Raw genomic sequence first — 72,089 nt, 5'->3', positions numbered from 1 at the left:
ATACTAACTTTATTTGAGTGTGTTAAAAAGTATAAATAATGTAGTTAATAAGACATCGTTTGGATTGAGGAAGAACGTGAATCCAAGAAGACAATCGGTTCCATCTCCCATCTGAAAATAACAAAAATAAATAGATAGTGGGGGTGAGAATTTAGTGAGCACTGATAAACATTAATGCAACCCTACAGAGTCATGCTTTAAGAGTGGGAGTGGACCACCCATGCACTACTTAATTAAGTCCAGCGTGTTTAGAATTTTTCTTGTTTGGTTGAAAAAAAAAAAAAAAAAAAAAAAAAAAAAAAAAAAAAAAAAAAAAAAAAAAAAAAAAAAAAAAAACCTTATCTATAAAAGCAATTATAAACCGTCATATTTTTATCATATTTCATTAAACTATCAAATTTTTTTAATACCATTTATTCTTATGTGATCTGATGATTTAGAACAATAACTTATCAATGACTTTTTTTTTTAATAAATATCCTGTAAATAATTGATTCTAAAAAAATCTTATTTGCATGGTAAGTCTCTACACTTTTAAAGTTTGGGTCCCCAAAATTATATTTTCTCGGCCTTCATAGGTCCTGTCAATTTGGTTGCAACTCCCAGGTTCAAAAGGTTGGGGATAACACTCCAAAGTGTTTGTTGTATTTTCTTTTTCTTTGGAGTGAATGGAAATTTTAAGATGAAAATTCAGGTGGTCATTGAATTTTTCTTTTTCGGAAAATAAATAAAGTAATTATATTGTTATATTGCATCAAATATACAGATATGAAAAAAGAACTCGAAAATCAACTCCAATTTTATTTTTCAAAAAGTATTGAATAAAATCCGAAAGCTATAAAAAATTTAAGCAAGATTATAAGATTGAGTTTTAACCATTTTTGAGTCTCTTACAATTACTTTCAATGTTATAATTTAACATCTGATATGGATAAACAATGTAACATTTACTTATTTATATATATATTAATAAAAATTTATATATTCTGTTAATATTTACCATATAGTAAAATATTATGAGGAAATATTGTGTTTTAATACTTTGATTTATTAAAAACATTGCACATTACTTTAACTATTGGTTTTCTTTTTCATTTTCTGCACATTCAATGCAATATATATTATTTCTTGTGTTTTTAAAAAATAAAAATAAATACTTTATTCCACAAAAATTAAAGAAAAAGTACAATGACTGCCCAAATTTGCATGTTGACGTTTCCATTCATTTCAAAGCAAAACTAGAACAAACTTTACAAGTAAGGGGAAAAAAAATTCTCGGATGGAATGCACACCAACTATCCATTTATTTCAAAGTAAATTAGTGTTGAACTCCCCAAAACTTTTGCACTTGAGGAATTAACTGCCAAATTGACGGAAGAACTAGAAGATTGTCAATATTCAACATTACTGCCAAATTTATAGCACTAGTGCTTGGACTTGGAAGAAGAAGAAGATAGTCGGCATTCATGAGGGAAAAAAACAAACAAACAAAAACAAAATCCACTTCGTTGTGCTGTGGCGTTTTTTTTTTTTTTTTTTTTTAACAGTTGCTTGCTTTGACTCTGCATGATCTGGTTATTGGATTATGTTCATTGGTTGATAGTATTCAAACTCGGCAATAGGGCTGTTCATAAACCCGTAAAACTCACAAATCCAATCCACCTCATCTCAACCCAATTCGAAAAATACAATTTTTAGTATTAAATTTTTTTTCGGCCCATTCAATATCTGGCCCGAAGTTTTGAGGCGGGATGTGAGTTGGACCTATAATGGCCCGCATACCCCATCCCAACCCGTCATCTAACTTGCTTTCTCTAATATCTAACTCTAGACAGACAACTCATTTCTACTCTCTAGTTTTTTCATGTTTGAATTAAGCATCTGTGTTTGTTTTATGTTAAGACTAATTTATGTTTGCTTTATGATTGATATTGGATGGACTACTTTGCTTCATGTTTGATATTGGATTGAACTTTGAATTTATATCTGTTTGAATGTTAGAGTTATTACTTCTATTTGATGATGAACTTTATGTTAGATTGAACTTTGAGTCTTTGATTCTTTGAATGTTGAAACCAACTACCCAACCCACCCCGCACCGCCCCAACCCAACCCAACCCAAACATCATTTGGTTGTGAAATTTTTTTAACATCATTGGAGTTAAATATGTGCAACCCGCACCATTTAAAGCGATAAGAAAAAGTCATACCCCGCACCAACTCAACTCATGAACAGTCTTACTCGGCCAAGCTTGTCACTGAACGATTATGCTCATTGGTTGATAGAATTCAAACTCGGCCAAGCTTGTCACTGAACTTAGGACCCGGATTAGTGGTTGCTGCAAAGTTCCTTGCTCTGTTCTTGAGCAAACATTTTATAAACCAAGAACCACTTTTTCTCCCTTCTTAAAAAAATAAAATAAATAAAAAATAAAAAACAAATTGAGAGATACCAACAAAACCATTACTCATAGCCCCGTTCACTTCACCGATTCGAGTTTAGAATTCGAGTTTTGCTACAGTAAAAAACTCTCATAAACAGTCACATCTAACTTTTTTGCTACAGTAAAAAGCTCTCACATAAAGTCACATCTCAACTCGAATTAAAAACTCGAATTAGCGAACTAAACGGATATTAAGTACCTCGACCAAGTCCCCACACTATTTTATTAAAAGATAAAAAAAAATAAAAAAAAAGTTTAGAATCCAACCAAAATGACAAACCTAGTAATGACAAGTATAAACGACAACCTACTAAAAAGGCAAATGAAAACAAAAGAAAATAAATGTCAAAATCATTTTTACATTTTGTAACCCTTATGCTTTCTGAACATGGAGACTGTCGGCATCTTCCTTTTCAAAATTGTGGTCATGTCTTTGTGCAGTTATTGAGTTTTGCCAATTTGTTCCAGGACTGAAACCCCTAAATATATAATTTTACTTCTTTCTAAGCAAATGTACAATTATTCATTTTCTCCTCTGACTCAATATTCCTGTAATACGTAGCCGCTTCAACATCTCTAGTTGTAGTCGTATCAATTTCTTCGTTGCTTATTGTTACGTTGTTTTTCTTGATTTTTAATGGGTGTGAATGCTAGAGACTGCATTGACATCCTTCTTACTTGATTAACTATTTGATCATTATGCGCATTTAGAACTCGTTCTAAAATAATTTTATTTTTTTGTATGAAAATGAAAATGAAAACATTTTCAATCTCAAACATAAATCATTTTTAAAAATATATTTAATAGTTTTAGCAAGAGATTGTTTTCAATATAAAAAAACTCATTAATGTCTCTCTTTATCTCTATGCTCGAGAGAGGAGAAAATTAAAACAAAAAATAAAAAACGATTAAAAATTATTTTTTATTTCTCTCTCATTTTACACTAAACTAAAAAATCATTTTCATTTCTGTTTTTTATCTTTATTACATCAAACGCCGTTTTAAAAATGTTTTCATTTATTTTTTCTTAAAAAACATAAAAAATAAAAACAGAATCAATTCTAAACATGCCATTATTTTTCAAAACTTTACAAGTGGGTTGTAGCGATGTTTATTGAGAATTCTGTAGTAGAGTCACTTTCCTAGCATTCCTTTCTTCTCCTAGACCCTCTCCCACCCGATTCCAGCTCCCCCCCTTTTTTTTTTTTTTTTTCTAAAACCCCCCCCCCTTTTTATTTATTTATTTTTTTTTTTTTTGTTTGCTAAGACCCTCCTCCATTTTGATTTGCTATCCGCCTCTTAATTTATTCTTACAAAGCTTTTCCTTAGACCCCAAAACTCCCTCATTTGTTAGGACTATCTAGTTGCTCCAACCTCCATGACCACCTGCTCCAATCCCCTTTGTAATTTGCTTTTTGTTTTTTGTTTATTGTTTTTATAAGCACGTGATTTTTTTGTTATTTTAAATTGCCTCCTTTCAAAATTGCGCACATGATTGGCATACTGCAATAGATTTTTCTAACATTATACATTGTTTGGAGTGAATTTGTCAAGATTTACGGTTTTTGAGGATTAATTGATAACATAAAGAATTAAAAGAGTGGCAAAGAGTTTGCTAAATCACAAAGTACTGTTGATATATTTAGACGAAAATATATTTTATATGCAGGGGAAAGAAAAACTTTAAGCGTAGCTAAAACTAATGCACTACAGACGTGGTATATTTTGTTTCAAGTCGGCTTCTCAATTGTATTTTTCCATCATTGTCAGCAATTACTTGCTAAAACCACCTTCTCCAAACGGGTTTTTAAGGATAAAGCCAACCAAGCTGCTGATGACATAAAAACTCGTGCTGCATAAATTATTAAATCGTAATGTTGCCACAAAATCCCAGAAATTTCATGGAAATTAGAAAAATATAGCTAAAATTTACACGTTGGCTAACAGAGATGACTAAGAAATATTCGACGTTGACTGTTAGATATAAGAACCATTTGCCATACGCATCAATAAGGCTTTTTCTATGCATTAAACTTTTCTCTTCGGTCAGTTTTGACTTTTACCTAATCCACTATACACAAACATACAAGACTTTTTTTTGGTCGTTAAAATATTTGCTTGGTGACCAATTAATTTTCCTAGTTTCGCAATTAATGTATTCTCATTCGTGCGTATCATACACACAAACAGGCCCTATATATAAATATTATACACGAGGTCTTCTATCTTCATAGTAAATTACCTCTCAAAAAACAAGCATATTTTCTCTTTATAAGAAAAGAATTGATCACTAAGATAAAAATCCATTTTCGGATATTCTTCGGAAAAGAGATCGATCAAGTTTTCGACGATAAACAATGCTGAAATTGACATGGACAGTTCCTTGCAGCTCGTTTAGCAACCAAGTAATTTCTGGAAAGCGTAGAGGAGTTCCAGCTTCTCATGTAGCAACAATATCCCACAAAGGTTTAAGCACTGCAAACCAGCTGGGGTTTTTGTTGTCTCTACGGAATAGAAGCAACTCAAAGATGTAAATTTTCTTAAAATTAAAGAAAAAATAAAATGACTGCCCAAATTTGCATGTTGAAGTTTCCATTCATTTCAAAGCAAAACTAGAACAAACTTTACAAAGTTGGGGAAAAAAAAAAAAACTCGGATGGAATGCACACCAACTATCCATTTATTTCAAAGTAATTTAGTGTTGAACTCCCCAAAACTTTTGCACTTGGGGAATTAACTGTCAAATTGACAGAAGAACTAGAAGATTGCCAATATTCAACATTACTGCCAAATTTATAGCACTAGTACTTGGACTTGGGAGAAGAAGATAGTCGGCATTCATGAGGGAAAAAAACAAACAAACAAACAAAATCAAAAACAAAACAAAACCCACTTCGTTGTGCTGTGGTGTTTTTTTTTTTTGTTTTTTTAACAGTTGCTTGCTTTGACTCTGCATGATCTGGTTATTGGATTATGCTCATTGGTTGATAGTATTCAAACTTGGCCAAGCTTATCACTGAACTTAGGACCCAATTAGTGGTTGTTAGGAATGGCACCATTCTTTATGTTCACTTAGGTGAAGTTTCAAATTATATCTCTAACTATTATAAGATTCGAATTCTATTAATAAAATAAACTCAACCTCAACCACGTAGTTATTTTGCACCGACATCTTGGAAAAGACTAATTAAATTTCAGTGCTAATCCGGTTACATAACAATGACTTGTTCTTACCCATTTAACTATGGAATAGCGGTACAACTACTACATAGTTGGGTTACCATGATCGGTGACTCTTTCTAAGAAAAGTTTCAGTCTCATTCCTCTAGATGTTTCTTTGACTAAGTCTGTTGAAAGACATTTCGTCAAAGGATCCGCTAGATTCTTGTTTGTTCTAACATAAACAATATTAATAACACTATCGGTTATTAATTGTACATATTCATATCTTGAACTAATATGTCTAGATTTTTCATTTTAAACTTTGTTATAAGCTCTAGACAAAGTAGCTTCACTATCACAGTACAAAAAAATATATGGCATCGGTTGTGGCCACAACTCAATATCAAATAATAGATTTCTCAGCCATTTTGCTTCTTTGCCCGCAGCGGCAAGCGCTATAAACTCACTCTCCATCATAGAATGAGTTATGCACATTTTTTTTCTTAGAAGCCTAAGAGACGGCTCCTCCCGCAATTGTGAAAATCCAACCGGATGTGGATTTGTTATCACTTGCACTTGTTATCCAACTTGCATCCGAGTACCCTTCAAGTACCACCGGATAGTTATTATATGACAAACCCAAATTAATAGTTCTTTTAAGATAACCAAGTAATCTACTAATTGCATTCCAATGTTTAATACCCGGGTTACTCGTGAATCTAGACATTTTGCATACCGCAAATGCTATGTCGGGTCTTGTACAATGCATGGCATACATCAAGCTACCAATCGCACTAGCATATTCAAGTTGTGCCACCGCTTGGCTTGCATTCTCTAGTAATTTAATATTAGAATTATATAGGGTATTCGCTTCTTTAAACTTTAAATGATTGAATTTAAGATATACTTTCTCAATATAATGAGATTGACACAACGAGTAACCCCCACTATGCTTCCTCACTTTTACACCTAAGATAGTATCTACCTCACCAAGATTTTTCATCTTAAATTGTGAAGTTAAATATTTCTTGGTATCATTTACCCCTTGCATGTTTGTTCCAAAGATAAGCAAGTCATCAACATATAAACATATAATCACACCAAAATTATTTGTAAATTTAGAGTATATGCATTTATCCGCATTATTATGCTTAAAGCTATGAGATAAACTGACATTATCAAATTTCTCATGCCATTATTTTGGTGCTTACTTTAAACCATAAAGCGACTTGACTAACTTGCAAACCTTCTTCTCATTTCCACGCAATACGTACCCTTCGGGTTGTTCCATATAGATTTCCTCATCAAAATCACCATTTAGAAAGGCCGTCTTAACATCCATTTGATGCACATGCAAATTTTATATTGATGCAATTGCAAATAGCACTCTTATGGATGTCAATCTGGCTACCGGAGCATATGTATCGAAGTAGTCTATACCACGCTTTTATTTAAAGCCTTTGGCTACCAATCTAGCCTTGAATGTTTGTATAGACCCATCCGTATTGTACTTTCTTCTAAACACCCATTTGTTGCTTATTGGTTTTGATCCCAGAGGGAGATCAATTAAGATTCAAGTTTGATTCGACATAATCGAATCTATTTCATCATTCACGGCCTCTCTCCATAAGGAGGCATCCCTTGAAGACATGGCTTCACTAAATGTCTTTGGATCTTCTTCTACATTAAGCAACAATGGTATTTTGTTAAGTACATCATTTCTATCTCCTTCAACCAAAAAGGTTAAAGCTTAAGATGAAATAAAATCCGGTGCTAAGTCCTTTTCTTTTCTTTCACGTTGACTTCTTCTCGGTTCGAAAGATGTCATAGACTCTTTCCTTTTATTAGTGGAGGTACCGGGAATGTCAACACATGGTTGGTTAACATTAGATTATAATTTGGTGGAAGAATCAAGGCTAAACTTGTTCTCAATAAATTCAACATCTCTTGATTCCACAATGACATTAGAATCTAGATTCAATAATCTATTAACCTTGGAATTTTCAGCATATCCTATGAAAACACTTTTAATTCCTCTAGCACCTAACTTTGATGATTTAGGGTCAATCACTCTATAAAAGGCTAGACAGCCCCACGCCCTTAACTACATCAAGTTTAGTTTTCTTCCAGTCCATACTTCATATGGAGATACATGTGTTTTCATAGATGTAATTCTATTGTGTTCATGACATGCAGTAAGTAAAGCTTCCCCCCATAAATTATTAGGCAATTTAGCATTAAGAAGCATAGAGTTGATCATATAGGTAAAAATTCTATTATTTCTTTCAGCCAATCCATTTTGTTGAGGAGTAAAAGGGGCTAACTTTTGGTGAATAATACCATGCTCTTCACATAAGGCATCAAATTCATTTGAGAAATATTCACCACCTCTATCACTTAGAACCATTTTAATCTTCGTGTCTTTTTGGTTCTCAACTTCAGCCTTATAAATTTTAAATTTATCAAAAGCTTCATCTTTTGTTCTAAATAAATACACATAAGTGTATCTAGAACAATCATTAATGAAAGTGATAAAGTATATCTTTCCTCATCTCGTTAAAATACCATTATACTCACAAATATCGGTATGAATCATATCCAATATTTGAGTATTTCATTCAGCTCTAGGAAAGGATTTCTTAGTCATCTTTGCTTGTATGTAAATTTCACACTTATCATTTTTAAAATCTTTGCAATTAATCAAACTATGTTTAGACATATATTTCAAAGATTTAAAATTTAAGTGTGCTAAACGTGCATGCCAAACATCAAAAGAATCAACAATATAAAGAGAATTCACATCATCTTTATTATTAATGTTAAGTTTGTACATGTCATTACAAGAATATCCCTTTCCCACAAAGATTTCATTCTTAGATACAATACAATTATTACCCTTAAGCACAATCTTAAGCTCATTCTTACACATTAGACTGTTGGCCCAAGGTTGAATATTCTCATGTTTTGATGATCACAAACACAATGTATTATGTTTCTAATGATTCTATTTTGAGTTGTGTATTTAGCATAATTAATGTTATAAATCAACTCAAGAAGCATTTTACGGAATACAATGCAAATACATTCAAGATTGACAAATGCAAATTGAAGAAGGAATTCAAGGCTTGAAGTGCTAAAATACCAAAGATCAAGAGCAAGCAAAAAAAATCAAGCTGGACAAGTACTAATAGGTTTTTTAATATCTCCTTAGTCTTGTATTTAATTTTGACTTCATACTATCATGATTAATTCTTATTTAGGCTCATGCACACACTCACATTATTCTTTAAAAATGAGACTAAACTTGGTGCATAATGACATTTGGCCTAAAAGTATAAATGTGTGAAGATTTGAGGCAAATTAAGTGTCATCCGGTCGACCTACGTCGTCCGGTAACAGAGAAGGCTAAATGCACCAGTCGACCGGTGATGCCTCAACCGGTCAACCGCTCCGGTCCACCGGTTTTGTTCAACAGACACTCCGTAAGAATGTTGAACAACACGAATTTAAATTTGTATCAACCAGTCAACCGCTCCGGTCGACCGGTACTGGGTAAACGGGCAAAAATATTACTGTTGGCAAGAAAGTTTAAATAGAGAAAAGTCATTTTTTTCTCAATAGGAATCTTTGCGAAAAACAGAGAACGAGTTCAAAGTTTCAAAAATCAAAAAGAGAGTTCTTCATTGCGTCCACATAATCATCATCTTCTCTAAATCCTTAACTCTCTCACACATAATTGAGCCTAACTTGAGTTATATTGTGATAGTGTGAGTTCATCATCTCCTAGTGATTTCAAATTGTGTAAAACCTTTGTTAGGAGAGTGAAACTAAGTGCTTCATTACTCATAATCATTACTTTGGTATTGGGTTACTTGGTTGGTCGATCTCCGTGGAAAATCGACATTGTGTAAGAGGTTAGGCGAAGCCTCGGGTAGAAAGATTCGCCTTCTTGTAAGAGGAGTGATCGTGCCAGAAAGTCGATCGAATAGTGAAAGAGGTCGAGAGGCGGAATATCTCGGCGACAGTGGATGGAGGCAAATTCATTTGTCGAACCACTATAAATCTCGTTTGCATCTCTCTAACTCTATCTCTTCAATTTCCGCACTTCAAATTTGATTGCTGACATTGATTGTCTTAACTCATCGTGATAAATTTATTGAACTCTTTTTATCATATTAGATTGGTCCATCCTGTGTAAATCAAGTGGTTGAGCTATTGCATTAACTTACATAATTTTCTGTACACCAAGTGTTTGTTAAAAGTTCCTTGTTGAATTAATTGTCTATATTTAGTTTTAATCTTCGAAGAATCGTATAAACTCTTGAAAAATATTCAAAACCCAATTCACCCCCCCTCTTGGGTAGCCTTATTCGGGACAACAATTGGTATCAGAGCAAGGTTGCTCAAATTTTTTTAAAAAGATTTTACAATCTTGAGCATGGCTACACAAAACTTTCAAAACATGGAAGGTCAATCCACACATAGACCTCCTCTTTTTAATGGGGTTGATTATAATTATTGGAAAGTAAGAATGAGAATTTATTTGCAATCTATCGATTATGCCTTATGGCGAAATGTCAAAAATGGTCCATTTGTTCCCATAAAGAGAAATGAAGATAAATTAGTTCCTAAGGACCCTAGTGAATATGATGAAGATGATGAAAGAAAATTATCCTTAAATGCTAAAACTATGAACATTTTGTATTGTGCTTTAGATAGAAATGAATTTAATAGGATCACTTCATGTAAGTGTGCACAAGCCATATGGCATACTTTAGAGGTAATACATGAGGGTACAAACCAAGTAAACGAAACTAAGATAAATCATCTCATTCGTGCATACGAAATGTTCGAAATGAAAGATGATGAATCAATCACCTCTATGTATACACGATTCACCGATATAGTTAATGGTTTAAATTCTCTTGACAGACCATTCAAGGAAAGTGAATTGGTGAACAAGATCGTGAGGTCATTGCCTAAGTCATGGAGTGTCAAGAGAACCACATTAGAGGAAATGAAACACCTATCAACTATCTCTCTTGATGATTTGATTGGATCTTTAATGACTCATGAACTTTCTCGAATGAAAGACAAGGAAGAAGATGATAAGAAAAAAAAAAGGAATAGCATTGAAAGCTTCAATTCAAGAAGAAGTTAATGAGCATGAGGAAGAAGACGAACTTGATCAATTAGACAAGGAAATGATCTCCCTATTTACCAAGAATTACAAGAGATTCTACAACAAGTTTAACCAAGGCAAGAGCTCAAGAAGAAATGAAGAAAGGGGAGACAAAATTAAAAGAGATGAAATCATTTGCTATGATTGCAAGAAGCCCGGACACAAAAGGACGGAGTGTCCTCTCAAAAGGAGCAACAAGAAGAGCTCTAAAAGAGATGAACTCAAAAAGGTTCTCCAAGCAACTTGGGATGAATTAGAGCTCGGAGAATCCGATAGTGATGAGCAAGAAGAAATAGCAAATATGTGCTTCATGGCCTTTGATGATAATGAGGTAACCTCAAATTCTAAACTTCATATCGAGGAAAATAGTATTATACCTTTTTCAAATGAGGATATAGAACATGCATTTTCCGAATTACATGAAGAATATACTAAACTTGCTCATAGAAATGCATCTCATAGAAAAACTATAGAACTACTTAAGAAAGAAATCACATTGTTGACAAATGAGAAAAGTACGATATTATGTGAAAATGTCTCTTTAAAAGAAAAGGTTGATGATTTGACAAAGATCATTTTGAAGTTCACCAATGGAAAGAAAAACTTTGATCAAATGCTTGGTGGACAAAGATGCGTTTTCAACAAAGGAGGTCTTGGTTACAAGCCTCATGTAAAACAAAAATATTTTAAAAACTATTTTGTCAAAGCATCAACATCGGATTCAAAATATGTGTGCACTTATTGTAATCAAAATGGCCACACATCTTTCTCATGTGCCATTAAAAAGAACACATATTTTGAAACCAAACAAGTTTCAAGAACTAACCCTCAAGGACCCAAATTTATGTGGGTACCAAAAATCAAAACTTGATTTTGCCTTGTAGGAGCCAAGAGAGGAAAAGGTCAAGTGGTTTTTAGATAGCGGATGCTCAAAACACATGACGGGAGACCTTTTCTTACTTAAAAACTTTACAAGGAAAAACGGAGGACGTGTGACATTTGGCGACAACACAAAAGGAAAAATTCTTAGAGTTGGCGATGTCGGTAATAGTGCGTCTCCCTTAATTGAAAATGTATTTCTCGTTGATAATTTGAAACATAACTTACTTAGTATTACCCAATTGTACGATAAGGGATACCGAGTTGTTTTTGAATCATCAAAATGTTTGATTGAAAATGTTTGCAATAATGAAGTGGTGTTTATTGGTGATAGAAGTGAAAATGTTTATACAATAGATATTGAAAAGTTATCATATAAAAATCAATGCCTTTCCGTTTTAAATGATGATTCTTGGCTTTGGCATAGAAGACTTGGTCATGCTAGCATGCACCTACTTTCAAAACTTTCTAGAAAAGAAGTTGTTAGAGGATTACCAAACCTTCCTTTTCAAAAGGATAAAATTTGCGATGCATGTCAATTTGGAAAGCAAGTTCGAACCTCTTTCAAATCTATTTTAGAAATCTCTACAACAAGACCTTTGCAATTGCTTCACATGGATCTATTTGGTCCATCAAGAACAACAAGTCTTGGTGGAAAACATTATGCATTTGTCATTGTTGATGATTTTTCAAGATATACATGGGTAATCTTCTTAGCAACTAAAGATGAGGCATTGAAAACATTTTTATATTTTTGCAAAAGAGTTCAAAATGAGCAAGGTTATCTAATTACCACCATTAAAAGTGATCACGGTGGAGAATTTGATAATGATGCTTTTGAAACACTTTGTAATGAGAATAGGTATAAACATAATTTCTCGACACCAAGAACACGACAACAAAATGGTGTTGTTGAAAGGAAAAATAGAATTCTACAAGAAATGGCTAGGTCTATGTTAAATGAAAATGGATTACCAAAATACTTTTGGGCCGAGGCAGTTAACACTTCTTGTTACAAAACATTTTTATATTTTTGCAAAAGAGTTCAAAATGAGCAAGGTTATCTAATTACTACCATTAAAAGTGATCACGGTGGAGAATTTGATAATGATGCTTTTGAAACACTTTGTAATGAGAATGGGTATAAACATAATTTCTCGACACCAAGAACACCACAACAAAATGGTGTTGTTGAAAGGAAAAATAGAATTCTACAAGAAATGGCTAGGTCTATGTTAAATGAAAATGGATTACCAAAATACTTTTGGGCCGAGGCGGTTAACACTTCTTGTTACATTGTAAATAGAGTTCTTATTAGACCAAAAATGGATAAAACTCCATATGAGCTTTGGAAGGGTAGAAAACCCAACATTGGTTATTTTAGAGTCTTTGGTTGCAAATGTTTTATTTTAAACACCAAAGACAACTTGGGAAAATTTGATGCAAAATCCGATGTTGGAATTTTTCTTGGTTATTCTACTACTAGCAAAGCTTATAGAGTATTTAATAAAAGAACTTTAGTTGTAGAAGAATCCATGCATGTCGTATTTGATGAAACTAACACCTTTGTGGAGAAAAGTCTAGATGATGATGATTTAGGTTTGGAGCATAAAATGAGCAATATGGAGTTGAATGACAAAGAAGCAATGGATCCCAAGGAGAAAGAACCTCAATCTTACAACACACCACAACATCAAGAGGATCAAGTTAATGATTCAAAACAAGATAGTACATCCAATCAACTACCGAAGGAATGGAGGTATAGTACCTCTCATCCTAAAGATAAAATCTTAGGTGACATCTCACAAGGAGTGGTTACTAGATCATCACTTAAAAATGTTTGGAATAATTTAGCTTTTCTTTCACAAATTGAACCAAAAAGTTTTAAAGATGCCGAAAATGATGAATTTTGGATTTTAGCGATGCAAGAATAGCTAAATCAATTTGAAAGAAGTGATGTATGGGATTTAGTCCCTAGACCTAGTACTCAATCTGTGATTGGCACCAAGTGGGTCTTTAGAAATAAGAGAGATGAGCACGGAGTGATTGTGAGAAACAAGGCTAGACTAGTGGCCCAAGGTTTCAATCAAGAAGAAAGAATCGATTATGAAGAAACCTTTGCACCAGTTGCTAGATTAGAATCCATTAGAATGTTATTAGCCTTTGCAGTCCACAAAGAGTTCACTCTTTATCAAATGGATGTTAAAAGTGCTTTTCTTAATGGATACATTGTAGAATAAGTATATGTAGAACAATCACCCGGTTTTCAAGATCACAAGTGTCCGGATCATGTTTTTAAATTGAAAAAGGCTTTATATTGTTTAAAGCAAGCTCCTAGAGCTTGGTATGACAAACTTAGTAAATTTTTACTCCAAAATAGATTTTCAATTGGAAAAGTTGATACTACACTATTTACACAAACAAAGGGTGAGGATCTAATTATTGTACAAATTTATGTTGATGATATTATTTTTGGTTCTACTAATGTTTCCCTTTGTGAAGAGTTTTCAAAATGCATGCATAGTGAGTTTGAAATGAGCATGATGGGAGAGCTCAACTTCTTCCTTGGTCTTCAAATTAAACAAACAAAGGAAGGCATCTTCATCAATCAAGCTAAGTATGTCAAAGATCTACTTAAGAAGTTTGACTTTGAAGGCATGAAGCCTCTATCTACTCCAATGAGCTCATCTATAAAATTAGACAAGGATGTAAATGGTAAGGCAGTGGACATAACGAAATATCGAGGTATGATCGGATCCTTACTTTACTTAACCGCAAGTAGACCAGACATTATGTATAGTGTTTGTTTATGTGCTAGATATCAATCAAATCCTAAAGAGTCTCATCTAAATGCGGTAAAAAGAATTTTTAGATATCTTAGTGGCACTAAGAATTTAGGATTATGGTATCCAAAGGGCACACACATTGACTTGTTTAGTTATTCGGATGCCGATTGGGCAGGCTGTACCATAGATAGGAAAAGCACTAGTGGTACATGTCATTTTCTAGGATTTGCACTAGTGTCTTGGTTTAGTAAGAAGCAAAATTCGGTTGCTCTATCAACCGCGGAAGCCGAATATATCTCGGCAGCCAGCTGTTGTGCGCAAGTCCTTTGGATGAAGCAAACACTTCTGGACCTAGGATTGAGCTATGATCATGTGCCTATCATGTGTGATAACACTAGTGCAATCAACTTGTCAAAAAATCCGGTTTTGCATTCACGCACCAAACACATAGAAATTAGACATCATTTCTTGCGTGATCATGTACAAAAGGGTGATATCACATTAGAATTCATTAGTACTAATCATCAAATTGCGGATATCCTTACCAAGCCTCTAGCCCTTGAAAGATTTGCTTCACTTAGAAGAGGTTTAGGATTATTAGATGTTACGGAACCAAATTTGATCACTTAGGAATTAAGTATTTGATCTATGACTAGATAATTTGATGCTGAAATAGATTGATATTGTTATTTTGCTTGTGTGATGGTGTATGAGGAAACATATGCTATATTTGGTTGTTGGTTGATCCGGCCTTGTCTGCCAAAATCAACTATTTTTTCACGTTTTCTGTATACACCGGTCGACCGGAGACAGAGAAGTTATAATCAACCGGTCAACCGGTTAAGCTTGACCGGTCGACCGCATCGGCCGACCAGTGGTTCGCGACAGGCTTTTAAAATCAGCTCTGAGATTTATTTTCCCTCAATCTCTCAAACTCAAACTCGAGCCCTAGGAGCCAAAAACACCCCCAATCCACAACATTTCTCAAAATCATCCAAGCTTCTTTAAATTTCCTCTACAATCATAATCAAACCCCCTGAAAAAACGTTCTTCCTTTCACATTCTCATTTCTTTCCACCCTTTCTCAACTTTCACTTTCAATCCGGAAATCACCCACAAAGTGTTCGACAGATTGCTTCAATGGCTTCGCAGGGTCAATCATCACGTGGAAAAGGAAAAAAATGTGAAATCCACTTCCTCTGGGCCACGAAAGAAGGTATCCAATGCTGAATTTAATTCTCGTTCCTTTAAGCTTTTTGAAAAGAAATCCATTGTAGAAGGAAGATTTGTGGACTTTAGTGAGTTTAGAGAGTTAGACATTGAGAGATTGTTTGAGATTCTAGGTTGGAAAGCATTTGTGGAGGTTAAAGAAGTAGTCTACCCTAGGTTAGTAAAAGCCTTTTATGCCCATATGGAATACACGACTTGTGACACCAATCAAGGGACAACGCATAGAACTTGATAGAGAGGTAATCTCAAACATTTTTGGGATTCCGAATGTGGAAAAATGTGTGCATACTTGTGACTCTTGGGCTTATCATGGGAAAACAATGTCAAGGATTATTATGGAGAAAACCCCAACTCAATGGAGCGATGAAGACGAGATTGAGCCTCTACCCCCAAAGCCAAAAGCCAATGAACTACACTTTAGGAGTAGAGTCATCCACCACATTATTTCAAACAATATCACTCCTAGAGGAGGGCATAGGGATGAGGTTTCATTCACCGATCTTTATCTGATGTTCTGCCTTCTCCAAAGTGAACGGACAAACCTTCCCTATTTGATCATTCACAAGATGGTGGAGGGTAATAATTTGGCTAGGGATCTGAGTCTTCCGTATGGGATGGTGCTAACAAAGATTTTTCGTCATTTCAACGTGGATCTTGATGACGAAACTGATGTTATTCCACCCAAATCTGATTACAATAAAACCACGATCAAACTCATGGGCTACAAGTTTGAGAATGGAAGGTGGATTCCGAAGAAAAGGGCCAGAGTTGAAAATAAAGGAGACGAAGAAGAGACTGGAGGCAGTTCAACTCGGTTTAATGACGATGCATTAAATCACCTCCATGGACGGATTGAGTCCCTTTGTGCAAGTCATGATGAGCTTCGAACGCAACTAAACACTGGCATCCAAAGTCTCTACTCCTTTGTCGACTCAATCATCTCTAATCTCCAGAACGATTTTCAAGTCCATCATCAAGAAATCGCCGATACGCAAGCACAAATTCTTAAACAACTTCGTCGTATCAATTTTCAAGGGCCTCCTCCTTCTTACATAAATGATTAATGTTTCACTATGTCTTTTGATGGTTATTTCATTACTAATGACTAATGTAACTTATTTGAATGACTAATGGTTAATGTAACTTATTTGGTGATTACATTGTTATGACTTGATATTTTTTTTGTTGATGACAAAAGGGGGAGATGGGGTATCAAGTGTTATTGCCTATTGTCACTTGATGTTCCTATTTGTTGTTTAGTCTATTGTCACTTGAGGGGGAAAGGAGAATATAAAAATGATCAATTGAGGTATTCTCTCTAATGGCTTAATAGATATAAAAATGATCAATTGGGGCATTCTCTCTAATGGCTTAATAGATTAAGGGGGAGAATATTTTCAAGTAAGTATCAAGTGATTAAATAAGGGGGAGACATAACACTTGTAAAGAAGAACAATGTAATTGCTTATATTATCTTAGCAAATCAAGTGTTTGTCATCATCAAAAAGGGGGAGATTGTTGGCCCAAGGTTGAATATTCTCATGTTTTGATGATCACAAACACAATGTCTTATGTTTCTAATGATTCTATTTTGAGTTGTGTATTTAGCGTAATTAATGTTATAAATCAACTCAAGAAGCATTTTGCGGAATACAATGCAAATATATTCAAGATTGACAAATGCAAATTGAAGAAGGAATTCAAGGCTTAAAGTGCGAAAATTCCAAAGATCAAGAGCAAGCAAACAAAATCAAGCTGGACAAGTACTAATAGGTTTTTTAATATCTCCTTAGTCTTGTATTTGATTTTGACTTCATACTATCATGATTAATTCTTGTTTAGGCTCATGCACACACTCACATTATTCTTTAAAAATGAGACTAAACTTGGTGCATAATGACATTTGGCCTAAAAGTACAAATGTGTGAAGATTTGAGGCAAATTAAGTGTCATCCGGTCAACCTACGTCGTTCGGTGACAGAGAAGGCTAAATGCACCGGTCGACCGGTGATGCCTCAACCGGTCAACCGCTCCGGTCGACCGGTTCTGTTCAACAGACACTCCGTAAGAATGTTGAACAGCATGAATTCAAATTTGTATCAACCGGTCAACCGCTCCGGTCGACCGGTACTGGGTAAACGGGCAAAAATATGACCGTTGGTAAGAGAGTTTAAATAGAGAAAAGTCATTTTTTCTCAATAGGAATCTTTGCGAAAAACAGAGAACGAGTTCAAAGTTTCAAAAATCAAAAAGAGAGTTCTTCATTGCGTCCACATAATCATCATCTTCTCTAAATCCTTAACTCTCTCACACATAATTGAGCCTAACTTGAGTTATATTGTGATAGTGTGAGTTCATCATCTCCTAGTGATTTCAAATTGTGTAAAACCTTTGTTAGGAGAGTGAAACTAAGTGCTTCATTACTCATAATCATTACTTTGGTATTGGGTTACTTGGTTAGGTGATCTCCGTGGAAAATCGACATTGTGTAAGAGGTTAGGCGAAGTCTCGGGTAGAAAAATTCGCCTTCTTGTAAGAGGAGTGATCGTGCCGGAAAGTCGATCGAATAGTGAAAGAGGTCGAGAGGCGGAATATCTCAGCGACAGTGGATGTAGGGCAATATTTGAGTATTACGTTCGGCTCTGGGAAAAGGTTTCTTAGTCATCTTTGCTTGTATGCAAATCTCACATTTATCATTTTTAATATCTTTACAATTAATCAAACCATGCTTAGACATGTATTTCAAAGATCTAAAATTTAAATGTGCTAAATGTGCATGCCAAACATCAAAAGAATCAACAATATAAAGAGAATTCACATCATCTTTATTATTAACACTTAGTTTGTACATGCCATCACAAGAATACCATTTTCCCACAAAGATCTCATTCTTAGATACAAAACAATTATTGCCTTCAAGTACAATCTTAAGCCCATTCTTACACATTAGACTAGCGGATACAAGATTTTTCCTAATGTCAGGAACATGAAGAACATTGTTCAAAGTAAGCTTCTTTTCGGAAGTAAAGTTGATCTCCACCATTCCTCTCCTGGCAACTATCGCTGCATCATTGTTCCTCGTGAGAACTGTTTGCCCTTCCTTTTCCACTTTATATGATGAGAACAAATTCTTGTCATTACAAACGTGGATTGTGGCACTGGAATCAAGCCACCATTCAGAGGAATTTATTGTAGCCATGTTAGTTTCAGTAATCATGCCAATTTACATTTTCGAGACCATAGCACAAATGTCTTCGGATTTCTCTTCAACAGTATTGGCCCTGTTGGTGTTAACTTCTTCCTTTTTCTTCTTGTATCTGCAGTCATTTTGACGATGGCCTTTCTTTCCATAAAAAAAAAAAAAAACAATTTCCAGAAAATTTCTTTTGGCCATTACCGGGCTTTTTGAACTTCTTGTCATTATTGACTTTGAAGTTCTTGAAAAACTTACTAGCTTCAGCAACATTAACCTTAGAAGAATCTATAATCTTGCCATTGGGATCACGAGACTTAGTCTCTTCTTCGATCCTCAAGTGTTTTTGTAATTCCTCTAAAGTTATGTCATCTCTCCTATGAAGGAGTTTCTTTCTATAACCATTCCAACTTTGAGGCAATTTAGCAATAATTGCCCCCACTTGGAATGATTCAGAAATTTCAACTTTCAATTCATGAAGCTTAGTAACAATGACTTGCAATTCATGTATTTGATCTAGAACGGACTTGTTATCAACCATGACAAATTCAATATATTTCAAGATGAGAAATTTATCTGTACCTTCCTTCTCAGTTTTATACTTGTATTTGAGAGCGTTCCAAATCTCCACCGAAGACTCCATCGAGTTGTAGAGATCGTAGAGCCTGAGAATGTTGAGAATATGACCCCGGCACATGACTTCATCATCTTCACGCTTCTTCCTTGCAGCCTTCAAGTCTTCGGAATCATCCTCCATCGGTTTCGGAAGAGGCTCCAACTTCGGATTAAGCACATAGGCAATCTTGAGCACAGTGAGAAGAAAGAACAACTTTCCTTTCCAGCGGGTGAAATTGGTATTGTCAAATCTATCGAGTTGGACATTCGGATTGAGGAAATACGTCATATTCTTTTCAACCTCCATTGCAGCAAGTTAAAACCTTAAAGATTATTAGAGAATTTGAGTGTAGAGGGTGAAAAGAATGCAGAAAATAAGAGAGGGTTTGAGGCGTATAGGAATACTTTCCCTTAAGGTTTTATTTGCCTTCATTTCTCAAAGTTTATTAATGAGTTTTAATGATAAATTACCCCCAAGATACAACAAACTTTTGAACACAATATGTAGCAATAATATTGAGTTCCAGAACATGAATTAAGTCTGTAAATTTTCTGGATAATTAATAAAGACAGAGGTGTCATTTCATGAATGAATGCATCCTCTTTAAACATTACAACCATTCACATAAAGTTACATTTTCAATATAAAGGTATATTTTCATGGATTAATACACCTATTACAATAGTTATATCTATTGTTAATTGGTGTTCAGATATTATGAAAACATATCACCAATGGATGTAATAGTTCGAAACGTTTTAGATCACATAAACTCATGAAAACATTATTTTCTGCATAATTTCCGTTGCAGCGGATGTTTTCCTGTTGCAGCCGCAAACGGACCCGAGACATGCAAACATTTTGACTGCAGCCAAAATATTTCAGCTGCAGCCGGTTTGGCCGAATCAAAGCAGTTTGTCTACTGCAACTTTTTGAAGTCCCTTTAACACGAATTTTCATGTTTTAATACTCAAACAACTTGTGATCTTGATCAAGACATATTATAATCTCTCTAACATCTAGTAGCTCCAATCCCCTTTGTAATTTGTTTTTGTTTTTTGTTTATTGTTTTTATAAGCACGTGATTTTTTTGTTATTTTAAATTGCCTCCTTTCAAAATTGCGCAAATGATTGGCATACTGCAATAGATTTTTCTAACATTATACATTGTTTGGAGTGAATTTGTCAAGATTTACGGTTTTTGAGGATTAATTGATAACATAAAGAATTAAAAGAGTGGCAAAGAGTTTGCTAAATCACAAAGTACTGTTGATATATTTAGACGAAAATATATTTTATATGCAGGGGAAAGAAAAACTTTAAGCGTAGCTAAAACTAATGCACTACAGACGTGGTATATTTTGCTTAATGAGACAACTATATCAACTTGTTTCGAGGCTGCTTCTCAATTTTATTTTTCTATCCTTGTCAGCAATTACTTGCTAAAACCACCCTCTCCAAACGGGTTTTTAAGGATAAAGCCAACCAAGCTGCTGATGACATAAAAATTCTTGCTGTATAAGGGGACGTTTCGTTCATGGATTCATAATTATGATTTAGAACCATTTTCATTTTACGTGTGTTTTTTATAAGAGAAAAATACTGTAAAGAATCATGATTCGTGATTCAAAATTAATAACGAATACAGGAAACAAACATCTCTTAAATTATTAAATCGTAATATTGCCACAAAATCCCAGAAATTTCATGGAAATTAGAAAAATATAGCTAAAATTTACACGTTGGCTTATAGAGATAACTAAGAAATATTCGACGTTGACTGTTAGATATAAGAACCATTTGCCATACGCATCAATTAGGCTTTTTCTATGCATTAACCTTTTCTCTTCGGTCAGTTTTGACTTTTACCTAATCCGCTACACAAACATACAAGACTTTTTTTTGGTCGTTCAAATATTTGCTTGGTGACCAATTAATTTTCCTAGTTTCGCAATTAATGTATTCTCATTGGTGCGTATCATACACACAAACAGGCCCTATATATAAATATTCTACGCGAGGTCTTCTATCTTCATAGTAAATTACCTCTCAAAAAACAAGCAAATTTTCTCTTTATAAGAAAATAATTGATCACTAAGATAAAAATCCATTTCCGGATATTCTTCGGAAAAGAGATCGATCAAGTTTTCGACGATAAACAATGCTGAAATTGACATGGACAGTTCCTTGCAGCTCGTTTAGCAACCAAGGAATTTCTGGAAAGCGTAGAGGAGTTCCAGCTTCTCATGTAGCAACAAAATCCCACAAAGGTTTAAGCACTGCAAACCAGCTGGGGTTTTTGTTGTCTCTACGGAATAGAAGCAACTCAAAGATGTAAATTTTTTTTTTTTTTTTTGGTTCTTTTTTGGCTAGAAAAGTGTTAGTCTCTTAAATTAAGTTTTTGTTTCTTCTTCTTCTTCTTGATTATTATTAGATATGATAGGATTTTGCCACTCTGATAAAGGTTTTCTCTTCCTGAAATATGTGTTATTTATATATGCACATGCATGACTAATACGGATCGTTACATGTTGATTTTCTTCTAATTAGTTTTACTTTATATGCTTTTCTATCGCTCCACCAAATCATTTTCATATTCCGGGAATAAATGAAGATTTCGTCTCTAAACTCTAGTTTTCTAAAATGATTAGTCTCTAACTGGTCAATTTTTTTAGCTAATTGTTTTATTTTTTTTTTTTCAATTATTCAAGATGCAGGGATAAGTTTGTCTGCAACTGTGTTGAACCAGGCGCTTCAGGTGGAGGTCCTTGGAATTCTTGGTAAGTTACAATCTAAATGATTGATTTAGTTTTTATCAAAAAAAAATATATATTTAACATTATAAATTAATATTTATGATAAGAAGCTAACTATATATATATATATATATATATATATATGTCTTGCGTATAATGGTATAATTGAACAGGCAAGGTTGGATTTTGGGAGTGGTGGTAACTCTGATTCTCCCTCTCTGCAGCGGTAAATGGGGGAACTTTTTAACAATTAAAAGTAAGTAAAACTATGCTTATTAGCTGATCATATTAGTACATAAATAATTGTTACAACTTTATAATTAAGCCTCCAGTTTATCAGACTTACATATAGATTTGCATACATATATGCATAAATACATGTATGTAATACGTCGTTTTAAGTAATGTGATAATCTGAAGATCGATTTTAAAGAAATGTCTTTAATTTTTCAGATAAGATAGACAGGGTTGTAGAGACAGCTGAAGCTGTGGCTGAGGCTGTAGAACATGTGGCCGAGAAAGTGGAGGAGATCGCCGACGATATCGGAAATAAACTTCCGAATGGAAAGCTTAAGGATGCATTGGATGTTATTGAAACGATAGCCAAAGAAACAGCCAAGGACGCTCACAATGTAGACGAGTTCATTGAAAAGGTTTTTACTTACTCTTAATTTCCGAGTTATTGCCACATTAATTACTCTTACAAAAGTAATTATAATTTAGATTTAACTAAATATATATCCTCATATAATACAGCATGGTTTGTGGACAATAAAAATGTCTTCAAAAAAATGTTTAGTTGATAGATTTAGAATCATGATTCAGAATTATTTTTAATTTACGTGTATTTTTTATAAAAAAAAATATTATAACAAATTACGAATTATGATCCAAACCATAACACGAATCTTTCAATCAAACGTTCCCTTCTAGATTTTGTTTTGGTTATCTTTCCTTTCGCATTGAATATAAGTTAAGACTTGTTTATTAATTTCCTTGTAGTCAAAACAACTTGTTTGACAAGTTGATTTATTTTAAAGTAGACTCTACGCGGTAGGTAATCATGTCTGACTAATTTATCTAGCTGTAAAAAGAGGAAAAGAAAAGAGATCATATAGGAAAAATCATTTATAATTAGTCAATGGAGGCCTCTTAGTCAATAACCTATAAATATTATCTAGAGGCTCGTGAGTTAAGGAAAGATAATTGTTTGTGTGTGGGTCATGCATTTTGAATCAAACGTTTTTACAGCCAGCAGATCTTGAAAAAATAAATGACATGTAGTTAAAATCTATATTAAAAATTATTTATTTTTTCTTATTGTTTTGTTTTGATATGATTTTAACGGGATTCAACGCTCAAAAATAGAAATTAATAATATTTTACACATTTGTCCCTTAAACTTGTACAGTAATTTGTCTCTTGAACTTTTTATTTTGATAAGTTGTCTTCTTAATTCATAAAATTATTCTAATATTTTTAATTTTGACAATGATTGTGTTAAATTAGTGTCAAAAAACACGTTCAACGAAAAATTTTAATATCTCATTTCAAATATAATATAAATATTTCAATTTCTCAACTTTTAATCACTAAAATCTAACAAAAAAAGTAAATTTAATAAAATTGAACACATTGTAATAATTTTACAAGTTCAAGAATTAATTGTCAAAATTAAAAGTTTGAATGATAATTTGCTAAACTAAAATAAGTTCTCGATTTCCCCTTTAGCAAGTTTTAAGCACCCATATAAATAGTATTATAATGGCTTAGTAATGGATCTATATCTGCTACTAATTATTAATTTTTTTTTTTTTTTGGTCTAAAAACGTAGGTGGAAGAAGCGGAAGACAAGATGGAATCTCTTCTTGAACCAGTGTTGGAGCATCAAGCCGAGATAAAAGAGACAAAAAGTTTAGATCAACCAAATGATACGACAACAACGTAAACAATAAAATTTCCACCCTCGAAAAAGCATGTTTCATGAGGACAAAGTACTTCTAATATCTTTAAGCTTCAACCAAAAATCCATGATGTAGTATTTATGATTTGTTACATATTCATTTCATTCTTTTTATGTGTCACACTGTAATAGTAAGAAACATAACGGTTAAACCAATGTTTCTACTAAATAACATGAAATTTATTTTGTTTTCTTTTCTTTCTTTCTTTCCAATGGCGTGCACGTAACTTTACATAAGATTGAGCTTCACAAAAATAAATCTTGACTCTTCCAAAACGGCTTCTACCTCTAGTGTAGGTCTTTTTCATTGATATAAATACAATAATGAACATGTTTTTTTATATCAACTGTTGCATACTTTAAATCTTTTGGATAAGTACAGGTCTAAAAAAGAAAACCATATAAAATCTGAGTAGACGAAACTTATCACCACAACATAAATGAGATGTATATAAGTGGACATATATTTTTATTTAGGCTTCGGCGAGTCACAAATGAATGATGCTGAAGTGGAATTGTGTTTTTTAAATTAATAACAAATTGCTAGGCAATTATGGTGGAACGACAAAGTAAGTGGGTGGGATTGCAGGGGAACAATGTGGGATGTACGTAGTAACAAGCTGGGTTTGTATCACTGTTTGAACGAACTGAGATCGTCTGTGCAAAGAAAGATGTTCCAATTCTTATCCAACTAATTTTATAATGCAGGGCCACGATATTGTTTCAATCACTTAACCGAGGAGTATAAGCAAACATCAGCTACTTTGCATTTTTTATAGAGAGGGAGAGAGAAGCAAGTGGTTTTGGTTTGTCTTCATGATTCAGAAGCACAAAAATGAAGTTATTATAGGCCCGTTTAGTTCACTAATTCGAGTTTTTAATTCGCGTTGATATGTGACTTTATATGAGAGTTTTTTACTGTAGTAAAAAAATTAGATGTGACTGTTTCTGAAAGTTTTTTACTGTAACAAAACTCGAATTTTAAATTCGAATCGGTTAAATAAACGGAGTCTTACTTGATCAACGCTCTCAAAAAGAGATGCTTGGTATGAGCCTTGGTAATTTCTTAATCGTCAACCGCTAATGCAGCCCACGAATTTTGTTAAAACAACAAAGCCTCAATCTTCCTCTACTAACCTCCAGATCTTTTCATAATTAAAAGGTTTGATAATAAAAATTTAAAAAAAAAAAAAAAAAAAAAAAAAAAAAAAAAAAAACAAGTCAACGAACTTGTTTTCTGGAAAAGTTCGCTTTTTCGTTTAAGAAAACAAAAGTTGTTTAAATAAATGTTACCAAACCAGCTCTTAACAATCAAAAAGTACTTTTTATGCAATTAAAAATCCACTGTCATGTAAAATATATGTACTAAAATTATATAAGTGTTACATTTGCAGCAAATATATATATATATATATATATCAGTGTCACATGCAAACGCGCTACCAAAGTGCCCTAGACGCCGTCAGTTTGGTGCCAACCGATACAAAGTAATTGTACTAGGTGAATTTATATCAGTCGTGAGAGACAAAAAATTCTCCAATAAAATTGTATTAATTCATCCTAGAGAAATGTGTAGCTATCAATGATGTGTATGATTTAAGATCCAATGATTATTATTTATATTTATAATTATTAACACTTATTTGTGCTAGTATAAAATCAAAGAATATATGAATTACAAGGACCTTTAAATGAAAATTCTAAGGTTGTTTATAATCATAACAATTTTCTGTTACACAAATTACAAGGGACTTTAAAAGGTTGTCCATTATATTCATAATTAGAGTTAGGTTATAAATTTCATTTAACCTCTCTAATTGCATTTTTTTTTTCTCTTAGTTCCGTTAATTCTACCTATTATTTAGGATCCTATCATAAATATAAAGAGATTTATTTAATATCTAATATCCAATAGGTTTACGATCCCATTTACCTAAATACTGAAATAATACTTATGGGACTACTGTTTTGCTTCTTAGCAAAGTTGGGCATTCCAATTAATCTATGAAGTAATGTTTAAAGTTGTTAGGTATTTTTATTAGTTGGCAATTTATTGGCAATCTTATAAAACTTCAAAAAACAAGTTCAAGAAGATTTCATATTGCAGAAGAAGAATCAGAATCAGATTTGGAGAGATAAGGATAAGGCCTTAATCAAAGGAATATAATGCATTGGTTATTTGAATTTAAATGGGAGATAAAGCTTGCATGAAGATCAAGGTGTTTTCGGATTCGAATTCTTGGCTTCATCCGATTATTGGAGATTTGAAATTTGAATGGCTTATTATATATATATATATTGCATTCACGTGAGCTATATAAAGAAGATTAAAGCTTGAGCTGCACATGTGATTGGAACTTGAAATTTGACTTGGTCAAAGAAAATTCAAATATAACTTGCTATAACGAAAGATAAGGCATTCGGAGATCAAGTGTTATCTTGCATCAAGGAAAATTAATTCGGATTTGAAGGTTTGATGGATAAGTTGAATTGGAGATTGAGAAGATAATGTGAAGATATTTTGGAGCCTATCTAGGAGAGAGAATCATGGAGATAATAGAGATCTTATCGAGAATGTATTTGAATGAGATTCTCTTGACTTTATTTAAAGGTTTTGTTTCAGAGTATATGAGATACGATTTTAATAGAACATCTCCAAAGGAAAAGTCTGTAAATTTGAGAGCTTATTACTGAGAAAATATTCAGAGAGACGTCTGTGAATTTTTATGAGTTATTGAGATCATCCTTTGGGAGAGGGATTTGTTGCTTTCAGGAGGAAGCTCTGCCGGTCGAAGGGAGTTCGTCAGGTGAATAAAAGACGTGTGGTGCACGCTAAACAATCACTGTGGAGATACATCACAGCGGCGTCATTGTCTAGGAGGGAGTCCTTAAGTGAATAAGTTCATCCGGTGTCTGTAATTTCTGGAACATAGTGAAACTGTTTACTGTCTGGGCGTGGCCTCGCAGATGTAGGTGTGCGCACCGAACTGCGATATCATATTGTGTGTTCCTTTACTTTCTGTACTTTATTCTGCTTGAGAAACTGAACGTAATTAACCCGGTTCTTAATTAATCAAGCCGTGTTCCAAATAGTGTTCCAACATCATCTGGAACACTAAACGTAACATCAAATCTAACAAAAGTTATCCATAATATTACATCACCAACTTATGGAGTTATTGTATCAGTTAAAAATTCATCTCAATCGCTAGCAAAGCAGAAGACACATTAAATAGATATATGTAAGTTTACTAACCACTCAGGATTAATGTAAATCCCTATTAAATGGTCAAGTTTACTAGCTCTGATGTAACTTTACGCTGAAGAAAGGACGTGCGTGATCTAGCTGACTTTGTGTTGAAGAAGTATGCCAAATATCCGGAGTGCTACTACACTAATGGCATGTTTACTTATCCATAATCGGAGTGGACATGAATTAGAGTGGACAGGATTCGGAGTAGACATGAATCGGAGTGGACAGGATTCGGAGTGGACAGGATTCGGAGTGGATAGGAATCGGAGTCAAAATAAGTTGTTTACTTAGGTTACAAGAAACGGAGTCAGAATCAGTCCTAATTCCATTCATGCGTTTATTTTCACCCAGAATCGGAATAAACTGTTATAAATTTACTTTCCTAGCCTTCTAGTAGATTTTTGTGTGTTGAACTTTAAAAAAATAAATAAATTGTATATTATGCTAACTATCTTAATATTAAGATAACTAATTAGTAATTAGATTTTTTTTAATCACACATAGATTTTTTTTAATTAGTAATTAAAAATTGTATTGGTCTGGATCTCCACGAATCCTTGAAATGATGTTGTGTAATCAAGGGACAAAACATGGTTTGATCACATATTCAACAAATAAACACAAAAAAAATAAAAATAAAAAAATAAACTTGCAATTCAATAAAAAAGAACCACACTGATTTATGTTATTGACTTACCTTGAAGAGAAGAGGGATGCTATTGGTTGTTGTGGATGCAATGTTGTGTTTTGAAGAGAAGAAAATATCAGAGAAAGTGAGCAATGAGATACGAGAGGCGTGAAAGTAAATTAGAGCATTTTCAAGTTTTTACTTTTTACTTTTCTATTCACAAATTTGTTAGTAGAACTAAGTGTAAAATCATAATTCACATTTACTATTAGGATTGAGAGTGTCAATCGGTGGAGGGTGGGAGGAGTGCCAATCCCATTCTTCAACCCAAATTGGTGTGAGACTCACACATTCTCACTCTCATTCTAAGATAAAAATGGGTAAGTAAACATGGGATTTATTTCAATTCTCAATTTTCATTCCCCACTCATAGTAAGTAAACATGTCATAGATTCAAACACGAAGTCGTGATGAAGAGGAGCACTAATGTTAGGGTAGGTGCACTCAAAGCATATTTGTATTTTTTTTTTCTCTGACGTTATTTTGGAATAAAGTTTTATACAATTATACATATCTTAATGATTAATATAATAAATTGTGTTATTATATGAGCAAATGCAATAAGGATCCATGACTAAAATAAATCATTTAATTAGTTCACAATTGGTAATAAAGTTGAGCATTTTAATTACATAAGATTGTAGGGTTTTCTATTTTCATATTGGATGTCTTAAAAATATATATTTATGTCTTATTAGTTTAGAGAGAGGAAGAGATTGTTAGAAATAATGTCTTGAAAAAAAAAATACGTTTATGTATGGTTATTGACATTTATTTTTACTTAACTCATTTATTCGGGGCCTATCGTGCTTTAGGGTCGGGTTGAGCCGGTCTGATTTGGAATTTGCATTCGAGTCGTTCGAACTTTCACTTCTACATAAATCGGTCTTAAAAAGACTTTAAAATGGATAAGCTGGAACAATCTTTCTTTTACTTTTTTATTTCTTGCTGAAAAACTGAATTTATTGATAGACAGGTTAGATCTTTTTATTTAGTTCACCTTTAAACAGGCAATTCTTTGCCATCCATTTTTAGTCCCCATTAAGCCTCTAAGCAAAAGTCTTATTAGACATTTGGTTTATGGATTTAAAACCATGATTTAAAATTATTCTCATTTTACGTGTATTTTTTGTGAAAAAAAAATTCTGTAGAGAATCATAAATCATGATTTATGATTCATAATTAAAGACGAATATAAAAAATAAATATTTTTTTAGTAAACGCCTTTATTAAAATTTAATGTATCCCCGTATTCTCATTTTACGTGTATTTTTTGTGAAAAAAAAATTCTGTAGAGAATTATGAATCATGATTCATGATTCATAATTAAAGACGAATATAAAAAATAAATATTTTTTTAGTAAACGCCTTTATTAAAATTTAATGTATCCCCAACCCTTTCCCTAAATTTCTATTGTCATTATTTTATTCCTCTCTATAGAAAAAGACGGAAGCCTTGTGAGTGGGATTCTACACTAGTACCAAAAAGTTCAACGTTTGTCTATCCAAACACGCAAAAGAATTTTGCCCATATTAAAAGCAAATCAACCAGTATACTGTGTTTCCAAGCCATATTGCTAATATCCTACCAACACCCTTTTCTTGCGACACACGTACCTCTATCTCTCTCTCTCTCTCTCTCTCTCTCTCACCCACCAATTCCACTAGCCCCATATTTCTTCCACGCCTCAAACTGCGACTTTCCTTTTCTTTTCCCGGAAAATTTGGACAAACCATTAAGCAAATACTTGAGAACTATCCATATATTGAAGCAATGAAACCGTCATCAATGGCTGGTGGTACAACAGGAAGGGTACTAAACACCCCAAAGCTGAATTACAATTAAATGCTTCTTATGGGTGTCAACATTTCTCAGAAGAACAACACTTTTGGAATGGACCTTATGCAGAACTGTGATCTTCCTCCTCCAATGAAGGTGTTCACCAGGTCGGATAGAAAGACTGTTTTACCCTCCATGAACCGGGCTTTCGGTTTGATGGGCACTCGGGAGGGTGAAAGTCAGAGCAAGTTTGACGGTGAGAATCATGAGAAGTTGGAGCTCCTCAAGGCGCTGAGATTTTCTCAGACGCGAGCCAGAGAGGCAGAGAAGAAGGCTGAGGTTTTGGCCAAGGAGAGGGATTGTCTTTCCAACGCTGTGTTTGAGGAGGCCAAGCAGTTGTTTGGTCATCGTCAGTTGGTAAGATTGCTTGAGCTTCAAGTTTCGAGCTTGTACTCCAAATGGGCAGAGAAGGAGAGGAAAGGAATCAATAGAGACGATGACGATGACGGCGAAGATGACGATGACGGGGTTTGTTTCACCTGGGTGGTGGCTTTGGCGTTTTGTTTTGGCATTGCTGGCGTGGGTTTTGCATTTGTTTGCAGATACCTGTTCTGAGAATTCCATCCCTATCTTGTCGTGGTGTTTATAGGACGGTTTAGAATTAAGCAAAGAAAAGTACACATGTTGTGTAAAATACAACATTACGAAACAGAGAAATAGTTATGTATATATGGATATCATGGTACTTAGAAGAGATATCAACAAAAAAATTTATTTCCAACAAAAATGTTACAAATCAAGCTCGTACGCGAACCGAGCCAAAAATAAAAACATAACCAATGAAAAAATAATACAAAACGCTTCTATGCGAACCTAAGAGTCATCATTTTTCTTGCTTAGATAGATGTTTCGGTTGATGATTTTACCTGGTCACCTGAGGTCGATTTGAAGAGTGAAGTTTCCATTCTGCATAAACACTTAACAACCACATAAACAAGTAAAAGCATAATGGAAGGTAGTAAACCGAAGCGACACTTTTCGTGTATGAAGGTACTCTTTCTAGGGCTAGACCAACTTTTGAGCTTCAAATATAATAAAAGATGGGTCTGTTTCTATTCCGAGCTCCAAGCACTTTTCTGGTATTATCTACTAATTGCATACAATGCAGTATCTTATTCATAAGTAACGACAGAGAGCGAGAGACTACTTCAATAGGACTTGTGTTAAAACACATGTACAGAGAAGCCCTGCAGTTTATACACAAGACTAAAGAGAGCTCTGTGTTAACGGGAAGATTAAATAGGTGGTAAATCAGTAATATGTACAAATCATTTGCTGAAACACCTACCTATAATACATGTGTAAATATAACCCTATTAAGAAGTTTTGCTATATATACAATGATAAATATGACTCAAACGCTCCAATTTAGATAATTTCTCGTCAAGCTCAAATAATTGCCATGTGCACATTCCTTAGATGGTTGTAGCACTCATCACTGCTTCCGAAAACCTCCAAGCAGACCCAGCAAATATGTTTTCCGCATCGACACTCTATATGATTGCAGCCATCTATCTTTTCAATTGTATGTCCACAGAGTAGGCAGTTCTTCACGTTGTCTTTTCCTCTCCGCCACTCATTCAGGGATGAATCCGGGTCTTCCTTGAACTCCCGGTACCTCTCGCATGACAAGTAAGGATGATACTCCAAATGACACCTAGTACAAGTCTCTACATAACAAGAACCACAAACAAATGGTTCTCCTGCAGTTCCAGGATCAGCCACCCGATAAATGGAAGGGCAGTCAGGAGACGGGCAAAACCTGTAAGTTCCCCCACTAGATGCAACAAATGCCCCCAATGATGCCCTAAAGAGCTCCTCTAGCTTCTCACTTGACAAGAGAGACCGTAGATCTGTGACCAAAATAGGAGACCCACAATCTTTATAGGCACAGCAAAGTGGGAAACTATCTTGGTTTTTTATCGTAGAATCGCACTGCTCTAACAAGCAAAATCTACAGAACTTGTGCGCACAGCCTTCAAGCTGGTAAGCATCCTCAATGTCACACAAGCATATTGGGCAACTTACTTCACTATCAAATCTCTCAGCAGAACCATCTCTCAACTGTGCAACCCCGTAGATTATCTCTTCTACTTTTGGCTTCAACTCTATGTCACCGTTCATAATTATGACATGTCTGCGAGCATTTAGAGTAAAATCAGCCCCAGGTACCTTCTCTTTAAGTCCACGGAGATCGGGTCCAAAGTTGCTAACCACTTCTTTCATCAAATTAGGAGGTAGAGTTCTTCCACGAAGATGGATTTCAAGTTGCTTGCTTTCATGGAGGGCTAGAAGGGAGTCGATCAATTTCTGCTGGGCCACAGCAACCTTGTTAGGAGAACCACAGATACGTACGTTCATGCTATGCCTGTCAAAGAAAATGTGAGTTTCCGTCTCTCGTTGTAGCGCATGCATAAGACTGATGCCATCCCTGGAGAACAGAAGCCGCATAACAGTTGGAGTGAGGCTCTTGTGGTCTATGGTCTTCCCTTTCATAAGCTCCTCTACACGTCTTCTCAACTCCGCAACAGTTTTTGTAGCAGTGGCAGATATCTTTACCCTGTAAGAACCATTAGCATTTCGCTCTAGACTGCACTCTACACCTACAAGTAAGAAAAAACGTGAAGATCAAACACTCATTTCAATAGAAATACATGTTGATTATGTGGTACAAGTATGTGGCTTAGATTTTGAATTCATAGATATAAGGTTGACATTAACATTCCGTTTGTACTCCAGAAAAGCGAAACAAATAAAATAAAACCATATTGCGGGGTGCACGCCATTGCACAGGAACAGAGGATCCAAGCTAAACTCAAAACCGAATGAATAGAAACTTTTTGTTTTCATGGGCATCACCAAACTTAAATTTGAACAACGTTCGTATGATAGAGTAAACAACAGAAAGCAATAGCAGAAAACTTATAAAGTACAAAAGCCTATCAATGGGTAAGAACTCAAAGGATCCATAGCAAAAGTCATCTACACAATAGAATAAAATATCCTGCTTCTCAATCAGTGTCCTAAACGAGGCTGAAATTGTCAAAAAACAACTTAGATTGTTAAAGAGCTTTTGAGGAAAAAAATTACAAAGTGTGACACATTTATGTACATCAATCCGTCTTTTGTCTTCATCCTAAAAATGACGAAATAAACTAAAAGGTAATAAGATCCACATAACTAGTTATACAAGAATTTTATTGTAAAGCCGCAAAACATCCCATATCTCTAAAGGTAAGTGATTGCATCGATGTATTAAGTTGAAATGCCAAGAGAACCATGGCGGACTACTAAACTAAGATTGTCAAATGAGAAGAACTTGCAACAATAGTAATATACTGTAAACGAATATCACTTGCTGTACTACAATACGTACCTTTTATACGCATAACGCTTTGCATTAAGGAATCTAACTGTTTCTTGATCACAAAATAGACGGCCACAGAGCATGAGATAGAGCTATGAAATAACTGCTGGCACTTTATCTTTTGCCATGAGCGAAACCCAGGCAACACTTTGCCATCTATTTGCTCCAAAGCTTTTGCAGCCTCTAAATGTAATCTCCCATCAAAGGTAACAAGTGCTCTCATAAAAGCATCCTTTGGCTCCGGTGGGTAGACTTGCACCCTGCAAGAAGTACTATGGTGGTTCTTTTTAGGCATAAATGGAGCAATTTCTTTGAGAAGTGTTTCTCCACAAACATCAATATTCAGAGATTCTACAGCATCCCCCCTTAGAAGGAAATGATCCAGGATTCTCTTGCTCGTAGCACCCTTTAATACATCAAAGATTTCAGCTTCAGACAACTCTTTGTCAAGTCCACTAATCACAACAGAATCCACACTCTTCTTACTAGCTTCACAACGGACATACTTACCTCCAATTATCAGGTAAGAAAAATCATTAACCAAGGCACCAACATCATTTGCGTCACATTTAACAATTGCCGACCCCCTACTCTGCCTATGAGGCCATTGGACTTTAGCCCTAACAGCAGGGAAAGTGAACATTCTATGATCTCCTCCAAAGGCTGGCTGTGAAGGAATGAGCTTTAGTAAGAATCCATTATATTCTACTTGATTCAGCTCAGTAGCTTTTTGAGCTGCATTAGGTGATAGAAATGTTATCCTCCCCAACTTTTCTTTGTCATCACTTTTGTGACCCAAGGGTGTGAACTTGTGAAAAGCACAAATGCTACCACAAAAAAACTTCTCAATGAACAGCAAAAGCTCGTTCTCTTCCATGTGATTCATGGAATTATCATTTGAATAATACAAGTCAAAACTTAAACACCTCTTTTGAAGTTCCAAATGCTTGATCTCAGCACCAGCTCCAAATAACGCTACAGATGGTATACCTGATCCATGATACAAGCATTTCTCCAAGCATTCATTAAGCATCCCTTTCCATTCAAACGCCAAGGCATGATTTACAAATTTTACAACTCTTTCCATATCTTGTGAAGTGGCTATCAATGCAATCTCACTCTGATCAACATTGACTCTAATGCCAATACGCGCATCCATGCATGCTTCACGAATACGAGATACAAGACAGAGCAGATTACTATTGCCCTTCCCACAAAATCTTTTAAGCATGGTGCCACCAAAATCAGTCAACACCTTCATTTGCAATTTGCGTTCTTCCATCTTAGATGCGTCAAACAAGGGAGGAGGGTAAAGAGTGGATAAAGATTCAAAATCGATGGAACTAACACAGACCAAATACTGGCAGGTGATTGATAGAAGCTCACTGAAAACTACCCAACTAGGCTTTTGGCTGTATACAAGAAGTGAACATGAGGGATGCAGCAGAACATGTTGACCAGTTATTCCCACTTCATAGCCAAGCTGCTCATTGCCGGAGTACATAGCTACATTTTCGGATAGGGAAGAGAGTATAACCTTTTTCAAAGATCTATCAGCATCAGTTGATCTGTTGGAATTCCAACGCCAATAACATGGGATGATAACCCTAAGTTCGCGTTCGAGGCAAGATTCCAATTCTACAACAGTGTCGTGGCATCTCCGCATGGTCTTCGCATTGATGCTGTTTTCCAAACACCACCTGTTTTTCTTCTCTCTAGGCACCGCTTCCCACTCCTTGTATACAGATAGAAGTGTAAAGAGGTCACCATCTTGATGGCAAAATTTCACCTTAAGAGAATCAGATTTCAGTTTTTCTTCATCAGTCCCAACTCTGAAAAATATGCTACTAGCATTTGCCATAACAGCAGCAAGTACAAGGCCCTCTCTTCCCAACCGATGGTCAAAGCAACCAAGAATCAGTTTACCAAGTCGAGGCTCAATCCCCATTTTCACCAACCGCCAGCCCACTTCAGTTAATTCAAAAACACCATTGCTTGATTTAACAACAGTCAACTGAACAAGATTTCTAACAGCCATATTAATCGCTTCAGCACTAGGCGCATCAACAAAATCAAAATCCTCTACATTCTTGATACCCAAAGCAAAAATTCTCAGAACAGCAATGCCAAGATGGACTCTCCGAATCTCAGGTTCCTGGCTTGGATGCATCGCCTCAAAATCAGATTCCAAGTATAGTCTATAACACCTTCCAGACTCCGTTCTTCCAGCTCGGCCAGCTCGTTGATTAGCAGAACTCTTATTGATCCTGCTTACTTTGAGGACATTCATTCCACTGGAAGGTTCATACTTGCTTTCTTTGACCATGCCAGAATCAATCACATACTTAACCCCAGGAATTGTCAGCGACGTCTCAGCAAGATTTGTGGCAAATATAACTTTCCGTTTTCCAGGATAGTTCTCGAAAACATGAAATTGCTCCTCAAAAGAAAGTTTTCCATGCAGTGGCAATGCAACTGCAGCAGGAGCTTCAAACTTCTCACACGCCCATTCTACTTCATGCTGAGAAGTCAAAAATGCTAGAATGGCCCCTTCTTTTTCTGTTCTGTGTATGTCTCCTGCAATCTTAACCACATTAGACACATATGAGGCAACAAGACCAGAAGTTCCTTCTGTGTTACATGGGACATATCTAATCTCAACTGGAAAGTTTCTCCCCACCACATGAAAGATCCCACACCCATAAAAGTAATCTGAGAGTTGGTGTGCATCAGCCGTTGCAGACATTATAATAAGTCGCAAATCAAACCTCTTACGCAGTAAACTTTTGACCAATGCCAAAAGGAGATCAGTGTTCAAGCTCCTTTCATGTGCCTCATCCACTATAATGCATGAAATCTTTGACATGTTGTTATCAGCCATGTAGTGCTGCAGTAAGCAGTGGTCTGTCGTGTATATTACCTTAGAGTCAAACTGCTCGGAAGAAGAAATATTTGGGTAACAAGCAACAGAAGGATCTCCATAACAACCAGTACTTTCTTCCCTGACCCTATTTGCAAGTGACGAGGCAGCAATTTTACGAGGCTGAGTACAAACAATGGCCTCATCAGCAGCAATTCCTGAATCAGCAAGAAATTGCACCAATTGTGTGCTTTTTCCAGAACCCGTCTCCCCGATCAAAACCATTATCTGTGGAAATGCTTGTCAGGAGAAAGGCTAAAAAGCGATATGAAGAGAAAAATATCAAATATCATAAGAAGTGAAAAGGTTACAAATGGACAAGAACATACAAAGAAATTTGGACCAACATAATTGCAAATCCATCATAAACAGGATTTTTTTTAGTATTACCATTATTATTATTGCTATATGCTAACTATTTAAACCGAAACTTAGAAGGAAGAAAAGAGGTGAGAATGAAAAAGATACCTAATGTACCATTATTTTAAGACCATTTCAAAAAAGGAAAAAAAATTCAAAGAGTGACGCGGCAGGATGTAAAATTAAAGGTGAAGAAATAGAAGCATTTAATTCCAAAAGGGTTATCAAAACTAAAAATGAAAAATGGTGTCTAAAATAATTGCAGCAACTATCAAGGCCGTTGCAAATTGCTCACAGGACTTCATTCCTTCCTATAGTTGCTAAACATCTCAAAATCATACATATCAGCTTCAAAGTAGTCTTCATTAGATAAGGAAAACTAAAATAAAATACCATTTGAAGGTTAGTTATCATTCTTAGAACTCAGGTAGTCCCATTTCACTTCTTTTTTTTTTTATATGAATCGCTTTTTTATGATGAGAAAAAGAACAATTTTATAAAAGGAAAAATAATGAAAACAAGAATTCCTTGTAATGCAAAAGAAAGACCGAAACAGAGAGAAAAACCAAAATTACAGACAGTTTTTCCATCTAAACAAAATCAACCAAAGAGCAATATCTTTAAAATTCTTTGAAGCAAATATCCAAGAAGGTAAATTATGGCACTTCCCAACCTACACTTTTATGCCGCAACACAAAAATAGTAGATATCATTATCCTCTCATCAACATTCCTACTGTTTCAAATCATCTTTTCTTTTTCACCTAAGCGACACCATTTAGTAAGACTCTAGGGTTCGTCTTCACTCCTGCGTAAGGGTCCACGCTGTACACGTAGAAGCAGGGGATACAACATGACACTCATTATGTCTAAGAATGACTTTTAAAAGGTATAACATTAGTGTGTAATACACAATATTCTGGCTAAAATACCTCTACAAAGCCTACAAAATCATTGTTACACAAAATAAATTCGTTTCATGCCACACCCGTGGCATGGCCTTTCGTGAAAATCTTAACTCTTCCCCAAGGATTTTAAGTTCAACATAACCTCCAAAGTCCACAAACAGAAAACCGAGTTAAAGAATTCAATATGGTTGAATAGCAATAAAACTATTTTACCCGAAAAAGGACATATTATAACCTACAAAATAATGAAAAAACAGGAGACAGGAACACTCAGAATCCGAAAGAGAATGAATTTATCGATACCTGTTGGCTATGAATCTGCTGAAGTATTTCCTGCCGATAAGCGTAAATGGGCAAACCATCTTCGAGCCGACGACATTCCCGCAAAATCATGGAATGAATCAGACTCCAATTGAACTTCCCATCAAAGCTGAGAACCTGTAAACCATCCTCGCCAAACTCCTCCAAACTCTTCTTTTCCAGATAAGCGAGAATACAATTCATGGCAGACTTGAATTCCTTGACTCTCCTCTCCATCAAATCTTTCTCGCAAGTAAGCCCTCTTTCCTTGTCTTTCAACTCATTGAACACCCTAACATTCTTCGGTTTCGTAAGCAACTTCGAGACCTTCCCAAGCTCCACCAGAACACGATCACGCTTCTCATTCCACTTCTTCACCTCTTCTCCCTCCATCAACCTCCGAATTCGCTCCGCGAAAAGTGCAACGAGCCGGTCCTCGAGCTCCTGGAGATTGGCCGGTACAACAACAACAGAATTATACCTCGGAACAAGGCTGTGAGCGCCGTCAAGCCGCGACTCCCAAAGCGAGACGACGGCCTCGAGCGCGCCGGCCCACTGGCGGAAGAGGAGAGCCCCGGTTAGGGCACCGGACCGGTAAGTCTTAAAGCTCTCCGGCGCCGACTTGCATTGGTCGGCCAGAGCCTTGACGTCGGGGACCGGGCCTCCCCCGCGCTGGTCGCGGAAGAGCTCGACCATGAAATCAGGCAGCGAGGGGCGGTGGCGGTGGGGATTCCCCGCGAAATTGTGTCGGTTGTTGGGGAAAGGGCGGGAATTCGACGGAGGGTAGAATCGGCGGTGGAGCTCCGGCGGCCTGTGAGGCCGGAACGTCGTCGTTGAGTGGTTGTTGTCCATGGCATCGGAGGGGGCGAAACCCTAGAAACAGTCACAGAGAGACGGAGAGAGAGAGAGAGTGATGAGAGTGAAGAACTAGAGAGAAAAGAGAGACAAAGACTGAGAAGGAAGGAAGAAAAGAAGAGGAAGAAGAGGACGGAAAGGCGGGTAACGCAGAGAGAATAATGTGTTTCTGTGTTTTGACGTTGGGTTTTTCTTTTTCTTTTTTACTTTAGGGTTAACCGCATCTGCCCTTGGAATTTTTCTGTCATTCTTAATTTGCCCCGTTAATTTTTAAAACTCCTATTTTAACCCTTATCGTTTGTATTAGTCTCATTAAAACCCTTTTTATTAGTATTTTTTTATTTTTACTAAAACACATGAAGAATAAGGGGGTTAAATATAATCATGCGTCTTTTTTGGATTTTTTAAATCAATTTTAACAGAAATATCATGTAACTGCACTATTATTCTTAATAACAAAAATTCTAATAGAAGGGATTAAACTAACATTTAAAAAGGAAAATTAAGAGAGGAATTTTTAAAATCAATGGGGTAAAGTAAGAATAATCTAAAAATTTGAGGGATGTTGGTGAAAATAATTATTTTATTTTTGGGGTTTTGCTTTTTCCAGTTTTCTTCTCGACTTCTGGAGTCTCTCTTCTCTCTCCTTCCATTTTCCTCGTTACTCAATGGTTGTACTACGTGGACCGCAAGAAAGATATGTCGTTTCCCGTGAGCCGTGAATATTAAGGCTGTTTAATTCGTTGATTTGAGTTTTTAATTTAAATTGAGATGTAATTTTATGTGAGAATTTTTTATTGTAGCAAAAAAATTAGATTTGATTGTTTGTAAAAGCTTTTTACTGTAGTAAAACTCAAATTCTAAACTCGAATCAGCGAAATAAACGGGATCTAATTTCCCTTTTTTTCTTTTTTTTTCTTTTTCTTTTTCTTTTTCTTTCTTTTTCTTTTTCTTTTTCTCAAATAACGGACTTTTTTTTTCTTTTTTCTTTTTTCTTTTTCTTTCTTTTAAATAAGAATCTGATCCTCTGACGGTCTATACCTCGTTTATAGTGCGCATCAATCGGCTTTGCTTAATTGATATCAGCTTATTTCTGTGTGTAGCCCCAAATCATAGATTCTATTATACGACACAGTTTTTTAGCCATTGGACAATAAAATGTTAAAAGAATTTGTTCTATCATCGAACGGTTAATATTTGAGTTACACCATACATCTAAAAAGATTTGAGTTGTGTTGTAATTTAGATGACGTTTGGTTAGAAAATTTAAAATATGTGATTCGAATTATTTTTTATTTATATATATTTTTTATGAGAAAAAATATTATAGCAAACCATGAATCGTGATTCGAATCATGAAACGAATTCCAAACTATGATTTGAATCATAGTTCATAATTTGTTACAATATTTTCTCTTACAAAAAATAAACATAAATCAAAAATTATTTTAATCACATGATTTTAATCTATGAATCAAACGTCTCCTTCTTCACTAATTTTACTTTGCTTTGTACGTCTTTCGCTTATGGTCGAATGTTATGTTCTTGACTTTTTGTGTGAAGCTTTTTTATGGTAGGGATAGCTCCAGCCCCAAAAAGTAATGCATTTTTTTTTTTTTTTTTTTTTTTGAGAATAATTGTAGTGCATGCTTTTAATCGTTAAAATCTTATCCAAATTCTGTTAAAATGAAGAAAAACAAATATGCGAACTCTTAAAAGCTACTTTTAAAGCAAGAATATACAGTTACTTTAAAAAAAAAAAAAATTCGCCAAACCATTACAACAGTCTAATTCAAATTAAACTAAATCAAATTGTTAATTATTTTTGAATTATTAAGCGGTTTAGTCAATTTTTTAATCTATCTTTTTTCGGCGGTTTAGTTTGTACTTTGAATTCTCTAAACGACTCAAACCACTTATAAAATACACTCTATAATAATCCGCCTAAAAATATACATATATTATTTTAAAATTTTAAAATGTTTTTTATATTCATTTTAAATTTTATTGGTCATAATAAATGCTCTACACTTATAAACTACACTCTATTATATTTTTGTTAGTTTGTATTAAAACTTTAAATGATGAACTGTTAGACATTTAAGTCTCGTTCATTTTGCCGATTTGAGTTTAGAAATTCGAGTTTTGCTACAATAAAAAACTCTCAAAAACAGTTATATCTAACTTTTTGCTACAATAAAAAGCTCTCACATAAAGTTACTTCTCAACTCGAATCAGCGAACTAAACGAGCTCTTATTATTATTGAGTTATATTATAAACTTGAATCTTATTTTTATTTTTATTGATTAATGATATTATAATTTTTATGAATTATTGAAAATTTTTTTAGTATTAAGCTTAAACGGTCGAAATCAAACCGTCCAAACTGCATATGAGTGATTTGGTTTAATTTGATTTTTGTCAAAAATATCAAACCACCTAACCAACCTGTCTAAAAAAAATTATTTTTGGTTTGGGTGGTTTCTAAAAAAAACTACCCAAACCGACCGCGAACACCCTAGACACCATTAAAAGAATACTAGAATGGTAATTAAGTAATAACTAATACTAAAATTTTAAATTTGAAGACCTTGCCTTAAAATAAAATGATTAAAAAAACTAACAGATAAAGTAAATTTCCTGATCTCTCAGGAAAAGGGGAAAAAAAAAAAAAAAAAAAAAAAAGAAGGTCGGATCTGTCTTAAAAAGAAAAAAACGACAAAAAAATATTACCAACAATAATATACTTCAACCTTTTTTCACATTTACAAATAATATTACTAACAAATTTAATAATTTGACTGAAAAGACTGTAAAGAAAATTGATAGTGAAAATCATTTTCTTTAACGAAAATAATTTCATCATAATAAATAAACAATTTAAACTATTGTTTCTACAAAAGTATATGAAGAATTTATTGCGTTATTTTTGTATTTGGCGTGCATGTAACTCCGCGAGAGATACAAAATCAAGCTTTACAAGGGTTGGACTTTGGTTCTAGTGAGACCTAATTAAGGTGCCCATAGTGAGTTTGATCCAGCATTAATTTTCAAATTCTTAATTAAATGGGGTTTTTTAAACAACACATAAATTAATAGGTTATTTGAATGAGTTTGTAAATGATTTGATATATAACTTATTTTTTGAGTATAAGCTAGTTTTTAAAAAATTAAATGAAGAAAAAACATTTGAGCATCCAAAATATTTAACATATGCGAGTAAAGATTTAAATTGGTCAAAGTGCTAAATTTGAATATTGGTTAGAAGATGTTGATACCTGTTAAATTTGGGTAATCTTGATAAATATCTTTTAAAAGTGTATAGGTCAAATTTTTTACTATTTACTTTGTATTCATAACCTTTTTAGTTAAATAATTACATTATTTATTAAGAATAAGGAATAAAGGTCCAGACTCATGCATTTTTAAGAGTAAATTCTTCATTTTTTTCTTACAAACTCAATCCATATGTCGTGATATGGCCCAAAGTAAGGTACGTGGACCCAATCCCTGCTTTAGGGATCTCCAAGTGGGATGTACTTTGGAAGGTCAATAAAAGTAAACAGGCCTATCTTGTTCAATCTGATTAGGCTCGTAACTCACTTAGAAAGTTGTCTATGAGTATGAGGAATTAAAATAATATGGGTTGTGGAGGAAATCAAATCACAATACCCAATTTTTAAGAAAAATGGAGAATTTACTTTTAAAAGTATATGAGTCTGGACTTTTACCCTTTATTCTTGATAAATACCTTTTTTTAGTGTAATTATTTAACTAAAAAGATTATAAATAAAAAATAAAGAGTAAAAATCTTGATCAATCACTTTTAAAGAATTTTTGTCAAGATTACGTAATTTCTAGGGAGAAAGAGAGAAATATGCTAAAACTTAAGATGAATTAAAATTAATAGGCCAATAGTTTACATAAGTTAATAAATATGCCAAATTACTGTTTTCGTCCATAACTTGTCTGGTTATGAATCATAACTTGACAAGTTATTGTCCATAACTTATTTAGTTATGAACCATAACTTGACAAGTTTATCCATAACTTATCTGATTATGAACCATAACTTAATAAATTATGATCTATTAATTTTTATAACTAAAAATTAGCCTATATATTTTTTTAAGCTTTTCATATTGGCCTATTTTCTACTATTTCCGTAATTTCTAACGGTAGACTATTTGGATCGCCAAAGACTAGAAACGGGCTTTTAGGCTAATTGGACCACCAAAGGCAAACACGGGGCACGGATATAGGTTTTGGGTTATCCAAGGTAAGCAGATGGATTTTCCAGGCTATTTCATCAATCACCCATTTATCTCGGTCCAATCAGGATCTAAAGAAACCAAGTGTAGGTTGACATTAGTCGTTATTCTTTTCACAACTCAAATTTTAAGAATGTGTAAAAAATATTTTATACAGATAACAAAATTTAAATAGTAATGTTGAAATAAAGTAATATTTTTGAAATATTTTAAGAATAACACAATTTATATCATTAAAATAATGATTATATAATTATATATTACAAAATGTAATATCATTAAGATAATTTACTGTCTTTTTGTTATTTTTATTATCTTTTAAAAATTTTGCTAAATTACAATTTAAGGTATGAAATTTTGACATACATTTTAATTAATTTTGTTATAAACTTACTAGTTGTTTATTGTCTCTTAAAAAATGATTTTTTAATTTTATTTTCCCAATAGACATTTAACTGGAAGCAATTGGAAAAAAAAAAAAAAAGAGATATATTAACCTTGTAAATTTGATGTAGAATTGTAAGACTGATTAAAAAGTTTAGTGACTATTAATTGTTATTTTTAAATTTATTAAATAAAATGAGAATTGAAATTTAGAGACCGGTCAAAACATTAATTTCAGACGTTACAAAACCACATTTATCCAATATAAAAACGAAGAATTTTATCCTTAAAAAAAAAAAGAATTAAGTCAAGTAAGAGAAAGAAAAATTATTACTAATAGAATTTTAAACAGATTATATCCTAAAGGGAATGAGTTTTTTTTCGGGTGCCTACGAATTTTTCACAAGTCCACAAATAAAGTGCGATTTTTTCTTACTTTCCTTCATTCTTTTATTTTGGTTTTTTATCCTCCCCGTATTTTTTTATTTCTATCTTTTAATATTATTTTTATTTCCTCTCACGTATTATGCTCCTGTTTATTTTATTAATTTAATTTAGATCAAATAGTGAATATAGTTTAAACTCGTATTTAGTAAACATGCAATACGAATTATATTTTTCATTTGAATTGAATTAAACTATCCAATTGAGAGTTTAGTTGCCCCTTTATTTCAACTATTCAAACTATTTTTAAACAATAAAAATGTGCTCATCCTCTCTGCCTTTCATATTTACCAAACACAAATTTAAATTTTATTGCATGTTTAAATTAAAATTTTAACTGCACGTGTAAACGTCGAACTACAAATTAAACTATACATTTCAAATTTTTCTGTTCAAATCAACAAAATTCGAATCAGTAAACCAAATGAGAGGACTATTTCTTTGGGTTGCTTTCCCTTCGAATAGTTTATGTATATTAATATCTACTACAATAAATATTTTTTCTTGATTTTTCTACATATAATTATTTAAAATATAATTAGTAAAATTGTCCATTAAAATATTTTTCTTCAAATGTGTCCTTGTAAATATCTTATTACTTCTTTTATTGACCCTTAAGTAATTTTGTACGCCTTACTTGCTTTGATCTTTTGGCCGTTTGGTTCGCATGTTCAAAACATGATGGTCTGAATTTTTTTAGTTTAAAAATTTGTGAGTTGAAAAGTGTGGTTTGAACCTTTTTTTAGTTTAAACCATGTGGGTTTGAAATTGTGTTTAGATTATATTGTAAAACATGGATTTGAATCATATTAGCAAAATGGCATTTGTATAGATAAACCCAAATTTTATGTCTAATTATTAATTAATTAATAAATTTAAATTTATTTTACAAGTAATTAATTAAAAAAGCTTTAACTAAAAATCACATTGGTTGAAACTTTTTTACTTCATATATGTATTTTAAGACTTCATTTTTTTATCGATTCGAGTTTAAAATTTAAATTTTTCTATAGTAAAAAACTCTCAAAAATAGTGACATTTAACTTTTTTACTATAATAAAAAATTCTCACATAAAATTATATTTTAACTTAAATTAAAAATTCAAATCAACAAACTAAACAGATCATGAATAATTTTCCACTTCTATAAATATCTTTACTTTTCTTTTTCTTTCAAAAATGTGCATTCTCCTCCCACTTTTTACTTTTCTTTCTTATCTTTTTTATTTGAGAGATTCTACTGTAGGGATGTACTTTTCTAATACCGATAAGAGACGAATCTAAGCCACCAAATCTAGATCTATCGGTAAGAACAGACGAAGGAATACCAAACTAAAATAAAACCTCCTGCGCATAATAATTATTACAACATTCATTAGAGAGGGAAAAAAAAAAAAAACAGTATCTCATCTGAGATTATCTTCTTCCCCTTCTCCACTATTGGACCCAATCTCTCCCGCAATCCCCGTGGCCGCCGCGCAGCCTATCATGAAGCTCCACCATCCTCCGCCATCGCTATCGGTAGCTTGGGCACCGCATTGCACCGCCAGCGGATCTTGCCTGATGTGCCCTCACCGCCATGGACCTCGCTAACTCAGTGAGTGAGCGATTCTGTAACTCACTGATGAAAATCGATTGGCTATCGTAGATTCGTCGCCAAGAACAGAACCCAAATGACGAGGTCTTGTCACTGCCTCCAAATTCCTCTTTTTCTTCCCCTTTTATACAGCCTGTCCTGTTTCTGATGGAAAAGCTATGTAATTGTGGTGGATGAACAACTCCAATGAATATTTGTATTTTTTTTTCCCATTTTGGGTGGAGAAAAGATTGCTTCATTTGTTGATTTGTATGGATTTATCTTGTTTTACTGATTAGGAGAGGGAATTTGTATATAGCTAATTTGAGGTTTGATTTCAGTGGAGATTTTGCCTAGTATTTGTCTTACTTGTTTGACTGTTGTCTTTTTGGAAGCTTTGCTTCTTGGAGATTTTCCCTTGCTGCGTTCTTGTTGCAGCCCTCTGTGTTGTTGTTTTTTGTTTTTCAATGAATTACTTTTCTACCAAAAGAAAAGGAAAAAGAAAAAAAATGTGGCCTGGAAATGCGTATGCCCAAATCCATTCGGCATATACAATTTAACATTCGCGCTCATAAATTACGATGGGATGAGAATGAGAGGAGCCTTTGAATAATCAAGTGGCAGTCGTTTCTTTATTTTGCTTCTTTTTTTTTTGGTGTGTATATGTTTCAAATTCGAATATGTAGGTTTTGTGTTGAGGAAGACCTATTTTCTGGCTTGTTTTTCTTTTTCCTGAGAAATACCCATCAAATTCATCAGAAAGCGATTGTGTTGTGTTTTGCGTAGGAGGAGGACGAGAGTTGCCGGAGATGGTGGAAGAGTTCGCCGGATTTTGGGTTTCACAGATCTGGATATGATTTTTTAGTTTAGTTTTTTGTTTTAGTTAATCAGGTGTAATCTATACTAGAATATTTCGTACATCTTTTTAATCTGAACCATTCAAAAATTATCCAACGGTTTATAATTCTTATCTTACTGGTAGAGTGAAAGTACTTCTCCTACTATAAATCTCTCTTTTTATTTACATTTTTACCTGTCATTTTTGTCTCTCTCTTTTTTTTTTTTTCATTTTACTTTTTTTGTTGTTTTTCCCTAATATGCCCCATTAAAATAATTTATTCTTGTCTATGTCGTAAATAAATTTTTTTTTAACAAAAATACATTTTTTATATACTCAAATGTGTTTCTACTAAAACAAATTTTCTAAATAAATTTCTTTTATATGTATCCCTAAATAATTTTTTGTTTGATTCACCCCATTTAAAACTTTTTACCTTTTAATATTGTGTTTTTCTTACTAGACTAAGAATTATCACTAATGTTTTTGAACTGTAAAATTATTATCAATTTGTCAATTGAATTTTAAAAATTATTATTTTACTTTTTAAATTTTAAATTGTTCCTATTTAACATTTTAAGTTGTACTTTTTGTTAAAAATAAATAAAGAAAGAGAATAACAAGATCACATTGACTTTTTATTTAGATTTTTTGTTAAAAAATAAAAAAAATTTATATGGTCACACTTAATTTTTTTTTATCTAATTTTTTAATTTTTATTAAAAATTAAAATGTTTAAATAAGATGAATTTAAAATTTATAGATTAAAATAAGAATTTTTAAAATTTAGAGAGTAAAGCATTAACAAATCAAAGTATAATATCCAAAATACAGTTAAAGAGGAAAATCACCTCGAAAGTTTCCATACTGACACCCTCAATCACCACCGTCACTCTACCCCGAATATGGTCCATCAACGGCATCCGATCCCCTATCGCCCCACTTTCCCCTTTTCCTCTGTTCTATCAACAAGCTACGGCTCTTCGTCAATCCTTCCACTGCGTTTCAAGGTACTCAAATACATTCTCTGCTTTTGTGCTTTCATTGTCTTTCACTGGTTTTAGTCGTTTGGATTCTGATCTGGATGATATATCCAACAAATTTTCTTCTCCGGGCGAAGATTTTTTATTTTTATTTTTTATTTTTAGAAGAAATGTTGAATTTCGTATAATCTGAAGGCTTAATTTTTCCTAATTTTGGGCGTAATGCGCATAGATTTATTGCCGGTGTCGTTTGGATTCTGATCTGGATGATATATCCAACAAATTTTCTTCTCCGGACGAAGATTTTTTATTTTTATTTTTTATTTTTAGAAGAAATGTTGAATTTCTTATAATCTGAAGGCTTAATTTTTCCTAATTTTGGGCGTAATGCGCATAGATTTATTGCCGGTAGCAATTTAGATACTCATTTTTTCTTTTTCCTATGCGGTATTTGTGATGAAATTGATTCAATAAGAATGTGCTTGCTTGGCGAGAAAAATTATATGTTTAGGTATTCTAAACTTGTAAATTTTTGTTGTAAATTAATAGGTAGAAATAGTTTTTGCAGCTCAGATTGAACTGGAGAAATTTGTAAGAATTTATGAATTTATTAACATTTTTGCATTAATATAGAATTGGTTATTCAAAATGTATAGTGTAGCCAATTCTTTCTTAAAGTTACATGTGAGATCTTATGGTGCACTTGGAAAATTTAACAATGGTAAGCTGTTAGCACTTTGGATCTCGGATACGAAAATGCAAGTGTTTGAATGAGCCATTTATGTGCTTTTATTTTCAAATAAAACTTTCACACGTGACATTTTTACTAGGGTGAACAAGTAGAAGTTTACTAGTTTCTGAAAGACGATTTTCACGATAGGTTTGGCGACTAAAAGCGTTAAGGAATCGATTTCATATGTAATAGTAGGTATGTTTTGATAATCAACTACTTTTTGGCAGCTTTTGAAATGAGTTATTAAGGAATGGAGCTCAGGTAGGAAAAGGCAGGGTTAAGTAGAAATACCAAAGGCCGGATTATTTCATAGTATTATGGGAATTGTTGTTAGTTTTGAGGATGCTCATCAAATATTTTTGTGTTAAATCAATCTTTAAACAAATATGATAGAATTACCAATAAATGGATTAAGTTTAGATAGAAATGCAAGTTTTTATGCAGGAGGTATGTTTATTCAAACTCAATATTACAACAATTTACAAAATATCTTAACTTCTTCCTTTTTGAACTGCTAATTTTTCTACGTGTATTGGTTTTCTGGATTTATTTCTTTTTCCCCTTATTTTAGTGGTTACGGGGTTGATTGAAAAAAAATGAGTTCTATGTGATACATATTAAACTATGCATACTTCTTTTAGTGATATGTTTGTTCCTTTCTTTGTTCTTTAAAAAACTTTGTGCTTATACAGTGTCAAAACCTTGAAGGACGATTGTTTATTGGAATGGAAAGATAACTTGGTTTACTTCACATGGATATCACAGAGATTTTCTTGTTTTCATAAACCTTGTGATTCACAATTTTTCTATGTTGTTTGAAATCTTCATCCATTTACTTTTTTCTATGTTCTTATAATAAAGTAAATATTACTTTTTTGCTTTTCACGGAAGGATATTCTTTATGATTAGGCACTTCAGTGGCCCTTCTGAAAATATGTTGTTTGAAAAGCTTCTGGCAATTTTTTGCATTCCAGCATGTGCGTCGATGTTATTCTTTGTTATGCTATTTGCAGTCTTTATAATACAAGCTCAGTTAAATGCTTAACTCTTACTCTGAAGAAGAAAATGAAACTTAAAAAGAAAAGAAAAAGAAAAAGAGACTAGCTAACTTTGAATGTCTCGTTCACACATGTGGTATTTGCGCAAATTTGTTCAGTTCTAGAGAATATGAATTCATTCAATAATCTCACATTGTCTCACTGTTTTCTTGAGTTGTGGCATTACTTTCCATTAATTGTCATTACAAAACAGCCTAATTACCCGGGATCGGTGATTGTTTTATTCTAAATTCTTCTTTTTATTTCTCCCAAGAATTATATAGTTCTTCTCATCTGAGCCTTTAGCATTCATTTGACAAAAAAGAATGGGAATGCGAGAGTACTATGCCCAACCCTCAAGGTAGATGTCCTAAGGAATATGGTGGCTAAGAGATTTACATATTTTTTCCCGTTTATTTCCTGATATATTTATAAATTACTGTCATGCTATTTTTATTTCTAGAGTTCTTCAGTTTTCATAGTGAATTTGGTATGCTTGGCCGTTTTACAGTTAGGTTTGGCATGGGTTAAGAGTAAACGTTTTTAATGTTTATTCGATTCTACTAGATGATGGAGAATTATTCGTTTCTTTGAGAACTGTAAAATCTAGTATGTTGATTGCTTGCTACACGCCGACTTGAGTTTACTGAGTATGGAGAATACTGCAAGCGCAGTGGTAATACACGTACTTTCTGTACTGCTTATTGCTGAGTACTCTGCTTTATTCTCTTTAACTACTTCATGAAAGGATAATGAAACACGAGCTCTTGATAGCTTTTCATTATGAAAATTTATTTCTATGTCCTTGAATTATGAGGTTTGTTTCTTCCAAAATGTTTTTGTTTTACTTTCTCCAGCTATGCTTCTATATTGTATAAAGTTGATGAAGCAGAAAACAAAACATAACAGATAGAAACAAATACTTAATTGCTTTTTTTTTTTTTAAATAAATCCAGAAACACACATACAATGAAAATATAGTAACTCGTAGATGATACATTTTCTGTAGTTTGTATTTGTTTTGACCTGAATCTGAGCAACCTCAATCTGTTGCTCATATGATATTTTGCCAGGTGTTTAGCCCTACTCATAATCCTATTGCATTCTGCACTTTTCTTAATTCTTGGTGCATACTTGCATTTAAGAACAATGAAATGGTGTATTATTTCTATTTCTTTTCCATAAAAGGTAAAACTTTATAATGGCTCCACTCTTGAAATCAGTCCAAACAATCGGTCAGGTATAATTATGCCGATAAATTGAGTAATAGTCCTCCTCTTACTCTATTCATGAAAGCATAAAAAAAAAAAAAAAAAAAAAAAAAAAAAAAAAAAAAAAAAGAAGAAGCTACAGACAAGCACAATATTTTGTGCTTTGCACGCCATACCTCATGAAAGTATGTCAATGAAATGACGTCTACATTTTTTGTAGCATGATTTAGTACAGATTTTAGTGAGTTGGACACATTATCCAACTCGAATCATCAATGCAACATGCTTTCTCATCTTCCCGTTCATTTCGCCGATTTAAGTTTAGAATTTGAGTTTTGCTACAGTCAAAAACTCTCAGAAACAGTTACATCTAACTTTTTTACTATAATAAAAAGCTCTCACATAACGTTACATCTTAACTCGAATTAAAAACTCGAATCAGAAAACTAAACGGGCGCTTATTGCCTAAAAATAAATTTAGCTGCTTCTATGATTTGCATTTGATTACGAAGAATGAAAGGGTATGTCAGACATCTAGGATTATATGTTGTGTAATCTCAGTAGTCTCTATAGGAGGTACAAGAAGTGAGATAGTTCTGCAAGTAAGGATCCTAGAAACCGAAAGTAGAGTACAATGATGTGATTAACTGAGTCACTGTTTAGAATTGCACAAGTGCGCAAAATGGAGTGTCTAGACTCCTATATGCTTTTTCGAAGTTGTCACTGCACATCCTATGTAATTTATTTGGATTGCCAACTTTGTTTGGTTGAATTTTGGTCGTTAACTTGCTGGTAGAAATGGCAAGTGGAGTTCAATTATTTCCCGTGGGACATACATGGCCTATAGGAAACTCTGATTTTTGCTGTCCTGACAAACTATAGAATGCAATAGAATTCAACATCTATAATCTAATTATTATGCTAATTGACATTTCAAATTGAAATTACGTCAACGGTAATTTATACCTTTAATTTATTTAAGGTTTATGTATGTCGTTAATGTGATTGTTTATATGTACAAAGTTTAGCTAGCTTATGAGGCGTGCTGTTACTCAATTTAAACCTTAATTCATATTTTTCAGGGTCATGTTTCGGCAATTGTTCAGAGTTGAGGACTCTACTGCTGTATCGAAGTATAATGGTAATTCTATTCTATATTGGAAGCCCTAAATATATTTTATTTTCTTTGGGGAAAATTTATTTTGATACTTGTGTTATATTGAAATATGAATTTAGTATCGTGTGTTTTTTATAATTTCACGTGAGTATCTCAACGTATTAGAAAATCTTTTTTTAATACTTTTAAGCCAATTTTTAGGATGTAAAATGTCCAAAATGCCCTTTTAATTGGTTAACCACAAAATAACAATTAAACACAAAATTATTTAAAAAAGTTTAAAAAATAAATATGAGATTTTCTTTTTAAAAAAATCAGGTTTAATCAGATTTCTCGAGAAAAAAAAAACCTCTGATTATTCAAATCCCCACCCCCATCGCCACCAACTCCTCCCCTCCCCAGTCTAGCCGCATTTCTTTTTAAAAAAATCAGGTTTAATCAGATTTCTCGAGAAAAAAAAAAACCTCTGATTATTCAAATCCCCACCCCCATCGCCACCAACTCCTCCCCTCCCCAGTCTAGCCGCGTCCATCCCCGAATGCACCACGCCGCTAACCAGCCTTCGGCGTGCCCATTTTAAAAAAAAAGGACTCAGACACATCCCCCTCGCACCTTGCCCTGATTCGACCGCCCTGTGGCCGTTGGTGCCCAGAACTCGCCACTGCGACGAGGGGCTGGGCCGGTTGAAATGGAGCCGATGCGAGGTGGGTCAGAGGCTGTGGCGGAGCTGGGTGCCCGGGGTGGATTGAGGGTGGGTCGGGGTTGTTCATTAGAAGATCTGTGATTGTGTTACTGCAGTTTTTTTTTTTTTTTGGGTTGCTTGTGTTGTTGCAGAGCCGAGGAAGATTTGCACCTTCAATGTGGTTGTGCAGTTGCAGAAGTTAAAATGGAAAATGTGTGTTTTGTTTGATTTTGGTTGAAGGATTTGTTTGGTTTTTGATTAAAAAAGAAACACAGTTTTTCTTCTCAGATTTGATTGTGCATTGAGGTTTTTTAAATTTTTAAATGTTTAAAAATATTTTCAGATTTTTTTAAAAATTATTGGTTTCTATTTAATTAATGAGGGTAAAAGTGACATTTCACAATTTAAAAACAAGCTTGAAGGTATCAAAATAATATTTTTTTAAAACATCGATGTACCCGCTTGAAATTTTTAAAAACACAGTACACAAAATTTATATTTCGATGGAACACAGGTAATAACATTAATTTTTCCTTTTCTTTATTATCTAAACTTATATTATATATAGTTGTTTCTTAAATTGAATAGTCTACCTTGCCTTTTGAGCAACAAAGAATAGCTTACCTTGCCTATGAAAACCAGCTCGTGAACATGCTATACAACTCCTCCAATCAAACATTGTCCACAAAATATCGTCTTCTTTTTTTTTTCTTTTTTCTTTTTCCTTTTTCAACGGAAAGGAGGGTGGGAAAGATGTGTAAATAATTAACAATATGTTGAAGGGAACGGGAACAGTATTGACTAAGATTCTATTTTGTCATACTTTTGTACACAACCTTTGGACATCACTCACAAATTAGAAAAGAAAGCTAAAAGCGAAAGCTGCCTTCCATTAAGGGGTCTACACTCTACAAAGCACACCCACCCAATCAAACTTTTTCTTCATTTTGTTACTTTCTGCAAGTATGGCTTTCTTTTTCTTTCTTGGCCTTTGTTTTAGATTCTTTGCACACTCACTGACACGCTCTTGCAGGCACCTAAACAACAAAAAGACCTTTCTCTTTCCTCTAAAGCCTGGGAACTCGTGCAATCAATTCTTAAGCGCGTCCACTTTTCTATCACTTTTGAAACATCTTAATTAGGCTGGACCATCCATTCTGTTCTTTTTGGAAATGGGTTTTGGCCATCTTACAAGAAAACCCATGCTATGAGCACCTTCTTTCGGTTTTGATAGGATCCATAATTTGGCTAATTGGGGTTTTTGTTCTTTGTCTCTAATGGTTGATACTTGAGAATCATGGATTGATAATCTTTAAAATCCTTCCTTTTCATTTCTATGGCAGTTATAAGCATTTAATTATATGTATAGCAGCCCAATGACTTATTTCTACTGCTCCAAGTTCTGCTACCTACTCATGTTTTCATTCACGAATCTTACAGGTTAGTTATTTGGAGATGTGATATCGAAAAAAGAAGATTAGGAAAATCACATGGCTATTAAGATATATTCACCTCGCTTTTCGCTCCATATGATTGTGTTGTGGGCCCCACTTTAGCTGGATTCAGGTAAGGGAAAAAAATATTTGGAAATTCATGGATTATAGGTAGCTTGAGATTTCGGAGGCTTTGGTTACCGACGTGCTTAAGATTTTAGCCAGGCGTGAAAATAGACTTTTTGCAAGTAAAAGACAACTTTGGTAACTGTTTGTGAGTCAGGCTTGCTTTCAACCCCACATCTTTTAATAAACCAGTTAATTTAGATCATGCACTCCACGTTGAAATTAAATCATTATCAGGTCAGATTTCTTTTAGGTTTGGCAGGTTGACCTTGATTTTTGTTTTATGTTTTGTCTTAAATAATAATAAGCAGAGAGATGATCAAGCTTGTAGAATTTAACCACTCGTAGCTTGTCCTTTGTAGGTTTGCAGTAATATGTAACATATCACATCGGGTCTTGTTATATTAGGAAGCTGTCCTTCGCATCTTATTGGTTTTATGGTTGCCGAATTTTATGGAATGACTTCATCATTATGTTCTTTAGGCTGATCTACATTTAGGTTTCCCCACACTTTCTCTACCCAAATCAGGAAGCAAAGGCGGTTACAGAAATGGAGAGAATAAACCAAGCTATAAGTTATAATTGTGTTTTTGAATAGGTGAAAACTGTAGGCCCTGTTCTTTTTCAGGAGCTCCAGCGAAAAACTTGAATTAAAATTTAAAAATTTAAATTTTTGTGTGAGAAAACCCTTTTAGGCATTGAGAAAAAAGAAGGAAAAAAAGTTTGTGCTAAAAATAAGGTAATGGCTTAGTCGTTTCTTTTTCGTCATTTAACGCTGAAAAAAATGTAGGATGTAACTTGGCTTCTTCTTTTGGAATAAGTTGTACACTGGCGTTGGCTGTAAAGGTTGGAGACCTGAGAACTGAAACCCATGAGTTATATGGAGGTTAAATATGGTCTAGAACTACCTCTCTATAATTAATCAAAAGCGAAAATGGGATTCATTCCCATTAGGATAAATCCTCCTTACTCACATAATGATTTAGTGAGTCTTATTCGATTGGGCCCCACCTACCATTTAGCAGAATTCATGATATCTGAGTAGTAGGATAAATACAAGTAAAAGACAAAAAGGACAAGTGAGATTCATCTCTATCACGTACAAAATAGTGAATTCTACTGACCTTAGTTTTGCTGGATTGTGTTTCTCACCTTATATGAGTTGCAAGGTTTGGAAAAACGGGAGTACTAAAAAAAAAGGATAAGTGATATGCAAGTACTGTTGAAACTTTGAGCCGACGGGCCTGTCTGAAGCCTGATTTTTTTAGGCTCGGCGGGCAGGCACCTAAGGCCGCCCGTTCAAGCACTTTCTCGAGCTCGGGCTGCCCAAAAAAAATTAATATCGTGAAAGCCCGCCGAACAAAAGCTCCCGACTGTCGACTGCCGAATTTTTTTTTTTATTTTTTTCCCTCATGCCCGAATTCCAGCCCGATTTGCCCGGAGCTCGAAGCCCGAACCTGACCCGCCCGAAAGGCCGCCTTATCACTTCTATGGAAAAGAAATTTAAAAAATATTGGTCTAAATTGTCAATGTTGTATGGTTTCAGTACTATTTTTTATCCTATATTAAAATTAGAAGGTTTAGAAAGTGGTTTAGAAAACTTAGGTGAATTTTTAGACATCGATTGTTCTGACCAATTTCTTAAAATAAAGAAAAAAAAATATTCTCTCTATAGTGTTTATGAGAATATATTTAGAAACATTGCTTTTGGAGTACAGGAACGACAACAAAGAGATGAAAACCAGTATTCATTCATGAATGTTTTCGGGTTGAAAAAGAAGAAGAATACTCAAACAGAAGTTGGGAGTGGATCTTCATCAAGAGGTGGTGACGGCGGCAGCTTCAACGAGCTTATAGCGTACCTCAGCGAGAGCTTAGTAGTCGACGATAGTGGAGAATTGTTTGAATTAGTTTGATGGTGGAGGGCACGAGAATTAACTTAGCCAGTCTTAACTCGATTGACAATGGATATTTTTTCGATCATAATCTCCACTGTTTAATTCGAACAAGCCTTCAGTATGACTAGATGAATACTTGAGGAACGCTTAAACGCATTGCAAAGGGACATTGTTGCATTAAGGATTAGGATCCTGTCGATCAACATTTACAAGATACAATTTCTCCGGCAAGTCAGGAATGGATAGATTGATTTAATAGATTAACATTTCGCTTTGAAGACGATCTTTCAGTTTCAAATTAAATTGTAATTTCTAAATATTTATTTGCTTTGGACATTGTAATTATAATATTTAGACTTTGTAATTTTGTTAAAAGTTGTAATTCGACACAAAATGATTGGACTCTTTTTTCCTTATTAAGTTTTTATCCCAATTGGGTTTTTTTTAGTAAGATTTTTAACAAGACAATCATAAATTACAAATTTAAAAATTAATAAACAATTCTAATTTTTTGAATTGATTTGTGTTAATACTTAAATGTGTGCTGATTTAAAATTTTTAATCTTAATTATAGTTTTTATATAATTTTTACAATAAATAACTTAATAATTATTTATATACAAATATAATTAATGACTAATATTATATATAATATATATTATTCGGGTAGCTCGGACGGGCTGGGATTGCCAGACCGAGTTTCGGACAGTTAAGACTTGCCCAAAGCTCGTTCAATGTTATTTTTGAGCTCAGGCAGGCAGCTTAATTTTCTCGGGCAGACGGACTCAAGTAATGGATATAAGTTTAATTTTTTTGAACGGTCACGAGCAACCGTTCAAATTTTCGGCGCTATACGCAAGTCATACGAAAAGGCCAATTTTTGAAGATTTTGAGCTTTTTTTCTACCAACGGGTTTTAACGCATGGGAATCACGTTAAGAAAAGAAACCAGTTCTCTCAAGTTGAGGTTCACCGAATCAGACGGTCCAGATTGTTCATCATATCTTGTCGGCCATACTTAACATATTAAGGACAACTTTTGTCTGATCTTCTCTCTCTGAACACGTAGCACCTCTCCAGTTCCTGTATTTTTCTCTGAGGCGTACGATTTCCCACATGCCCACTCTCCCATCCGTGGGGTCTCTGTTGAAACTTGGGAACCCAACTCACACGTGTTGTTGTCATTAGAATAATGTTAAGAGGACCCCACTTTTTAAACACAGACGGCAACTAATTTCCTTGGTGGTGGGGCACTCATCTGTGATGAACAAACTACAGCTCAAATCCCACTTGCACCTGCTTATCTATCACGGCTTAGGAGAGAGTGCTTATAGACCAAGATTAGAAGTGGGTGGGTTTTTATATGATCCAAATTTTTTTTTTTTTTTTTTTTTTTTTTGGGTGGGGTCTTTTTGCTAGTAGCAAGGTTGCAACTTATACATGGAGTAGCACTGGAATGGATCACATATGTTCTTAGTTGTCAATTTAGCCTTAACCCCGATTTGGCTTTTTCAATCTAGTTTCCGGATGCGGTTGAACTATATACATCATGTGGTTTTTATGTTGGCCATGTGGTATTGGTATGGGAAGGAATTTAACTTCTTGGTCATGTTACATATGTGCCTATAGATTAGTTTTCAAACAAGGATCTAAGTTCTATGGTGTTTTTACCTTTTGGGTCGATGTGTTTGGCTCATTTGCTGCTAATTGAGTTGTATTTATTTTATTTATTTATTTATTTTTTTTTTTTTGCTTCTTCTAATATGGGTAGGAAGATTCCAAGAGGTGTCAAGTCACTGATATGCCTAAGGGGGGCCCACCTTTGCATGACAGACTTACCTTCTGGCTTCATTCATAAGCTTAATTGTGTTGGAAGCTCATCATTTGGTTCCCTGTGATTGGGGATGGGAAGTTCAATCCTAACAAGAGTGCAATTTTTCCAAGAAATAAATTCTTTTTTTCTTCAATTTGGTTGTGAAGAGAAGGAAGAAAACGAGCACACAATCATGAATGTTTTTTGTAGTTATTTGTCAACTATGCAAAAAGAGTCCAACAACAAATGAGTAGCCAAAAAAGGGTAGTTTTTCAAATCTATCTTTTTGGTTGGACTTCTTTGCGCTATTGATTATTTGGCCCGTTTAGTTCGTTGATTCGAGTTTTTAATTCGAGTTGAGATGTGATTTTATGTGAGAATTTTTTACTGTAGTAAAAAAGTTAGATGTGATTATTTGTGAGAATTTTTTACTGTAACAAAACTCGAATTCTAAACTCGAATCAGTAAAATAAACGGGACCTATTTTATTGGCTTTTAGAAGAAAAACAAATGATGAAAATTGAAAAGTATACTGGGCAAGGTGATTAAAAAAAAAAAAAAAAGTTTCTTCTTGCGAAACGTTTTAGGAATGAATGCAGCAGCCAACCCTCTTTGTTGAGCTCTATATTGCAGAAAATGCACCACCACTTTCCGACAAGCAATTTTACCACTTTCCGACAAGCAATTTTACCACCTTCCTTGATGAGTAACTTATAGAATAAGAAGACAAAGCTCTCTAAGAAAGAGAGAGCAAGAATTTCTGTCTTTACCTTTTGCTTGGAAATGATAAAGCTAAAGTTGTTCTTATCAGATTTGTTTTCTCATTTTTTTTTTCTTTTTTGCATTCATTTTTGGGTGCATTAATCTAGTTTTTAATGTTGGATTAATTTATCTTTATTTTTCAAGTAAAGGGAATTATTTATCGTAGTAATGTTATTTCGTCTCTCTTAAATTATGTTTATTTCCCTTTCCTTTTCTTTTCAGCTGATTTTCATTTCCAGTTTTTTTCTTTTTTTCTTCCGTTTTAGCTTACTTTGACAATCGTTCAGAGGACCAATATGTGTGTGCACTTTGATCACAAGTTGAGGAATTTTTTTTTCTTTTTAAGGTAACTAGAGCAATTAATCATATGAAACTAGAGTCCCAATGCACCATGTTATGAATTTATTTTCAACATATAATACTTTTATTTTCTTATTAATCGCAGGGTTTGGCCAAAAAAAAAAAACGTTTCAGGGAAAAACAACTTCCCGTAGAAGAGTCTTTGGTTGAATACAGCGCGTATATACCTCTAATACGGGAAAACTATCGTGTGTGCACTTTAACAAATTACATTTATTTTGCATTAACTAAAACTTTCTTTTGCTATGAGAAAACTGATGATCCTTTTTTAAATTGAGAAATCAAACTTTTCAAACTAAAACCTTGAAGTATTTGCATGGGAACAAATGTAACCCGTAAGAAACCAGTCAAATGAGTTTCTTAAGTAAGACGGAGTCATTATTGAGGCTTCGTTTGGTTTGCAGTTTGAAATTCAGGCAATTTTAATGTTTATTTGTTTAAATTGTAAATTTAAGAGTTATCAAATTGCAATATGAATTGGTATTTGGTATGGGAATAAAATATGAGCATACGTTTTTATACTTTGAAAACAATTTTTTGAACTAAATAAAAAAAAAAAAGGGTAGTTGGCACTATTTGTTCTAGAACTTTGAGTATAATGATATTTTAGTTTCTAACCTTTTAATTTGGGCATATTAGTTTTTAAACTTTTAATTTTTGACAGTTTTATTTCTTGAAATTAAAATTGAAGAATAATTTCTGAAATTTAACGTTGATAATCACATCCTTATTACATAATAACTTAAAATTTGTACATAAATAGTTACGGTTTGTGCAAAATGTTAAGTTTTTCGAAAGGTTTTAATAGTATCAAAAAGAGAAATGCATATATAACATAAATTTTCGTAAAATTTTAAGTGATAATGCGATGAGCACATAATTATCTTTGTTGAATTTTAGTAATCGTACAATTTTAATGTCAAAGATCCAAACTGTCAAAAAATGAAAGTTTGGGGATAAATATGCAAAAATTAAAAGTTTAGGGATCAAAATATCACTATTCTAAACGTTCAGGGACTAAGAGTATTAATTACTCAAGAAATAAATACAAAAAAGAAAAAAAAAAGGAGTAGTGTAGGTGAGACTTATTAATTTATTTTTAAATTGCATATAGATTCAAATTGGCAAATTTAATGGGATTTAAATCGGTGACGAAGTCAGAAATTTTTGTCAGGAAGGTTAATCGAGCCAAAAAAGATTTTCTGTGAGGCTATTATGAAAATAAAAATAGGGATCATTTTTTCCTGGATAGAGATATAGAATATGCTATAATTATTCAGTCAAGAGTACAATTATAATTTTTGTTACATAGTGGGAGTGCGCGCCTCAAAATTTCTTAAGAACTTTTTGCAAAATTTTGATTATATAACGATAAGTACTTTTGAATTTTTGAGGCAACAAAAGAAAGTTTTTAACCTTTATGGAAGAGGCTATCTAATATTTGGCATAAATGAACATATAAAATTGGAAATAGGCCATGCAGTGGCCTTCGTCCCTGATTAAAATCCTTAAAATCATGAGTTTGAACTTGATTTTAAAATCCGAACCTCACTCATATTTTCTCTCAATAATTTAAATCGATTATCAATTCAAATTGTACCAAATAAGTCAAAACCCATGTACTGTACTGAACATTAACAAAGCGTATATAGCTGGCGGATTTTTTTTTTCTTTTTGGCGATGTTTGGTAGCTTGTATTGTATTATATAGTATAAGGTGTATTGTATTGTATTGTATTATTATAATAAAATACGGTATTTGGTATCGTGACATATTGTATAAGAGATTAAAATGTAAAATTTTAATACTTAAGGGGTCAAATGTAATTTTTGAAAAATTTTAGGGTCAAAATATAATTTTTCAAAAGTTTCAAAATCAAAATGATTTTTTTAAAAAAATAGGGGTCAAAGTATAATTTTACAAAAGTTTTGGGGGTCAAAATGTGATTTTATAAAAATTTTGGGATCAAATTGTAATTTTAAAAAATAAAAAATTTGCACTGTGCTGCCTAAATTTTTCAACAATTATATGCTCCGGCATGATCCTATGTTGACCCGACCTCAATCTCTTGTCTTGTCCAACCCCGACATAAATTATTGATTCACTATAAAATAATACAATACAATATGCTAAAAATGAGTCATATTTAATAATACGACGTAGACCGTATTAATTTACTATTCATATTAATTTATACAATACGATAGTCACACCAAACATTATATTATTGTATTATTATATAATACGGTACTCTAATACGGTCAAACAAACATGCATTTTAAGTTATAAAATTTTGTAGTATGAATTATGAATTCAATTCATTTTTATGACTTCTTGGTCTACCTCTTTCACCCAAGTTTTCTGCAATTTATGCCACCAAAAGGGAAAAAAAATCAAAGAAAAAGAAATCGCTTAAACCATTTCCTATGTATACCTTTGCATGGCAATTGTGTAAATCAGTGCCGATGGATAAAAAAAAAAAGCGCCGCATTTAATAATACGACATAAACTATATTAATTTATCATTCGCATTAGTTTATATAATACGATAGTCACATCAAACATTATATTATTGTATTATTATACAATACAGTATTTTAATATAGTCAAATAAATATGTATTTTAAGTTATAGAATTTCTTAGTATGAATTATGAATTCAGTTCATTTTTACGACTTCTTGGTCTACCTCTTTCACCCAAGTTTTCTGCAATTTATTCCACCAAAAGGGAAAAAAATCAAAGAAAAATAAATCGCTTAAACCATTTCCTATGTATACCTCTGCATGGCAATTGTATAAATCAGTGCCGATGGACCAAATTTTCAACATCTAACGGAAACTTTCTAATTTCTTCTAAACCACTTCATTTCGTTTCTTACAATTTTCTTAGCAGAGAAACAAAAGGGATCTACAAAGTCTTATAATATGAAGTAATGTCTGATCATGTTGTTTAATCACAAATGTTTTGATCACCAACCTGAGATTCTGAAGAACATGATAAGAACTTGTTACCAATAGATTGGAGAATCCCAAAGTGATCAATTTAAAAATTAAGAACACAAGGAATACTCCAAACTTTTTATTTTGTATGTGTTTCATAATATCTTATACCTACCATCCATAGCTCATAAATTTCGTGTAGGTATAACAAGATGATAAATTACACTATTTAATTCCAGAATTTAAAATATCCCATACTTAACAGTCATTTTCCTGTTAGTCCAAGGTTTATTTTAGCATTTAAATTTTCGACCACGACATAGCTCCCTCCAATTTCCAGAAACCATAATAGCACCTTTTCCCACTCGTGGCCTTAAGCAGCGATTTCTTTAGTAATGTTAGCTAATTTCTAAAAATAAGTTCATCTTACTAGTCTCATTCTCGTATTAAAGAGAAAAAAAGAAAAAGTTATTGAAAAAAATAACTTTTTTTCCTTAAATTAGCCCCATAAAAAACTACATTTGCATACATCTCATTAATATACGAAGATTTGTACGTGAAAAACTACCAGATTTTTTGGGTTGGGGTATGAACATACACCCTACTAATAGCAAATGTTTTTAACTGCTACATCCATATATATATATATATTGCATTTTTTTTTCTTCCAATGTGATTTTAATTAAATTTAACATTCAGAAATATTCATTACAGTAGTGAAAAACTCCAAACTATTATTAGAATTATAATTTTAGGATACATTTAATTTTTTAAAATGTACCATGTAACTCAATATAAACTATGACCATATAATTGTTTTTTAACTAAATGATGACAACCTTTTTCTTTCAACCATCATGACCTTTTTTTCTTTGAACAACGTAAATCGTTTCTTTTTATATTTTAACTATAGAACTTGAAAAAGTGAACCGGCAAACTTGTTCAACAGTTAAATTTATATCAAAAAGTTTTTGTTATGTATACTTTTTTATATTTTGATGTAATTTTTAGCAAATATAACAATTAAAAATGTGCATTCTCCTACTGCAAATAAATAATATTATATAATACCGACAGCGATGAACATCACTCATAATAAAAGGTAGATCTATCATAGAACTCATCTTATATTAATGGTGGTACTTGAAACTCATGGTTTCACAGATTTTTTTTTTTCTGCAAAAGATCTTTCATTTTATCACTTAAAATTAAATACTGAGATTTTAGCTGCTTTTTTCACGATAAATTTTGCGGATTTTCAGAAACGGGGAATGGAAACAAATTTTTGAAAAAATAAAAAATAAATAAATAAGGACAAGCTTAAACCCACGGAGAAATTCTGTACCTTCTTAAGAATGCACTGAAAGAGAGGCAGGAAAGAAATGGAAAAGATTGGTACGGTAGAATAGAAATCTGGTGCACCCAAATCAGTAACCTAAAACCCAGCCCAAAAAAATATTAGGAGAAAGAAAGAAATGGGTCAAGAGTTGAGATGAATTAAAATTAATAGGTTAATAGTTTACATAAGTTAATAAATAGGTTAAATTACTGTTTTCGTCCATAACTTGTTTGGTTATGAACCATAACTTGACAAGTTATTATCCATAATTATTCATAACTTGTCTGGCTATGAACCATAGCTTGATAAGTTTGTCCATAACTTATCTGATTATGAACCATAACTTGACAAGTTATGACCTATTAATTTCTATAACTAAAAATTGGCCTATATACTTTCTTAAGCTTTTCATATTGACCTATTTTTTACTATTTCTCAAAAATATTTTGTAACACAAATTGAGCCCGTTTAATTCATTGATTTGAGTTTATAATTTAAATTGAGATATGATTTTATATAAAAACTTTTTATTATAATAAAAAAGTTAAATATGACTATTTATGAGAATTTTTTACTGTAATAAAATTTAAATTTTAAACTTAAATTAATAAAGTGAACGAGACTTAAAAGAAAAAAACAATCGGTAACCTAAAAACAATCGGAAAATTTTCCTCTAATCGCCGATTAATGGCACCGACCACGCCGTAGTGCGGCCATGATACGCTGACGCTAGCGAAATCTTTTCCTAAAGCTTAAAACGAAGCCCAGCCGAATAAGCCGAGCCTAAAATCCATTTCTGTGTTTATTTTTTATTTCTTTTTCTTTTTTTTTTTCACTCTTTCACAAACAACGTTTAAATTCTTAAAGCCCAAGACTAAAAAGTCTCCCAAATAAAACGGTCGAAAACGGGAAAGCCAACCGGGAATAGCCGGTGAAAGGAGAAATTTATTTGCATTTGGATTGAATTTTGGGTTCATTTCATTTTGCAAAAACTCTTCAAATTGCACCTAACCCAAGTCAGATTTTAACCCCATATCTGACCCAAGTTGGTTTTATTTAAAGAGAGAGAAAGTAAGGCCAGCTGGGTTGTGAACTGGTTCACTGACCTTCCCGTTCTCCAAACCCAGACTCTCTCTCTCTCTCTCTCTCTCTCTTCAATCTCAAAATCATCTCTTTGGTTTTCCATATTGTGGATGAACAGTCATAGACCATACTGTCTTTCACACCTAGCTCAGCTAGAATTGATTGAGTAATGATGTAGAGAGAGAAAGAGTAGTGTACTAGTGGTGAGAGAGATCTTGAATATTGATTCCTTACTTCTCTGTTCTTTTCTCTTTGTGAGTTTGTGTTCATATATATATATATTTTTTCTTCTTCTTTGCTTTGTGGGATTTGGTTTGTGAGTTGGGATTTTTCTGTTTTGGCTTTTTGATGGGTACAGAGGGAGAAGAAGTTATCATCATATCCAAAAAAGAGAGAGACTGGGTAATGGGGAGAGGCAATACGTTGTCGTACAGTGTTATTATACTACAATACTACTGTACAAGTTGGTCTAGTTTCAGACATGAGACAGCTTGTTCTTCTTCGTCATCCACTCTTTGCTTAAAGTAAAAAAAAAAAAAAAAAAAAAAAAAAAAAAATCCGGGTCCTAACAATTCAACTTGATTGAGCTCTTAAAAAAAAAAAAAGAAAGACCCAAAAGTTATACAAGAATCTTTCTTAAATTAAAGAGCTTTTGATCCAACAATAATTAGATCTTCTACAAGTCATGAAGAGACTCAGCAGCTCCGATTCACTGGGTGCCCTAATGTCCGTCTGCCCAACTACAGGTTCTTAACAACAACAAAAAAAACCCCCCACATCGTAATTCTTTAGATTTACACATTCCCATGTCATTATTTTGTTTTGGTTTAATATTCTAACTTGTCTCTCTTATTATAATTATATGTTTTAGAGGAACAAAGTCCGAGGAACAACCATGTCTACGGCCGAGATTTCCGGTCGATGTTGGACGGGTTGGACGAAGAAGGATGTGTGGAGGAAGCGGGCCATGTGTCGGAGAAAAAGAGGAGGCTAAGCGTAGAACAAGTTAAGGCGTTGGAGAAGAATTTCGAAGTTGAGAACAAGCTGGAGCCAGAGAGAAAAGTGAAGCTTGCCCAAGAACTCGGGCTTCAACCAAGACAAGTGGCTGTTTGGTTCCAAAACCGGCGAGCTCGTTGGAAAACCAAACAATTGGAAAGAGACTACGGCCTCCTCAAAGCCAATTATGATGATCTTAAGCTCAACTTCGATGTCCTGCAACGTGACAATGATTCTCTCCTCAAAGAGGTAACCAATCGATAGTCGCGACAGTTAACTGATAATTCCATATGGTATCAGAGGATAGTTTACGAGCGTGGTTTACTCGAGAATCTAACTTTTCTTCTTCTCTTTTTTTTTTTTTTTTTGTCTTTTTATGTTTTTATTTTTATAGATAAGAGAATTGAAATCCAAACTTCAAGAGGAGAATTGCACGGAGAGCAATCTTTCGGTGAAGGAGGAACTGATCGCGCCAACAGATTCAGATCAGAAACAAGCAGTCATGAATTCTGATAACACATGTCTTAATCCTCAATCCGGTCATCATGATCATCATCATGAATCCAAGGAGCTGAATTTCGATCACCAAGAGAGCTTCAACAACAATAACAACAACATCAACAACAACAACAACAACAACAACAACATGTTTGAGGTGTCGAACGTGTTCCCACTGGATTTCAAAGACGGGTCGTCGGACAGCGACTCTAGCGCGATCTTGAACGAAGAGATTACAAACACAAAGAATGGAGGGATTTCTCCTCTGCAGACCCACCAACTGATGAACATGTCGTCTTCGTCATCGCCCTCGCCATCGTCCATGAACTGCTTGGGCAGCAGTTTCCAGAAAACGACGACGTACCAGCCCCAGTTCGTGAAGATCGAGGAGCACAACTTCTTCAGCGGAGAAGAGGCCTGCAACTTCTTCTCCGACGAGCAAGCTCCGACTCTTCACTGGTACTGCTCCGGCGAGGATCAGTGGAACTGAAAACCCAAAAAAAAAAAAAAAGAAAGAAAACCAAGTTCATTTCTCTGAATAAGGAAACAAGAGTGAAATGAAATCCCACGTGAACTTTTTTTTTTTTTTTTTGTAAAAAAAGGAAAGAAGAAAAAAAAAAGTTTTTAAGGAGTGGGATTTTGGTTGTAAATTTGGTTTTCTCATGAATCTCTGTTTCTCTCTATTTTGGAAAGTGCAAGTTCTGAGAGAGAGGAGAGAGTTGGCCAATGGAAGGTGTTAGTACGAGAAGTGAAGACGTGGGAGCAGTGAGAGTTGCAGAAGAGAGAGAACGAGATCAGGAGAGAGAAAGGGGTTCACGTGGGGGTTCGGTGGAAGGTGACGAACGAATTACAGAAGGGCTTTTTTCTTTTTTCAATCACCTAGCTAGCCGTGCGGGGAATATGATGATCCTTAGGTCGTAATTAAAGTTTTATGATCTGTAAAAAAAAAAAAATGAAAATGAAAAAAATGGGGATCCATAGGGTGATGAGTAGAATTAAATCCTGTAATGGAGGAAATAATCATCATTGCCTCGCTTTCTCTATTAGCTTTCATCCATTGGTTTGATTCTATATTGCTTTTTTGGTATTTTGATCACTTGCACCACAATTAGAAAATGTTATGGACTAGCCGGTAGCCACTATTTCTAAACCGTAGGATTCTAATTTTTCTTTTTTTCAAAAAATAAAAGAAAAAAGAAAAGGCAGAATTTTACATTAATTCTGAATCGTCAAATTTTCTATTTAATAATATTATTTTGATCACTTGCACCAAAATTAGAAAATGTTATGGACTAGCCACTATTTCTAAACCGTAGGATTCTAATTTTCCATTTTGTCAAAAAAAAAAAAAAGAGAGAAGGCAGAATTTTACATTAGTTCTGAATCGTCAAATTTTCTATTTAATTATATTTGGATGATATTTAGAAGAAACCCCATTAGTGCAAATAAGGTAAATTAATAAGCAATACTTTATAACTTTGATCTTTTTTTTTTCTTTATGTAGAATGTTTGTACTCATAAATGTTTTCTCAACCTTTAAAATTTAAGAAAATTATAGAATTTATCTTTAAGAGTATATGAGTCTAAATTTTTACTAATTACTCTTAATAAATATTCTTTATTAGTGTAATTATTTAACAAAAAATAATATAAATTAAGAGTAAAAAATAAAAATTCTGATTCATGTACTTTTAAAAGCTATTTATCAAAATTATTCTTTAAATTTTGGAACTTAGAGCTGAGTTTTTGGCCTTTTTTTGTCAGAGTTGAGAAGGCTTTCACATAGGGAATCTAAATGGTTTCCCTTTCACTTATTTTTTTTTTGTTGTTGAAGTTTTTACTTAAACTTATGACAGGTAATATGGGTCACGATACGACAACACGACACAAATTTTGCAGGTTAAGGTTGAGAAAAAAAAGGTTCGGGTCAGAATTTGGTCGACTTGAAATTGACACGAAAAAACACTAGTCAATTTTGGGTTGGACCCGCCTAACCCGAACAAGATACGAAACTCGTAAAAAACTAAAAAATACATATATTTTTCATTACATATTTTTAATTTTATTATGAACTTGTGATATCATGATAGTTATACTAAAAATCTTATATTATTATTTGTTTAACTTCAATGGATGTTATTGTATTTTAGTGTGTTATGAATTTTAAGTTATTTCTAATATGTAAAAAACTAAATAAAAGTATATAATTTTCGTGTCAATTTCATGTCACGAGTCATTTTCGTGTCGTGTCGTGTCAACCCGTAAAGTGGTCGTGTCGTGTTCGTGTTGCAGTTTTTAAAAAATTTCATGTCACGGGTCGTGTTCGGGTTGACTATAAATTTAGAAAAAAAATGATCAAAACACAGTACGAATACGATGCGTGATACGAATTGCTAGCCCTACTTAAATTTCCTCTGAAATAAAAAATCTATAATGGGTAAAATCTGCTGGCTATGAATTAGAACCTGCTAAAGCCATTGGGCATATGGCAATATATGTGTAATATCTGGGTTTCTAAACTCCTGAATTTTGGTAGTTCAACGTTTGTGATCAGATGGAAATATGAGCGAATTATTTGGTGTTTTTATTAGCATCTAAGTTTAAATCTTGCTTTCGTTGAGAATGAGGATAGTAGCCTAGGCTTTTGTTTCCACGTGAAAACCTGTCCTCAAACAAATGAAAAACAAACCTTTTATGACTAATATATATAGATAAATTTTTAATGGTGACATTCGTAGTTACCATTAAATATAAAAATTTGATAACGTGACTGATAAGAATTCAATATCATTAATTATTATAAAATATTTTTGTCAACTATTTAATTTATTACAACCATCAGATAATATCTTATGATTAAAATAATAATACACATTGATGAGTAAATATTAAAGCAACCATTAAAACTACACCGTGCCAATAAACTCTGAGTTGGCGCAAACTTACAGCTCTAATTATCATTTTTTTTTATCAAAACTTGTTGTTCAAGATTATTAACCAAATGGGTAATCGATTTGTGATAGGTCAAAACTATCCTATTGATGAAACTCATTTGTAAATTGTTATAATTTTTTTCTTTGAGAAAAGTACATGGTTTGTTATAGTTTTGTACATATTTATTATGAGACTTTCTTTTGTAGATCTCCCTATGGGTAGTACTCATTTATGACCGTTAGATCTAGTTAAAGTCACATTATATCAAAAAAGTATGCATAACATACAGTTTCAGATATAAATCTGACGGCTGAAAAGTAAAAAACTATTGGTAATTCATTTTTTTTTATCGTAAATTTTTTTTTTGAAATAATTGAGTGCCATCATGATCTTTTATTTTCTCTTTCTAAATTGAATGACAAATGTCTATTTTTAAGTGAAGTAGTATAAATAATATTTTTTACCACTTTAAATGCCATTTCTGGTTTTTTGCCCTTTTCCTTAAGTTTTATGAAGTTACTATACTATTGTAATTACATATGCTTTCGAGATGATAATAGAATTTAGAACTATATGTATACCATTGAGATAATATTTTGTCATTATTTATCATATAATTCTCTCTGGTTACTCTTAACAAAAGATATGGGTACTTACTCTTTTAATGTCATGAATTTTAGGTTGATTACAATGTATACGGTGTATATTCTGTATAGACAAAGAGGGTGAGAAATTATTTTCATTGCCCTTGATAAATGTTCACGTAAGCATCATGTGATTGGAATCGTAAAATAAAATAAAATAAAATTCAATTGAACCTTAATTGAAAAAAATTTTAAGTTAAAGGGATCAATTGCCAAGAAAAAAAAAGAACAAGAATTAAATTACTAAATTTAAAAAAAAAATGAGGAGTTATTTGTAAAAAAAAAAAAAAAAAAAAAAAAAAAAAAAAAAACCTTTTTTTTAATGTCCTTAAGATTACACCTTCAAAAAATTTTAAATTAATGTAAATTTTATATATTTTAAGATGAGCCTAAAAAAAATTTAGCTTACAAATAAACGTTATAACCAACAGTAATTAGGTGCCGTGTAAAAACGACGAATAAAAAAGGTAAATTTATCAACTGCAAAGTGAAAATTAAGTGTTGACCTAAGAGGTACAAAATTTAAAATCGAAAGCCACATTCTTAAGCACAATCCAAATTATAAGTTTTGTTTTTTTTCCTTTTTATAAACTTATTAAATTACATTGTATAAAATAATGAATATTCTAAAAGATATCATAAAAATCAAGACGAAAATAATAAAGACAAGTGTCCTGGAGTCCAATTGAGCAATAACCCATGTTTAGATTTAGTAAAAAACATCTAGCGGAACCTTTTTTTTTTTTTTTTTTAATTTCAGCTTGTTATAGAAATCGACGTTGATCGTCTCTGCTAGAGTTATAAGTTTATCGTATATTGTTTTTTTTTTTTTTAATATTAGCATAATATCCTAATGTTTTTTTAATGGCTTGGAGACCAACACAAACGAAAAGTTGTATTACTACTTGATTACTACGTTTAGCACATGTTTAACGTTAAAATTAATTTGTGAAGAAGATTAAACCTATGATCTGAATTTCAAAAAAAAAAAAAAAAAACCCTATGATCTGATGATTATGGATAGCTAACATCACGAGTATCATATTTAACACTTTTTTAACGCTAAATCCAAGCTATATTTGCCTATTAAATGAAATGTTAACGAATAGTGCTATATATCCTTATCAAGACTTCTATCAAAGTTTATTTTCTCGCAGAATCTCACCCGCACATCAGCAGATCATCACACACACACACACACACACACACACACGTACATATATATATATATATATATATATATATATATATATATATATTATCACGATAAATATGACTGACACGTACTTGGCTAATAAATTCTAAACTTAATTAATATTCCCTCACAACGAATTAAGGACTACTAATAAATAATCTCCCTTGTAGAAAAATAAGCACAGCTTACCATGAAAAACAAAAACAAAAACCTTAATAATATTTTCATTCGAGTCTATTCTCTTGATAAATTTGTGCAAGTTCATGGCTAAGCGACTTTAGTGGATGAAGATTTTCTGAAGATCATAGCATTGAACTGGATAATGTTTCAGAAACTAACAATCGCATACTTGTTGAGAAAAATAGGCCGAAATTGCTATTTTGAGTTCTTAAAAAACTGTGACAGGTCTTGATATTTTGAGGAAAAAATTAACAATAATCTTAAAAAACAAAAGTCATCCTACGAGATTATAGTTCGAGGTGGGAAGGGTTTTAAAATTGAGAATAACGTTTGGTTTATGGATTAGAATTATTTTTTATTTATGTGTATTTTTTATGAGAGAAAACACTGTAGCGAACCATAAACTATGATTCGAATCAGGGTACGAATCCCCTTACCAAACGTTTCTCATGGGTTTTTTTTTTTTCTCATGGGTTTCTTTTTTGATGTTTTATGTTTTTTTTTTTCCAGTGGTTTGTTTTTCTAAAGCTTTTTATGTTTTAGTAAGATTATTTTTTAATAAATTTTTTCTTATTCCAAAAAAAAAAAAGTCTTAAGTGACTTTGAAAATCTGGATTTTTTTTCTTTAATTAAAGCATAGTTGAAATTCCACTACTAACTTTATCCACAAAAATATCTCTTGCTTGATTTATTGTGTCTGTGGCAATTGAAAGCCGAAAGTAGCATGTCCAATTATTGATATAATATGCTCATGATCAGATGATACTAAATTTTTAAGAAGCATTCAGCAAAAATAAAAGCTAAAAAATCCTCATTTTTCAGGATCCATTTACTTCTTTGTTGCTCAAAAATAAAAAATAAAAAAATCCTTTCTTTGACCATAATCATGTTATAAAGTTCTATTTTTTATAATATCGAAGTGGCGTTAACCTTACTAGGAAAAGAAACGGTAACTGTACAGTTTTTATTTTACTAAATATATCTTTATTACCACATCATGAACTGCTACAATATTGCATAATTATCTGTTATCATTTTTGTACACGCAATGTCCTACGTAATTTACAGAGCTTTCTTAACAATGTCAAATAACAAAAGAAAAAAATAATCAATATTTTAGCACTGACATTTAAAAAATTTATCATTTCATAAAGATATTCCACATTCAAACAAAGAAAGACATCGTTCATTTCTCCGATTTGAGTTTTTAATTTTAAGTTTTTACAATAAAAAATTTTCAAAAAATGTCACATTTAATTTTTTCTGTTATAATAAAAATTTTTAAAAAAACGTCATATTTTAATTCAAATTAAAAATTTAAATCTGTAAAATAAACGAGACCAAAATTACTATCCTGGGAGAGAATTACGTGACCTCAAAAGGACAATCAGAATAAAAAATTAATAAAACTAGATTTTGGCTCGGCGTATTTAATTAGTGGAGAACCTCATATAAAACCCAGAAGAGGGTTAAAATCCCGAGGAAGCAAAAAAAACAAATCAAGAATTTCCAAGAATTTGAGGGAAAAGAAAAACAATTCTTTAGAAATAGAAAAGAAAAAGGGCGAAAAAATAAAAGAGAGAGAGAGAGAGAATAGAATAGCTGAAGAGCTTTCACCAAAATCAAATGCCAAAAGGAAAAGACAAAAGATGATTAAAGAGAGGGACTCTAAAAAGACGCGCCCACATGATTGGGATCCCCAAGTATACGTGTCCTTCCTTAGCCGCAGCTTTTCCCCCTTTTTTTACCCAAATCTTCCATCTAATTTCCTTATTTTTGGCATTTTTAATAGTTTTAAAAGTTTACGGCACAAAACTACTATACCCATATATCATTTTGCATATCATTTTTTTTTTTTTCATATTGATACCATATATCTTTATTTTGAGCTATAAAAATTTTGTTATGTT

At 33.1% G+C, this 72,089-nt stretch overlaps 4 protein-coding genes across 4 annotated transcripts; 3 read left to right on the top strand and 1 right to left on the bottom strand.

The window, feature by feature from the left end:
- The first annotated feature begins 21,549 nt into the window (after nt 1-21,549).
- LOC21402729 lies at nt 21,550-24,404 on the top strand. Its single transcript, XM_024172189.1, has 5 exons — nt 21,550-21,827; nt 22,205-22,273; nt 22,423-22,505; nt 22,703-22,902; nt 24,084-24,404. The coding sequence occupies exons 1-5, from the start codon at nt 21,655-21,657 to the stop codon at nt 24,195-24,197; spliced, it is 639 nt and encodes a 212-aa protein (XP_024027957.1). The 5' UTR covers nt 21,550-21,654; the 3' UTR covers nt 24,198-24,404.
- A 5,604-nt stretch (nt 24,405-30,008) lies between these two features.
- Nucleotides 30,009-30,548, top strand: LOC21402728. The gene has a single exon (XM_010107993.1). It carries the CDS (start codon nt 30,009-30,011, stop codon nt 30,546-30,548), a length of 540 nt encoding a protein of 179 aa, XP_010106295.1.
- Nucleotides 30,549-31,046: 498 nt separating this feature from the next.
- On the bottom strand, nt 31,047-38,851 carry LOC21402727 (ATP-dependent RNA helicase DEAH12, chloroplastic). Its single transcript, XM_010107992.2, has 3 exons — nt 37,851-38,851; nt 33,370-36,508; nt 31,047-32,596 (listed from the first exon to the last, which is right to left on the bottom strand). Exons 1-3 carry the CDS (start codon nt 38,697-38,699, stop codon nt 31,383-31,385), a joined length of 5,202 nt encoding a protein of 1,733 aa, XP_010106294.1. The 5' UTR covers nt 38,700-38,851; the 3' UTR covers nt 31,047-31,382.
- A 24,896-nt stretch (nt 38,852-63,747) lies between these two features.
- Nucleotides 63,748-66,297, top strand: LOC21402725 (homeobox-leucine zipper protein ATHB-6). The gene is made up of 3 exons (XM_010107990.2): nt 63,748-64,478; nt 64,604-64,977; nt 65,123-66,297. Exons 1-3 carry the CDS (start codon nt 64,418-64,420, stop codon nt 65,714-65,716), a joined length of 1,029 nt encoding a protein of 342 aa, XP_010106292.1. The 5' UTR covers nt 63,748-64,417; the 3' UTR covers nt 65,717-66,297.
- The last annotated feature ends 5,792 nt before the right edge of the window (nt 66,298-72,089 follow it).

The sequence above is a fragment of the Morus notabilis genome, unplaced genomic scaffold (genome assembly GCF_000414095.1).
Source record: "Morus notabilis unplaced genomic scaffold, ASM41409v2 Scaffold62, whole genome shotgun sequence".
NCBI classification, from domain to species: Eukaryota; Viridiplantae; Streptophyta; class Magnoliopsida; order Rosales; family Moraceae; genus Morus; species Morus notabilis.
The sequence above is the reverse complement of the archived record's forward strand: the minus strand, read 5'-3'. Positions and strand labels throughout refer to the sequence as shown.

Excerpts from the sequence above, each read along its gene's own strand:
- LOC21402729 (XM_024172189.1), top strand. The coding sequence starts at position 21,655 with ATGCTGAAATTGACATGGACAGTTCCTTGCAGCTCGTTTAGCAACCAA. Across the intron at positions 21,828-22,204 it reads AATAGAAGCAACTCAAAGAT|ATGCAGGGATAAGTTTGTCT; the intron begins GTAAATTTTTTT and ends CAATTATTCAAG. Across the intron at positions 22,506-22,702 it reads GAACTTTTTAACAATTAAAA|ATAAGATAGACAGGGTTGTA; the intron begins GTAAGTAAAACT and ends TTAATTTTTCAG.
- LOC21402728 (XM_010107993.1), top strand. The coding sequence starts at position 30,009 with ATGGGTGTCAACATTTCTCAGAAGAACAACACTTTTGGAATGGACCTT.
- LOC21402725 (XM_010107990.2), top strand. The coding sequence starts at position 64,418 with ATGAAGAGACTCAGCAGCTCCGATTCACTGGGTGCCCTAATGTCCGTC. Across the intron at positions 64,479-64,603 it reads GTCCGTCTGCCCAACTACAG|AGGAACAAAGTCCGAGGAAC; the intron begins GTTCTTAACAAC and ends TATATGTTTTAG. Across the intron at positions 64,978-65,122 it reads ATGATTCTCTCCTCAAAGAG|ATAAGAGAATTGAAATCCAA; the intron begins GTAACCAATCGA and ends TTATTTTTATAG.
- LOC21402727 (XM_010107992.2), bottom strand. The coding sequence starts at position 38,699 with ATGGACAACAACCACTCAACGACGACGTTCCGGCCTCACAGGCCGCCG. Across the intron at positions 36,509-37,850 it reads AGCAGATTCATAGCCAACAG|ATAATGGTTTTGATCGGGGA; the intron begins GTATCGATAAAT and ends GCATTTCCACAG. Across the intron at positions 32,597-33,369 it reads AAGCGTTATGCGTATAAAAG|GTGTAGAGTGCAGTCTAGAG; the intron begins GTACGTATTGTA and ends TCTTACTTGTAG.